The sequence below is a fragment of the Paroedura picta genome, chromosome 1 (genome assembly GCF_049243985.1).
Source record: "Paroedura picta isolate Pp20150507F chromosome 1, Ppicta_v3.0, whole genome shotgun sequence".
NCBI classification, from domain to species: domain Eukaryota; kingdom Metazoa; phylum Chordata; class Lepidosauria; order Squamata; family Gekkonidae; genus Paroedura; species Paroedura picta.
Genome location: NC_135369.1, coordinates 200,505,501 through 200,577,589, shown reverse-complemented (window position 1 = coordinate 200,577,589; position 72,089 = coordinate 200,505,501). Strand labels below are relative to the sequence as shown.

Below are 72,089 nucleotides of genomic sequence, written 5' to 3'. Positions count from 1 at the left end.
CAGTGGAACAGACTTCCTCAAGAGGTGGTGGGTTCTCCATCTTTGGAAATTTTTAAACAGAGGCTGGATGGCCATCTGACCAAGAGACTGATTCTGTGAAGGCTCAAGGGGGTGGCAGGTTACAGTGAATGAGCAATAGGGATGTGAGTGTCCTGCATAGTGCTGGGGGTTGGACTAGATGACCCAGGAGGATCCTTCCAGCTCTGTGATTCTATGATTCTAAGTAAGTCAGGTTTGGGGAACCCCAGCCCAAGTTTAAACAAAAGTAGTTAGGCTCAGCCTAACCTGTCTCACAGGCTCATTGTGAGGAATAAATGAGGAAGAAAAGAATTATAAACCACTTGGGATCTACCCTGGGGAGAAAGGCAGGGGTCTCCAACCTTGTTGAGTTCATGGGTACCGATGCAATTCTGACACAAATTGTGCAAGCAGTCCAAGTTTAAAACATCACACTGTGGTACCTGCGGAAATGTTTAATTTTTTTTAATGCACTGGCAATCAGAACTCCAATGGCCCACCAGCACCACGTTGAAGAGCCCTGTCATAAATGAACAAATGATAATCAGAGAGCTGCAATAACGAAGCAACAGCTGAAAGAAGGGACCATGGAGCCTTTAGGATTAAGTTATGAAGCAAAGTGGCTGATTAAATAATGCCCATTACTACTTGTGGCAGAATAGCGGAGTGTCCTTAATCTATGGGATCCAGTAGCAGTCCAGTAGCAACTTTAAGACCAACCAAAGATTTACAGTATTTGCTGGCGTCTAAGACTACTTCCCCCCCCTGAAAAACATGCCTCCAAGTGGGGGGGTCGTCCAATACACCGGGTGCACTTCAGTTGGAATAGACATAGCTGCCCATAGTACTGTAATGTAATGAACAAACTATATATTTTGAGTGGAAATGTTGGGGGGTCGTCTTATACGCCCAGTCGTCTTATACCCCGGCAAATACAGTATTCTAGGCGTGAGCTTTTGGGTGCAAGCACTCTTGAATAAATCTTTGTTGGTCTTAAAGGTGCTTGCACTCGAAAGCTCGCGCCTTGAATAAATCTTTGATGGTCTTAAGTGTGCTCCTGGACCAGGAGTAGTCAAACTGCGGCCCTCCAGATGTCCATGGACTACAATTCCCATGAGCCCCTGCCAGCGAATGCTGGCAGGGGCTCATGGGAATTGTAGTCCATGGACATCTGGAGGGCCGCAGTTTGACTACCCCTGCCCTGGACTCTGATTTGATTGTGCTACTTCAGCCCGACACGGCTACCCATTTGAATCTATCCTTAATCTATGGGAGTTATCTATAGGGAGTTATTAACTTAGGTTAATTCCAGAAAGAGATCTGAAAGCCAAGACTCTGCCTATTGTGGCCAGGAGGGAAAATCCCCGCGAGCTTTTATTTCACCACCTGCCAGGGGGGACTGTGCCTGTGGCTTGGTGTCCACCGTCTCAAGGACCAACGCAATTAAGCTTTGAGGCCGACTGTCTATGCCTCGTATCGGCTGCGGTAGATAGAGATTAAACACTGCCCTTTGTGTTGTCAGGGAAACAATCCGCTGTTGAATTTTTAATTCTTTAATTTAAAGCGTTGTATTCTAAGCAGGGAAATTCATTAAAATTGCATGGGGGGGGGCCACGTTGAGAGAGGGTTCTTCCACTGGCAGAACTGTACGGCGCTGTAATTACTTCAGGTTACAACGCGAAAGGGGGGGGGAGAGATGGTTTTCGTGTTCAACGGCTGTTATTAATGTTGCTGCACATAAGCTATAAGGAGACCTGCTTAAATCATTTATTCTTCCCATGTATAGCCATAGTAAAAAAAAGGGGGGGCGGGGAGGGGGGGGGCTGGCTGGATTAATCATTTACCTTGGGCCCAGCCATTTTTATGTAAAAGAACAGAATTATCACCATGAAAATGGTTGTTTGCATGGAGGCAAATTTGCAGCTATATAAATGGTAATTTGTGTTGTATAATTTAGTAAGCCGAACCCTAATTTAGCAAGTTGAGACCGATGTACAGGTTGGACTGACAGGTGGCAAATGGATTTCTTTTTTGAGTGGCTCTCTCTTAAAAGCAAAAGAGATGGTTTAAGGCAGGGGTAGTCAAACTGCGGCCCTCCAGATGCCCATGGACTACAATTCCCAGGAGCCCCCTGCCAGCGAATGCTGGCAGGGGGCTCCTGGGAATTGTAGTCCATGGGCATCTGGAGGGCCGCAGTTTGACTACCCCTGGTTTATGGCCGCTCTCTGCCTGGCGACTGCAGAGTTGCCAGCTCCGGGTTAGGAAATTCCTGGAGATTTGGGAATATCACCTGGGGACGCAGTGTTTGAGAAGGGGAGGGGTCTTAGTGGGGTATAGTCCACCATCCCCCCCAAAGCATCTTTCTGTAGGGGAACACCCTCCCCTCCCATTGGCCCCATTCCCTGATCTCCAGGAATTTCCAAACCCAGAGTTGGCTACCCTAGCTTAGTCCTCCTGGCTTCCGAAGCAGATTGCCCCGTGCTATCTTGATACACACAAATACAAGCACTTAATCCTCTTCTGTGGGGATGCCAACTTCCAAGTGGGGGCCTCAAGATCTCCTGGGATTACAATGGATCTCTGGAGGATGTGAATCAATTTCCCTTGAGCAAAGGGCTGCTTTGGAGGGTGAACTCTATGGTATTTTACTCGGCTGAGGTCCTTCCCCAAATCCCACCCTCTCTGGGCTCCAACCCTCAAATATCCAGGAATTTCCTGACCTGGAGATGGCAACACTATCCTTTACCCTTTCCTTGTGTCTTCTGAGATACCTGCAAGTAATAACTGACAGTAGAGATGGATGGAACCAAGGATCCTGGCCAAAGTTAGTGAGGATGACAACTTCTGGTATCCAGCTAGGGGTGCCAGCTTCAGGTTGGGAAATACAAGGAGGTTTTGCGGGTGGATCTTGAGGGGGATGGGGTTTGGGGAAAGGAGGGACTTCAGTGGGATGTACTGCCATAGAGTCCACCTGCTGAAGTGGTCATTTTCTCCAGGGGAATGGATCTCTGTCACCTAGAGATCAGTTGTAATCCCAGGAGTTCTCCAGCCACCACCTTGAGGGTAGAACCCTAAACCTAGGAAGAACTGGGCACACCTGCATTTTGGAGGTTAAGAGAGAGAGAGACAAAAGAGATGAAGAAACCACAGAGAAGGGCCACATAGAGGGTAATGCCATGTGACTTCCCATCTGAGCCAACTGTGCAGCCGCCATCTTGCTCAGAGCTTTCTTGTGCCAGTGGTCTATTGCACAATCAGGCATGGCCAACCTGAACTTTTCCAAGTGAGCATGAGTTTCTACATTAGGGTGCTTAAGTGTATTCAATAAAGCTTTATCTAATTTTAAAGGATTCTCACCCTGGAATCTTTCTGTTCATTGATGGATTCAAACCCACAAGATCTGGATTTGAGTCCTATCCTTGGATCTGATCAGCTAGGGAAAATGAGGTCGAGGATTGAAGGACCTATTTTGCATTTAACAGTGTTGGAACTGCAATCAGCAAGTAATTTGGTGAAGTCAACCTGTAGGGTTGATGTTAAGCAGTTAAAACTGTTAAGTTGACCATGTATGCTCTTTAGTGACACCATGAGGAATAGAAATCCCTTAGCACATATGTCTAGAAGATCCTTTTGTTTAAGCAGGGCCACTGCCCACTTCTTCTTTCTTCAGGAAGAGAAAGCTCTTCTGCTTGCAAGGAGGAGGGCATCCTCTATTCTCTCTCCATATGTTGATGATTGGGCATGTAGTCCTGCCTGTAGCCTAGCTATAGGGGATTGCAACTTTTATAACTACTTTTAAGATTTTGTGCACTGACTCAGTAAGAAGATTGAAGCAGGTGAATATGATATATATTCTGTATAATCTTTCTAGTACAGATTAATCCTTCTAAACCGCAAAGTCTGGATCTGTGCCTAATCCACCAAAATAACCTATAACTGCAAATGCTGTGTTATTCTGCAGCTCTATTTTTGTGGAGGGACCTAAGGCCCAGCACAGTCCAAAAATCCCAACAAAAGGCCAGGGTTAAGTCAGGATATCTGCATTTGAATATCCCACAAAGCCATAGATTGTGTATTTATGTAGTTTATATGCACTTTTCTCCTCAATGAGGACCCAGAGGATCCGCTCTGAACTTCCTGCCCACCAGAAGCTTCATTTGCTTGCAGTCGCCATCAGACAGAAAAGCTTGCAAACCATCCTTCCCTGCAGAAAGCAGAGAGGAGACAAAACAACCTGTTGGATTCCCTGACTGAACGGGTAACCAAAAGAAGCAGGAAAGAGCATCTTTTTTAGTCACCAGAGTGTTTGTCAGGTACACAAAGTAAGCACTGCAGCAAACATACACATTCGTAGTGTTTACTGTACCTTGGGCAATATTATTTTTTTTTAGCAGACAGGCAATGCTTTAAAAAAAGGAATGCATAGCTCAGTAAATGGTTTTCAAACAGAGGGGAGGTGGACCAATGCATTGATAAAGCAAGTGCTTTGCTGTGGCAAACCTGTGTGGGAAAGGAACCATGCAAGGCAGGGGTAGTCAAACTGCGGCCCTCCAGATGTCCATGGACTACAATTCCCAGGAGCCCCTGCCAGCGAATGCTGGCAGGGGCTCCTGGGAATTGTAGTCCATGGACATCTGGAGGGCTCCTGGGAATTGTAGTCCATGGACATCTGGAGGGCCGCAGTTTGACTACCCCTGATGTAAGGCCTCTGCAGAAACCCACGAAGAACCACGATCTCAAGTGGCACTTTCTCTCGGGCATATGGGAGGGATGATCGCTTTACAAGAGCACTTTTTTTTTTGTCGTCGTTCACTTCCAAGAGCCGGATGATTTCATGGGAGCTTTCCCTCCAGTCCTTGATGCCGACTCCTCTGTCAACATTAAAGCTGTTCCGCCCATTCACCCACCTCCTGTGATCCCCCCCTCCCCCCGAGCACAGTTTGGCACTCAGGTCTTGGCCCTGTTTGGTGCAATCCGCTTCCTGGAGTGACTCTCTCCAACACCCCCCCCCTTTAAAACTGATGCCAGCACTTTAAATCAGAGTCAGAAGATCAAGACAGGACCAAATATTCTCACACCTTTTAATCTCCCCCAGTAGTTTTAATTTTTTTAACTCAGCTATCTTAGACAAGCAATCAAATGCTAATCAAGAATCCCCCGGTCCCCAGGCACGGCTGCCATCGGAAACTACTCAGGGCAGGATCCATTTGGGAGCAGAGCGGGCACAATCCAATCACCACTCACCTCGTTTAGCAGATCTGCAGAGGCAAATGGCAGCGTCCCCTACAGAAAGTAGGGAGAAAATTTAGGGAGAAATTTTAGTGTTGTATTCAAAGGGGGAAAGGGGGGGGGGTAATAGTGGTGAATGAAATTAACATAGGAATTCCCTGATTGGCCCCAATGCATCAGTTCAAAGGCTTCCTTGTTCCCAGGCTGCAAGGTTTCCCTTAAAGGTGAAGCCCTAACTTCTCTCAGCAGATGCTCCAGAAGCCCTAACTTCTCTCGGCAGAGATTTTCCTCTTTGATTTATTTCTCCTCCTCTGCTGTCTCCAATCCCCCCCCCCGCCTTTCAAGAAAAGAAAGAGGCTCCTGCTGCACTTGGCTCCCCCCCCCCTTTCTGAGCTTCCCTAATCATGTGCAGAACACTTTTCTGGGGTAGGGGGATAGAGGACCCAAGTACAAATCGATATGAATTCAGCAGGATCCACAACGGAATAAACAAAGTGCAGAATCAGCTCTAATTAATCATTGGAATTATTCCTCTGCCTTAGTGTACTCAATTGGGATGTGGGAACCATTTTGGCAACCCCTGGAAGCCAACATTAAGAAGACACTTGAGCCACACAGACCTCAAGCCAGAAGACTGAAGGTTTATCCAGGATCAATCCATTTGGAGGGAGGAATGCAATCAGCATGCGAGATTACTTGGACAGCCTGCCGACTCCGAGTGGATGACCAGTGTGTAGACTCAAGTTAGAGAATCTCAAACAGAAAACCATGTGAATTTACAAGAGAGGGCAGAAAATTAGTGTTACTGCAAAAATCAAAGCAAAACAAAACACCCTGAGTCACCACCCACCATCATGTCATGAGTGAAATACCCACCCCACTTAGGGAAAGTGCAATTCTTTTGCTATATGTGCAGAAAAAATGCAGCAGATTTCTATACACCCAAAAAATCCAGAGGAAAATGAATGGTGCGGAATGCAGTCTGAATCCAAGCTTCCTGACTTGACTGCTGTGAAAATTTGGGGTAACTTGTGCATGTGTAATAGGCCTAGCAGTGCCTGACCATGCTGCACCATGGCTCTGATCAGGACTGGGCCCTGGTGCCATTTTTAAATGGCCTACACTTGGCTCTAAGATAGTGGGCATCATGTTCCTGAGCACACTCACACACACACACACACACTGGAGTAGTACTGCTTATTGATTTGTTTTATTTCTTTGGATTTGTAAGCCGCCCTCTCCGCCAGGGTGGACTCAGGGCACTGGACAGCATATAGATGGACACGTTTTAACCACATGAAAACTATGCTAAAAGAATTCTAAAATTTCAGCCCTGACTCCAGGTTGGGAAATCCCTGAAGATTTGGGTATGAATCCTGGGGGAGGAGCAGAAACCTCTGAGCGGTACATTGTGATAGAATCCACCCTCCAAAACATCCTTTTTCTCTGGGGGAATTGACCTCTATCATCCCAAGATGAGTTGTAATTCTGGGGGATCCCCAGGCCCCACCTGGAAACTGGCCATCCTTATTGGTACACTCTACAATTTCACCACACCATTGTCCATAATGTGTAGGACTGTAACCATCAGGTCTGGCAATAGCTGTATCTCACTGTATCTCGCTGCTAGGCAATCCTTCCCTTACAAGGAAAGCTGTTCCTTAACCCTATTATTCAAAGGTTACCTGTGTCCTTAAGTAGTGAACCCCAAAATACCTGAACTTCGTGATTAGAAAACCCCCGCCCAGTTCTGTTCTTCAACTGAGAATAAAAGTAGCCAAAAGAAGGCCCTTAACCTTGACTCCAGCAGCTAAGCTACTTTACTGCAAAGTAGACCGGGAAAGTTAAGAGCATTATGGACTGGTTAATAGGGTTAACCCTTTCCCCTTAGCAGGTGAGGTGTCCACGCAACTTTCCCATTTGACGGAAGTTGAAATCACTTGACATTTTGCTCCAAGGGTTAATTCAAAATAGTCTGAGAAGCCAGGCGTTCCAAGCACAGGTTCAAATGGAAAGTGGGAGAAGAATTTAGGTGGCTTGAAAGCTGACCGGCGCAAATAGAAAACCACCCCTGAAGGGGCACTGCTTAATAACATGACATAGGGATGATTGTGAGAGTCAAAACACGTCAACCATGGCCGTGGACTAGGTTTCTGTTGCTCAGCATCAGGGTTAGTCAAACTGCGGCCCTCCAGATGTCCATGGACTACAATTCCCATGAGCCCCTGCCAGCTTTTGCTGGCAGGGGCTCATGGGAATTGTAGTCCATGGACATCTGGAGGACCGCAGTTTGACTACCCCTGCTCTGCATAGATGAAAGTGAAATAGTGGTATCAAATATTTTAAATAAAATAGCTCTTGACCCCATGGAGGTAAATAACATCCCACTGAGGTGCTATTAAAAGGACGGGATTTTTTAAAAAAATCCAGACTGTTGTCAGCCCAGGCGCCAATCCCACTGACCTTTGGAGCACTGCAGACCCTCTGAAGAAGGTCAAGAGGCACCGTCACAAAATGGCTGCCATGGGAAGCAGGACCAATTGCAAAATGGCTGCCACTGGAGGGAAACTTGCAAACGTCTGGAAGGTGTGACACACCCATTCTGTGAGCTGAAGACACCTTCTGATCCAACCCTTGGGATTTAAATATGTGTGATTAATATGTGTAATTCAGGGGATCACAAAGGAGTGCCACCAAGCCCTGTGGTTTTGGAAGCCGTTCCACAGCCTCTGTGACAGATGCAGCTGCAAGCAATAACTGTTGTGTCTGTAGACCTGCTTGAGGTCTGAGGAAGGATCGTAACCTACAATGTAATTGGTCAAGGCACGGCTAGATCCCATCTGCCAGATCCAATCAGTTTAAACCGAAACAGACCAAGATCTATTGTTTGCTTATGTATATAACTTGGGTTTTTTTTTGGGGGGGGGGGAGGCGGGGGTTGTTTAGTTCAGTTGCTTCTTGTACCATGCTGGGGTCCTAATAAAGAGCTCAAATCAATTCTGGTGTCCGTGTCCCCCTCTGAACCCACAAGTTTAACAAGTGTCCGCTTCTTCCATAACTTTTTAAAGCGTATTCAGTGGTGGAGCTGTGCTCCTAGCTGAATACCGAAAGCATTATTCAAGGGAGACTCTTGGAAAAGATAATGTGAGTTTTAAAAAAAATGGTAAGAAATAGATGGAACGTGACAAAACTTTAAAGGAGAGACCGTGCAGAGATCTTTAACCGCTCCTGCAGAGCGGAATAAATAAAAGAGTAAGCCCTAAGGGGGAGGAGAAAGGGTGGGCTCTGTCCAGGATAAAAACTCAGAGGGCCCAATCAGGAGCTGCAAAGCGGCTCCTGATTGGGCCCTCCTAGTGTCACTCCAGGGCCAAGCAGCCAATGGGGAGCCACGCAGAGCAGAGCGTGGCTCCCCATTGGCTGCTTGGCCCAGCCTCGCCTTGCCCGCCCAGGGACTCACTGCACACGAGGAGAAGCAGCCTTCCCCAACAGTGAGTCCTCCCGGTGGCTTCCGCTTCCCCTCACCCACGCACACACAAACACAAAACCCCCTGGCCGCCCCTCCATCGCCCTGCCACCGCTTCCTCGCCACCACAGACACGGACACACACACACACACAGCCACCCACCCACCCACTGCGCTCTGCCACCCTTCCATCACCCCACACATCCATGCACACACTCCTCTCTACCCCTCTTCCCTCGCCACCTCCCCCTCCCCATTTGCCCACCGCGTTCCCACCCCCCACGATTCCCCCCCAACCTTCACATCCCCCCTGTCCCCTCCCCTTTCACCTACCTCTCTGCCTTCCTTTCTTCCTTCTTACTTCCTGGCTTCCTCTATTTCTCCATCTCCTTCCTGTCTCTCTGTCTCTCCCTATCACTTGCTTCCTGTCTCTCTCCTTCACTTTCTTTCTTTCTTTCTTTCTTTCTTTCTTTCTTTCTTTCTTTCTTTCTTTCTTTCTTTCTTTCTTTCTTTCTTTCTTTCTTTCTTTCTTTCTTTCTTTCTCCCTTCTACCCATCCCTTCAACCACCCCTTGCCCTTTTTGCTCCCTCCCCTTCCTCCTTTCCTCTTCTTCCTTCCTGCCCCACAGTCTGTTCTCCCCCTCTGCTGGGGCCGCTGTATTTCTTCGACAGCGGGCTTATTTTCTAGTTAGAATATATTTTAGGAAACCTAACGGCTAGCTTGTTCATGGTCAGGTGAATTATTTTTTAACTGATTTTGCAAGGTTAAAAGATACCACACAGGATTAGGCATAATCCTCCAGAAATACTCAAAGCCATTTTAATCTGCTCCCAAGTACTTTGTGTCCCACTGGTGTGCAAACTGTGAATTTTATGAAGGCGTTTCTAAGACCAAATATTTCCTTCTGCTACATCCAAACAAATGAACTGATCCATCACGGTGTGCAGATACATGATGCAATTATTGACTTCTGTCACCAACTAGCTCGATCTTTATCTCTCAGTATTTCACTAGCAAGTTCCAACTTATTTTACCATTTGTCTTATTTCTCCTTAAATGCCAGCACTCTAAATTGCACCTATTAATTTATGGTAAAGCAAACATCAGAGAAGCGGAGATTGCTCAGGATTTAAAAGAGGGATCTGTCCAGGGTGCAAATAATTAGAAGGGTGGGGCTCCAGGAGGACCCAGGGCCTGTGAAACCAAGGGAAGGGGCGGCAAAAGAGGCTGGGCGGCCAGCTGCAGAGGGACTCAAACAGAACACAGCTGAGCCAAGGGCTAGCAAGCAAACAAGCCAGACACTCACATGGCTGTTCAACTGGTTTTTGTACCTCAAAACTAGCCTGCCCTGGGGGCCAGCTTTTAGACAACAAGCTCTCCCAGCTGGACAACAAGCTCTCCCAGCAGCCACCTGCTACCCAAAGGATCCTCCACTTGGAGGAGGGTAACTGAAGGCAACACCCCCCATTCCCTTAGCTTGTCTTGGGGGTGGCAGTCTGTCCGGCCATCCCAGTAAGCACTAAGTGGCCTGCCTGCCTGCCTGTCTTGCGGGAAGGAGTTGTGCATGCAGCCTAGTGGCTTGTTATGGCAAGCAGCGTGATGGTTGCTCTCAGCTCATTTCCTCTCCCCTTATACATGTGCGGCCTTGTAATGTTTTTGAAAGAACAGCTGCCCTTCTTTAAGGATAGATTCAAAGGGGCAGCCGTGTTGGTCTGAAGCAGCACAATAAAATCAGAGTCCAGGAGCACCTTTAAGACCAACAAAGATTTATTCAAGGCGTGAGCTTTCAAGTGCTTGCACACCTTGAATAAATCTTTGTTGGTCTTAAAGGTGCTACTGGACTCTGATTTTATAGTTGCCCTTCTTATGAGACATAAAGATTTATTTATTTATTTAGATTTCTATACCGCTCATTTCTTTGCAACTCTGGGCGGTTTACACAGAACATTATAACTTACATGAAACATTATGTAGACTATAACATCAAAACAACTTTAAAAAACATCAAAAGATTACAAAACCACAATTATAATGATTGTATAGATGAACAGTCCAGTGCAGCTGTAGACTGCATTGCTAAATATTTATTTTATTCTTTCAATTTATATCCCAACGCTATTGGGGACCATTGCACAGCGGGTTACAGTCAGACCATAAAACCCGACAAAATAAAATTCAAAAGATTAGAAAAATTTTAAAAAACCGAATTAGCCAAATTACCCCACGGCAGAATAAAACCCTCATCTCTCCCTTCTCAGTTCTCCGGATAAGACTCAGCTGCTCTCGCCCACCACACTATGCCAGCTGTGTGGAACATCTGCTTGACATGGAGAAGGTCAATCCCCAGTAGATGGTGTGAAAGTCCTCAGCCCAAGATACTGCTGCCAGGGACACGAGATAATACGAACTTTGATGGGACAGTGGTTCACTGTAAACTACCTTCATGTATTCTTTGAACTTGTGGTCAACCAAGAATGGGTAGCAGTCATCTTCCAGGGGTAGTCAAACTGCGGCCCTCCAGATGTCCATGGACTGCAATTCCCATGAGCCCCTGCCAGCGAATGCTGGCAGGGGCTCCTGGGAATTGTAGTCCATGGACATCTGGAGGGCCGCAGTTTGACTACCCCTGATCTAGGCACTGCAGTGGCCTCTTCCAGGGGTAGGCAGGAATCTCAGACTGTTTCAACCAATGTTTTCTGTGATCTAGTTCCGGCACGCCCAGGTTCTGACCTTCGGTCGGACGCTGTTAAGGACACTAGCAGGACACAAATCCTTGCTTGCGCTCCGGCACAATATCCGTATGTACGGTATATTAAAAAAGAAAAAAACCAATGGGGGGGGGACTGGAACTGGAACCACAAAAACCCAACTGATGACAGTTAGGAGGACCTTCTGTATTAATGTTAAAATTGTATAACTTTCATTGTGCACGATTAAAAACGTTAGGAATTAAGAACATATATACATCCCGTAGGCTATTGCAAAACGGTGTGCTATGCACTATGTGAACCAATAGACCGATGCGCTTCGGTCCATATGAGAGAAGTCTTCACATGCACTAGACACCTTCACTCATTAAGTGACCCTGGGGCTTTGCAGCTCTTACTTTGGAGCTTTTATTGGCTGCTGTGCATATTTTAGATGTGTAAAGAACTGATGTGTGTTAAGACCAGACTTTTGCAGAAGGCCCTACAAGGGCTGAAACGCGTCAGTCTAATTTTAACATTAATACAGACAGTCAACCTTTGAAGGTCCTAACAATATGCTTATAGCCATCCTGGGCTCTCTGCCATCCTCTTAGATGATTTGTGACAGGTCAAAAGCCAAAGGAGATTTCCCTTTTCATGTTCTTCTCAACCAATTTAAATGTTATGGTCTCTCCCTAAAAAAAAAAAAAAATAGTGACAGCCTGACTCTTACAAGGTATGTGGAACATATATCTGCTCAGGAGCTCCTTGTTCCCCCCTCCCCCTCTCTCAGACACACAAACTCCTCCCCCCCCATACTTCTCGCTTACCTGACCTCCTCCCTGGTCCCTCCCCCTCCCACAGACACACACCTCCCTCCCACCTGCCCCAACCCACATTTCTCTACCCGAAGGAGTCTCAAAGTGGCTTCCAGTCGCCTTCCCTTTCCTCTCCCCACAACAGACACCCTGTGAGGTGGGTGAGGCTGAGAGAGCCCTGATATCACTGCACAGTCAGAACAGCTTTATCAGTGCTGTGGCAAGCCCAAGGTCACCCAGCTGGCTGCATGTGGGGGAGTGCAGAATCGAACCCGGCTCACCATATTAGGAGTCTGCACTCCTAACCACGACACCAAGCTGGCTGTCCAGGGGAAAAGCCCATTAGTAGAAGGGCAGGCCAGTGAGAGTCACGCATGCAACCAGAGCTTCCTTGTGGTTTCGGAGGCAGTAGTTTGCACTGCCAAAATGCTCAGCCCACTCTTTGGTTTTATGGAGACGGTGTCCCGTCCCCCCCCCCCCCAGTAGTGGAAAGGGCTCTTTTAAAAACAAAAAAGAAAGCTTGTGCAGTAAGCACAGTTATTTCCCAATCTATCACATCTTTTAAAACAATAGCCAGCTAGCAAACCTAAATTTGGGGGGAAGAGCAAGTGGAAGGAGTTGAGCCCTAACTCACGAAATCTCTCCTGCCAAAATTTTGTTAATCTTTAAGGCGCTGCCGGACCTTTGCTATTCTCTCCTACTACTAATTTGGGGAGGTTTTAAAATTTACATTCAGACTTTCTCCTTCCCCCCCCTTCCCCCTCCTTCCCCCCCCCCCCCCGCATCTCCTGCTCTGAATCAGAAAAGTTCAATAGGTCCAGGTGCGGTCCAGAGGAGACCCGGGTTCAGGTCTCCGCTCTGCCACTCTGTGTGCTGAAGATACCCCACCGGCTTGCTGTGGGCATGAAATGGAGGAGCGAAGAAATCCCTTCCATTCTGCAGGGCGGGGGAAGCTGGATCTTGGTCTCAGGGGGAATCTTGCCACTCACCGAAATGAAGCCCTTAACAACACAGCGTCTCCATCCATTAGGAGTTCCCTTCGACTCCCGTTCCTTTTGACCAAAAAGTGGCAGATGGAATACTTTGCAAACAGCTGACACCTCTGTTCTTGGCAGTAAATCAGAGTCGAGATGTGGCTCAGGTGTTGCATCCTATCCTCACTACAGCCGTTAACTAGATTTGTCTAGAGGATTAAGGACGCGATGATTGTCAGAATTAAGCATCTGCACACAGGTAATTTGTCTAGCCCTCCCCAGTGCTGTTGCTGGATACACGAATGCCTTAGGAAGGAATTACCCCCAGCTTAATCCTTGCAGAGCTGGACATATCGAAACCCCCTGAAACCAGTGCCGAGATGTGTCGGACTCTCCTCCACAGAACGATGCCTGTGTGAGAGATTCCTTATGGTAGCGTTATTTCCACCCTTAGCCTCACATGCAAGAGACAAAATATTTTCCCTCTCTCGAGCAAATAAGATCTCCCCTTCTGAGACCTCCAGGGGAGCCCAGGGTCACGAGACAAAGGTAGGCAAGGGGAAACCAACTGCTCTTCATCTTCTGCCTTGAAAACCCCAAGGGGGGGGGGATGAGTAAATTGCAACACTTTCCACCCCCACCGTCCTTTGCTGCACTTGGCAGTTGATTGTGTTCCGTATCTTCTTGCTTTTGCTTGGACTCCTTGACCTTAATCACCCACTGGATCTGCCTCCTTTCATTTACCCTCCTTGCCAGATTGGCCTACAGGAAAACTACAGCAGTGTTTAATGGAGGGACAGCTGAACGTGAGCCTTTTCTGTTTCAAGGGCTGAAAGAAAAAATGTTCCATAGGGTAGATGTGTTGGGTTGCAGCTGGAGAGCTGGATGCAAGTCCAGCCAGAGACAATAATATTTGAGTCCAGTGACACCTTTAAGACCAACCAAGTTTCATGGATAAAAGATTTTGTGTGCATGCATTCTTCTTCTGGCATACCCAGAGTTAAAATTTATTGGTCTTAAAGGTGCCACCTGGACCCCAACTTTATTGTTTCAGACCAATGTGACAACCCACCTGATTCTGTCTTGATGGAAAATTTTGGAGTTATAAGCTTTCCAGAGTCGATATTAGTCCCTGCAGCAGAAAAAGTTATGTAACTCAGAGTAGTGGTCTAACTCCTCCACCGTCCCATCTCACATGTTGGCCAACCAGTTATCCTGGAGATTGGGAATGTGGATTCTTCCATGTTCTCTTTTACTGCTGCAGCTGTGTATCCCGCAGGGCACATTTTGGCACAGATCCCGGGCTGAAATGTGTCCCCCGCGGGAACACAATGCTATGGAGCATGCAATCAAACTCGCTAGAAAAATCATTAATGCTCGGCATGGTCAGCAGCAAAAGGAAATGAGGTCGGCAAAGGATCCGCTGGCTCAACACGATCAAAGCCGATACGGGGATGACCATGAACCAACTGAAAGAAGCAGACAGAGACAGGGGCCCGTGGGGAAGACTTCCCTACAGAATCGCCGAGGGTCGGACACGACTGAACGGATGACAGCATCATATTATAATGAAAAGGGTCTAACGAGTTGGCGAGATTTAAAATAGAGGGGAAGTAAAATAATGATGTAACGATATTTCAGTTAATGTAATCGTAAGTTAAAAGATATGTCGGTTTGTCACTCTTCTTCTTTTAATCTTTTCTTTTCAATTGTATCCTAGAATTAAAATTTAAAAAAATTAAAAAAAGAGAAAGCCCCTCTTATGAAAGCCTGCATTACTCCTTACGTTCATGGCATGGCCATTTCAACAGTCAACGCCCTGCTTTCTTTCTGATCCTTTATGGCAGGGGTAGTCAACCTGTGGTCCTCCAGATGTCCATGGACTACAATTGTCCATGGACATCTGGAGGACCACAGGTTGACTACTCCTGCTTTATGGTAATGTTGAGTCATAATTTGGTATTTCTCACTGGAGAGTCTCACCGGAGGGTTCTTAAGTTCACTTTAGGAGAAACCAGAAGTATGGGTTGACTTCAGACCTCTAAACATGTGTTTTTGAGATGCTGATAGATTTGGTTCTCTGCTCCTCTGACCCAGTTTGGTGTCTTGGTGTCATGGTGTCAGTTTTATTCTCCTTTTGTCAAATGGAATGTGTCCTCCTAACCTTAAAAGAACGCACACACACACACACACACAGTTGCTGTAATCTCCCTTTTATATCTCTTTTCAGTCCTAGGGCACTGGTTTTGATTTAATTGCTTCACTTCTGAATTATTCTAATTTTCTGTGCTTTCTGGTCTTCCTCTGCTCCACGTTCAACCTTTCATTTTGGTCTAGGAATCTGTTGTTTGCGTTATCCATCTTATATGCTGCTTTGATCAGGTTGCACCTTTTTACAGTTCCACTCCATAAGCTCCATATTATCTTTCATATCCAGTTCAAAACATTTCTGCTTTCTTTCTTTTAAAAACCACACCACCTTGAACGTCTTGGCCCCTCTGTACTTGTCATCTTTGATCTCTCTTTATGTTCCATCTCCTGCTCTTCGGTCTTCCAACTCTTGTAATCCTGCAAGGCCACAGCTTCCTTGTTCTGCTTCTCATCTCCTTCAGCTTTTCCACAGGCTCTTCTCACTAGTTTTGAGTGGGTGCTTCTTCACTGTTTTCTTTTCAGTGCTCCTAGAAGCATACCTTTCTTGTTCTTGTTTTTCTTCCTGAAGTGTGTAACAGGCAATTAGAGGAGAGGAAAAAAACACACAAACATATAAAAAGCTACCACAGGAATCGAAGGCAGAGCTAAAGGGGAAGACGGAGATATAGTGACAAAGCTTCTTTTCTTGCAATGAGTGTCTTTCACTTTAAAACGTAAGACCCATGTTTTGTTGTTTGTGGCTTGGGGACTAACTAGCAAAGGTGACTTGAGTGGATTGGTCATCTTCACAGAGGAGAAGTCCTTCCTTGTCTTTTTAGACCAGGGGTAGTCAAACTGCGGCCCTCCAGATGTCCATGGACTACAATTCCCAGGAGCCCCCTGCCAGCGAATGCTGGCAGGGGGCTCCTGGGAATTGTAGTCCATGGACATCTGGAGGGCCGCAGTTTGACTACCCCTGTTTTAGACAATGATGTAATCGAACTTTCACATGCAGAGGCTCAGTTGCTTTCTTTGTCCCATTACACACGGCGGTTGCTACACCGGACGGCCGCTGTTCCATTGTGGCAGGGCAGAGGGGGACGCCCCTGCCAGCTCTGCAGACTGAAAGGCCCGGAGCTGTCCATTATGCACAGTGCCGGTCCAACCCAAGCCCCTGCCGCCACCTGCATTATCCTGGGGACTGCAGAAGTTCCTGCATTCGCATAACGTGGGCCTTCCGTGGCCCTAGGCCAGGCCATGCCCACACTGTTGGCGGGGGCATGCAGAATCAGGGATTTTCCCCGATGCCCTGCCACCGCCAGTACAGGCATTCTGGCCCGTGCATAATGGGTCCCTCTGTGGTTTCCATGGGCTTAATGGGGTCCACTGGTGTCCAGTCAAAAAGTGGGGGGCTTAAGCAAACATTCCATTGAAAACAGCTGAGACAAAATAGCAATTTCCTTGTGATCATGTGAGTAATTTTTCACTCTGCACTTCAGGGTTACGTGGAAAATTAAATGTGGGATACCTTTGGTTCTGGAGAGGGTCTTTCAAAGTGTTGTTGAAGTGAGCAACTCGGCAGGCTTCCTAACCTCTGCCAAATCTCTCGGGCCACTAGGGTCACCTCTAGATGGGGCTTCTGCAACTCGCTCTACGCAGGCCTACCTATGCTGGAGACTACAACTGGTTCAGAATGCTGCCGCCAGGATTCTCACCAATACACCATGGAGATCCCAAATCCAGCCTACTCTTCAACAACTCAGTTGGCTCCCAATTGAATTCCAGATCAGGCTTAAGGTTTTGGTTCTTACCTTCAAAGCCATACACAGTCTGGGCCCAGTGTACCGGAGAGACCATCTCTCTGACTATACCCCTAAAAGATCCACTGTTGGATTGTTGCTGATGTGTTATTTTGTGACTGTGTTCCATGTATTACCCTTGCAATGTTGTATGTGAGCCACCCTGAGCTGTACAGGAGGGAGGTATAGAAATCGAATGAATGAATGAATGAATGAATGAATGAATGAATGAATGAATGAATGAATGAATGAATGAATGAACATTGGGGAGTGCTTTGTGTGTATATGTGATATCTTCTTGACTGGGATGCCTCTCTATGACCGTTTTTGAACTGGAGGTTTCATGCCAGGCTGCAGGCTGATGTTTTAGTCGTGGCAGGTTGCCCCACCTCTTCCTGCACCCACATGGGGGAGCATTTGGCCTGGTGCACCTCATCAACTCCCGATCTGTGCTCCTGACAGGGGAGTGGGACAGTGAAGTTCCCAGTGCATAAACAGTCTATGTCTTAACCTGAGAGCTGCCCTCCAACTCTTCTCCCTCTCCCTCGCTTTGTCCCCTCACTCTGTCCACATGACCTTCCACGAAGATACAAACTTTAACCTTCATTTTGCAATGTATTTCTTGGGAAATTTATTTAGTGCACTCAGTATCACACTTCTCCGACTGGGCAAAACTCTGCTGTATTAACCAAATATCTCAATAAGTATCTGCAGGAGTAACCTCATTGTTTCATGCTCCCCGAGGTAATAATTGAGGAGCTCCTTTGACCGTCACCTGCCTGTTGAAGCCTGCTTGCTTGTGTGACTTGTGTATCTCCACAAAATGGTGTTGTGCAGGGCTAGGATCCTCACACAAGCCTGACCTTTTTAACAGAACAAAAGGGTTCATTCGTCGGGAAAGATGCTAGGGGGGTGGGACTCAAATCACTGTCCATTGTCACCATGGAAAAATGGGATTAAAATAGGTCTACAATGGATGGGGAGAAACGTCATCTGAATTCTTCAGAAATAGGCAAGCAAACAATGGATCTTGATGCCCGAGTTAAAGGCCTGTATTCCCTGTTTCTGGCTATGATCTGAAACAAGCATCCCTGACATAAATTTCTTTTAGGCAGAGATGAGATCGGCTGTACAGCTCACTGCGTTGCTGCCAGATATCGGCTTATACTGTAGGAGCCGTTTTGTCCTGCTTCCCAGCCGGAAGCAAGGGGTACTGATTATCTGAATTAAATAGGAATGTGTAAGGTTTCTGTTTATCACAAGAGAAATTTTGGTACCAAGAAGGAGGGTCTAGGAGTATTTGGAGAAATCATGACTACTGCCTTCGAAATTGGAAACATTGGGGATGTACTTAGCAGGTGACTGATACAAGTTCAACTATGGACATAAACATGGGCTCAAATTAGAGTAGTCAGACTATGCAACTGATGGTGATATGGGGGGGGCACCATCAGTGACAGTGGGACGTAATTTCAAGGGTAAACCCAGAAGTGGCAGGGGTAGTCAAACTGCGGCCCTCCAGATGTCCATGGACTACAATTCCCATGAGCCCCTGCCAGCAAATTTCTAGAGAAGACGGTGTCATTTCAGGGGCAAACACAGAAATGAAGTCACGTTGTTTCCCAGTGGCAATTTCCCCCATTATTTTTCTAACAGGAAACGAGGGTGGAGAATACTCTGGCAGGACTGAGTCGCATGCTGAATATATGTATTTTGCATGCAAAATATCAAGCATGCACAGGTAGTGAACAAAACTGAGACACCAGCCTTCAAGTCCTATAAGTTTTCGGAAGGAAGGTAGGAAGGTAGGAAGGTAGGAAGGAAGGAAGGAAGGAAGGAAGGAAGAAAGGAAGAAAGAAAGAAAGAAAGAAAGAAAGGAAGGAAGGAAGGAAGGAAGGAAGGAAGCAAGCAAGCAAGCAAGCAAGCAAGCAAGCAAGCAAGCAAGCAAGCAAGCAAGCAAGCAAGCAAGCAAGCAAGGAAGAGGGAGCTGATTAAACATTAGAGTATTTCAAAATAACGATAAGGTGAAAGGGCTCTCTTTCTCCCCAACTATCCATTTTTCAAACAACCAAACCAATGCTATTGACCAGTCAGCCCAAATCAGTGAAATGGTGTGTGCGTGAATCAAGTTTGCACATACATAAACCCACAAAGTGCATTATCAGGGCAGATTTTTCCATCAAGGAAGTTATGCTGATACTACATTACAGCATCACTAAGCAATTTTTAATAAAAAAAATTCAACACTCAGCAGGTAGCCAATTTCAGACTTTAGATGGAAAAAACAGTTTTGCATACAGGTTGCCACTTATTTGCTCCATATTTCCTGTTGGGACCCAGAGTTGAGGGGAAAGTACCATTTAAAAAAACAAACATACATCTTTAAAATAATTACACCCCTTCTTTCCACCCCCCACCCGCCAACAAAGGACCCTCAAGCACAAGCTGGTTAATGAATTCCATTTGCGATCCAGTGAGAGCCTCTTGAATATTTGCTTAGATTTGTCTCCAAAGAGAGTGTTCTTCTTGACTCCAAAATGTCACTTGGTGCCGTCTGTTCAGTTTCCTGCCCGGAGGATTGACTTTAAAGGCTAAGTGCGGGCAAAGGATGACACGTCGCTGCCCATCTGTTCAAGAGTCCCCAGACCCAAGGCAAATGGTGCCATCTGATCTGCATGCCTCAGAGTAGCAATTCCATTCTGCTCTTGCCAGAATGGCTGGTAACTGGTATGTCACCCGTCTCCAGTGTTTCACGCATACTAGAATGGGGAACCACCTGCCTTTAAAGGGAAGAGACTCTCTTTCAGCAATGGAGAACCTTTGGACAGGGATGGGCACGAACTGGGAAAATGTGGTTCAGTTGAGTTCATTGTTCTCCACATGCTGGGGGGGAGGGGGAGGGAGAACAACTCACATCCAAGTGTAGCCTGGAAGCCACAATGGGAGGGCTTCTGGAGTTCTGGCCCTGCTGGTGGATCTCCTGATGGCACCTGGGTTTTGGCCACTGTGTTGACACAGAGTTTTGGCCTGGATGGGCCATTGGTGTAACCCAACATGGTTTCTCTGATGTTCTTGTGTTCTCCATAATCATGGTGCTGGGGGAGGGGCAACCATGGAAGGCCTTCTGCCTACCCAGAGGACTTTCTGATGGTACCTGGATTTTGGCCACCAGGTGACACATAGCATTGCACTGGATGGATTATTGTCTTAATCTAACATGGCTTCTTTTATGTTCTTAATTAAAACTGCTCTCTAGACTATTGAGTTCCCTTGGACAAAAAGACTACTTTTTTTGGTATCGTATACCCTATTGAGGTCCATCTTCCACCCCCATATCTCCTGGAATTTCCCAAAGCAGAGCTGGCAACCCAAAGTATACTAGTCTAGAAGGATCACGGGTCTGACCCAACAAGCTCTAATCTTCTTATGTTTTCCTATCATCAGACAATTACTCACCTTGATAGACCAGTCTAGGGGAGAGTCATGTGACAGAAATAATACTGAAAGGAAGTAGCTCTTCAGCACCAGTAAGAGTGAGCCCAAATCCTGTCCTTTGAGAGCTGAATGATCTTTAAATTGTTCCCTTTTCCATCTGTCGAGCCTAATACAGATGCTTAAAGGGAAAAGGCTGCTAATTATGAAAGCTCTTTGCCTATTGGAAAGTGCCAATGGGGGAAGTATGAAAAAAAACAATTCCCTATGGTTCATTTCACCATTTGACCCTTTGACCCAGGTTACAATTCAGGATGGACACTATCAAAATTTAGAGACAGGCCATGTTGTTTACCTGGAAAAACCTGTGGCATCCCCATCAGTCAACTGTGACTTGACGGCTCTTTCCACCACCAAACCAGGGGGAGAACAATTTTGCCCTGATGGGTGGCTCTGGTGAGCCCAGTCTCATCAGCTCTTGGACTTTAAGCAGAGTCAGCCCTGGATGGGAGACCACCAAGGAAGGCCAAGGGCAGAGATGCAATGGCCAACTACCTCTATTCATTTCTTGCCTTGACCTGTATAGCTCAGACGTGCCCAGGCTCTTCAGATCTTGGAATCTAAGCAGGGTGAGCTCTGGATAGTACTTGGATGGGAGAACACCAAGGAAGTCCAGGGTTGCTAAACAGGAGCAGGGCAGGCAATGGCCAACCACCTCTGAATGTCCTTTGCCTTGAAAACCCTATGGAAGAAGAAGAGAAATAGGTTTTTCTTCCCTGGAAATGATTGGTCTAGGGCAGGGGTAGTCAAACGGCGGCCCTCCAGATGTCCATGGACTACAATTCCCAGGAGCCCCCTGCCAGCGAATGCTGGCAGGGGGCTCCTGGGAATTGTAGTTCACGGACATCTGGAGGGCCGCAGTTCGACTACCCCTGGTCTAGGGGGTCAATGGACTCTCCATTGGATATAATGGATGGGGGCACCCTCTTTGGGAGCACCCCTTGGACCAATCATTGTGAAAGTTGGAGTCAGGGAACAGTTACCCTGAAAGTTTGGAGACTTAACACCCCCCGCCCAGGCCCTGGGAAAAGAGGAAAAGCCAAAAGTCCCATTATAGTCAATAGCACCATTGACTTTAATGAGCGCTGAAGCTGAAACACCCGGATCAGGCCCTTAGTGCGCAAACCTAAAAAAGTTGAAAATTCTCTCCTTAACCAAGGCATAATCTTGGCCTAGCTTTCAACCCAGCCATCTGTTTGTGTGGCTTCACGCCAGTGAGAGGGAATCACTTGCCAGTTTAATTAGGGATATAAATGGCAGTCCCAAATTGGTTTGGAATAGCCAGGCAGTCTGAATATGGCACAAGTCACTTCTTCGGTTTCCGACATCACCCGCTGGCACCAGAATAATTTTGTCACTGGACTGCGCTTGTTCCCAAAGACGAGTTAAGGGTTCTTGAGCGCTTTAGAGGCACAAGGAGGTTGGAAAGATCTGCCATCATTTCGGGAAGGTGGCCTACAAGGAACATGGCCATGTCAACGCATACCTTGTATGTAAAGTCTGAACAGACACCGTAATGTGAACCTAACTGAGAAGCAGTAATACAAGCTTGGCATTTGCCAGCTTCATGGGCACATCACAGCAGGAAGTGGTTTAATATTCATCTCTTTGTGAAAAGATATTCAATCATATACATCAGCAGTGTTGGGACATGCCTAGGTAGGCAGTACGATCACACCCATTAGAGTGGCTTGCAGCAATGAATCGGGACAGCCAGCCATCACAGGGACGGCAGCAGAGCTTGGAAAAGCAAAGCTCTTTGGTGAAACTGTGAAGAAAAAGCAATGGATTTGAAAAGGGATGATAATCCAAAATGAATGAGCCAACCAAGTTAGAATCATAGAATGATAGAATCACAGAATTGGAAGGGATGATCAGATCCCCTCTCAGTTGTCTCTGCTCCAGGCTAAACAGACCAAGCTCTCCCAACCTTTCTTCATACATCTTGGTCCCCAAACCCCTCACCATCTTTGTTGCCCTCCTCTGGACACACTCCAGTTTGTCAACATTTAAAATGCAATACACTAAAATACAAAATAAAATTTAATACAATACAACCTGCCTCTGCGTATCTTGGTTCTGCAATAGTCATCGGAGCACTGAAAGAAGAGGTTCTTCAAAATGAATCGGAGAACACTTTTAGTGAGTAAGCCAAGATCATTCCACATAGAGTTCTTGAGATACATGGTTGTCATTTTGTGTAAGTAGACTGATACATAAAGAAAAGTGTTTCTACTCCAGGTGCTAGATGAACCCAGCTAAAATTTGTAATTTCCCCACCAGGGCTGAATCTGCACAGAGCATTCATTCAAATCCCAGGTCAATTCAGTCCCTGCCATCTCCACTGAATGCGATTTCCATTTTGATTTGGGGCGATTTAAATTTTCCCTTTGCAACAAGCATGATTGGAGTGACCCTACCTTTTCCCCACAATATTCTAGAATGGATATAACCCCCAATATTTGAAAAATCCGCAAGAGAAAGCATGCAGCTCTTAGCCTCCATTGTAGAGAAGCCCTGATAGGCCAATGCTTCCGTTTGAAGGCTTCCTCCTTCCCAGGCTGTAAGCTTGCCTTAAAGGGGAAGCCCTAACTTCTCTCAGCAGAAGCTCCAGAAGCCCTAACTTTTCTTGGCAGAGATTTACCTCTTGTTTTTTCCCCCTCTGCTGTCTCCAATCCTCTCCCCCCCCCCACTTCAAGAAAAGAAAGAAAGAGACTCTGTGCATGGCTCCCCTCTCTGCTCTGAGCTTCTCTAATCAATTGCAGAACACTTTTCTGTTTCAATGGGGAGGGGGAGGATAGAGTGCAAATCAATCTGGATTCAGAAGGATCCACAACAGAATAAACATATAAGTGCAGATTCAGCCCAGGGCCCATTTGCACACATTGGATAATGAATCGGATTTTCAATGGATTTTCCTGTGCAGAACAAGAAAATTTACTTCTAAAGTGCATTGAAAGTGCATTATCTAACATGTGCAGAATGGGGTATTTTCCAGCTCTGCGTATGGGTGATCAGTTCACATGTACCGAATACCAACGCATATGCCTACTAAGAGGATCCTGGTAGCTCTGTCTCCCTTTACAAAACCTTGAAATGCAAACCTGAGAATGACTCTAAAGGGGTTTTTGTGTTAGATGGCTATAATGGAAGATAAGTTTGTGGAGGACAGATCATGGCTGTTAGCCACTAGAACAAAATCAAGCCGCTATGCTCAAAAGCTGTATACCTCTAATTATTTTTAGCTGTTTTATTTATTTAAAGGTGCCACCGGACTCAAACGTTTTCCCATTGCTTCAGACTAACACGGCGACCCTCCTGGACTCAGACATAAGACAAAAATAAATTCTTGAACCAGGCTGCAGTATTATGATTCTGGTGGCTTGAAAGTCTCCTCCTGTAAGCTTCCGCACTTCCCACCTTGTCTCTCGCAACCTTTAAAAAAATGCTAAGTAGCTTCTCCTTTGTCCCACTGATGATTATATGATTATGTTTAAGCAACCCAAATGTCAACTGCCAAGCCCATGAGTATCGTATTTCCTTAGCCCGAGAAGTAAAATATACTGTTGCGGGAATGGAGGTAGTTTCTCCAGCCAAGTTATAAACCTCTAACAATAAAGGTTTATAATAGAAATTTTGACACTGCCATCATTTTTGTGAGCACAAGCCCAGCTCTGTAGTGACATAAACAGAGATGTATGGGCAAGAAAATAGAGGTTTCCATTTTCAGAGGAGCTAGGGGACGGACTATGACCCTTCCGGATGGAGCTCCACAAACAAGTCATAATTGGGAAAGATGCATATGGCACACAGAAGGAGAGCCAAAAGATGTCACTGGTTCCAGTTTATCATCAGCTCTGTTCATCAGGAACGGTATCTGCTCAGGTTTTACAGGCAAACAGAGTAATATCAGGATCTGTTACATGAAGGATGCATTACTAAGATCATAGCGGGGGCCACTTTTATATTTTGATTAATTCAAGAAGGCTGTGCAAGTACAATAAACACAGAAGAGCACTTTTTGTTCCTATCTTCCTTCCATTTTTCTAATTTAACCCATATCTAGTAACTCATTCCCCCTCCCCCTTCTGTACCCCATAGCATCTTCTGCTAAGCACGGTTGGCCATGATCCAAGCTTGAGTCCACTGTCCCTGTGGGGAGGCAGACAACGGCAAACAATCTCAAACTAGAATGCGCATTAAGGTGGCAAGAACGCAGAAGAAAAATATGCATCAATGCAGATTCAGGGCTTTGTTTTAGTTTTTTTGAGGTTTTACCCTAACCCCCAGGCCAGTATAGGATTCTCAGTTTGGATAAAAACTTAAAAAAAAAAAAAAGCCCAAATCAGTATTGATTCATGCTTTTTGTTTCAAGTTTTTACCAACCCCAGTTCAGAGGTGGTGTGCTATTGCCTTGCTCCGTACGAAAACTAGGATTCAGGTGATGCAGGAATTCAACCTTGCACCCAAATTTAACTGAATTTTTAGGGTACATCTGTACTCTGAATACCTCTTGTCTTGAAATGCCTACAGAGACATCAAAAGTCAACTGCAACTTAAGAGTGAAAAAACACACACAGCCCTTAAATAGTGTCCATTTGTATTACTGCCTTAGTGGCAGAGCATCAGGGTTACACACAGAAAGTCCCAGGTTCAATCCCTGGCATCTACAGTTAAAGGATCAAATGGTACGTAATGTGAAAGGCCTCAGCCTCAGATCCACGGCCTCTCAGAATAGACAGAATTGACTTCAGATATGTTAATGATCTGACTCAGTGTAAGGCAGCATGATGTGTTCACTCTACTTATTTTGAGTTCACTTTACTTGTTTGGAGGCCAGCTATAACATTTACATAAATAATAAGGCCTTTATGCTGGTCATCACCAGGGTCATCCTGTGCAAAATTAATTCCAATCTGAGACCGTTGAAATAAATCAGTACTACCAGGGGTTCCCATCCTTTGTGAGCCTGCAGGCACTTTGGAAATTCTTATACAGGGTGGAAGGCACAGCCATGAAATGATTGCCACAGGAGGTGGAGTCATCCACAGAATGGCTTTATTACATTTATTCACACAGCAAAAATCCTGGTGCTGCCAAAGCAAAATTATTTTTTTTTAATCTGCACAGCCAATCAGAAACCATGCTGGAGACAAGCCCGCTCTGGCCCCACCCACTTTTTCAAAATATGTGGTAGAATTTTGGCAGGAAAAGGATCAGTGGAGACCCCCGAAGTGTAGCAACTGTGCCGCTGGGTAATCACTGGTTCTTGGTATGATAAAACAAATTATTTTTATACCCCTCTAGAAAGCCTAGGACTGACAAAGCAGCTGGGAATCTGCTGTCCTTCAAATGACACCACTTTGTCACATCCTGCTGCTAAATATATTTAAAAATCCTTTCAGTCAATCCACTCTGTTCTTTGCTGATTAATGTTTATTTCTAATAATACATTCATTTGACTCTAAATCAGGGGTAGTCAAACTGCGGCCCTCCAGATGTCCATGGACTACAATTCCCAGGAGCCCCCTGCCAGCGAACGCTGGCAGGGGGCTCCTGGGAATTGTAGTCCATGGACATCTGGAGGGCCGCAGTTTGACTACCCCTGCCCTAAATCATGGCTTCATCTCTAGCTTGATGGGTGTGCCGTTAATGCTCCGGATATCAGAGGATCTCAGTCATCTTCAAGATACTAAAGGCCCCCTCAGACTTCATAGAGTCTCTCTTGGCTGGCAATTTCTTCGTCTCGATGTCCTCCTCCTCCTCTTCCAGCCTGTTCATTTGCATTTGCGTGGGGACAGGACACGACGCCCTTCAACTGTCTTCGGCCTGGGACTTGACAGAATAATTTCTCAGGGAAGAGAACCAAATGGAGCTCTGCCATCCTCCAACGACTCTGCCATTTCCTTCTTGTTCAGATGCTCTTCTGTTGACAGCTGGGACCCTGCCACCTTTCTGCCAAACCGAACAACGTGCCTCTGTCAGCAGGAGGCCATTTTTTGACACAGAGCGGCTGACGTCCCCTCCCCGGATGCCAAACACAGAAGCGCGTCGGTCTGGGCTTAGGCGGCAACGCAAGTGATGAACACAAGATGGGGTCTGTCAAGCCGACTCAAGCTTTCCTCACAATGGGATCCACTGTACTGTGATTAGCGTTGGGCATTTGGGCATGCCTCGGCCGCTTCAGCAATCGCGGAAATGTGGCCAGCTTCAGGTCGCGGAGGGGCTGTGCCGGTGCCGGTGTGCCAGCTGGTGACGCATGTAGGCCCAAAGCTCTACACCTGCGTGTGGGCGCCAGCTGGCGCTCCGGTGCCACCCTTCCCCTCCATGCCGTAGCGCTGGCCGCCTTGGGCTTCCACGATCGCCAAAGCGGCTGAGGCATGCTGAAGCACCCAACCCTTAACTGTGATTGAACCATGGGCGCATGCCAGTTTAAATACCCTATGGGGGGTGGTCTAGAGTCCTCCTAGCATTACAATTGATCTACAGACTACGGAGATCAGTTCCCCTAGAAGAAATGGCACTTTCAGAGAACAGACTCTATGATATACCATAGAGTGTAGGAGGAACAGAGGTTCTAGAACAAGAGTCTCCAACCTTTTTTAGTCCGTGGACACCCTTGGAATTCTGAGACAGCTTCATGAGCACAGCCATAAAATGACGACTGTGGGAAGCAGAATGGCTGTCGCAAACGTCCCACTGATTTCTAACACGAACAGTTCCTTTGGATGAACTTTTTTAAAGAACAGTGGTGGCAGCTATTCAAATATTTGATTTTGGGTGGAAGAGGCGGGGGAAAGCCAGTTACTGAAGTTTAAGATGGTCGTAATTAATTTTCTGTTGTACTTGACTTCTGCATAGTGCGGATTAACTCGCTCTGTTGCTTTTATGCGACCCACTTTATTTTAGGAAACGTGCTCATTATAAGCAGAGGAGATCTGCTGAATGTCAACTGTTAATATTCAGCATATGCTTCCGAAGACTTTGTGGACACGGAAATGTACACAGACAATCGAGCTTTGTCCCTGGGACACAGAATTTTCAGCTGGCTTTGAGGAAATCAGGTTCTTAATTACTGGGTAGCAGCCCCAGTAGAATCCCAAGAAGAGTTTCTTGGGCACAAGCCCTGTTGAATAAACCTGAGCATAATTCTTAGGAGAGCAACTAAAGGTAGAGAACAATCAGCGATGAAGACTCTTTGTGGCCCTGGGCTTTGCTCTAGAGTTGCCAGATCTGGTATGGAAATACCTGGAGAGGACAGGAGGTGGGGAGGGCAGGGTTCTCAGTAGGGCTCAATACATACAGCCCCCCCCTCTAAAACAGCCATTTTCTCCAAAGGTCTTTGTACACTGGAGGCCTGTTGTAATAATGGGACATGCCCAGGCCCTCACTGAGGTTGGCAAGCCTTTGGGTTATGTCACTTTGACACTGTACTGATGACCAGTTCATCGCGTGCTCAAGTCTTTTACAAACTAGGTTGGGTCCAGCCAATTTTTTTCACATAATCCTAGCCAGTTCTCCTGCTGTATGGCCAGGACCCAGGACCACAGCCTAGCCAACCCATCGCTTAGGGATGCCAGCCTCCACGTGGCCCTGGAGATCCCCTGGCCTTACAGCTCATCTACAGGGAGCATTGCTAGGTCCATCACTGCTGCCAGCAGCTGATCGAGGGAGCTTTCCAGGAGTGATGCAATGTGCTGACATCTGCGTGAAGTAATGTCAGCAGGTCCGATGCTTTGGGGGGACACTGGCTTTTGGGCAAAACCATAGAGTCCTCCCATCATTTCCAGGTGATGTCTGCATGTCATGTTAAAATGCAGCATCCTTGTGGTTTGGGATATGTTGGAGGGGGAGTTTGGGGGAGCAAAACGTGCCAGAACCAGTGGCAACCCTCTCTCCAGTTGACAGATGCCAGTTTCCTTGGAGCAACTGGCTGCTTCAAAGAGTGAACCCTCACTGTGGCCCCTGTCCTCTTCAGGGACCCCAAATCTCCAGGAGTGTCCTAACCTGGGCCTTGGCAACCCTATCATGTCCTCCATGATGGGAGACAACTGCTGAAGGTCAACAGTAGCGTAATACCCAACTCTGTGGGAATGCTTCCGGAATGCCAAGTTTTGCGAAAGAAATGATTCCCACTTTTCATGATTTTTGAATAAAATTATCAAAACCATCTTGGCATCGCAGTACACCCCATGTTCGTCGCATTAATGTCATGTCTCTTTCTTGGCAAAGAGTGCTGGAGGAGAGCCAGTGGAAGATGCCAAGTCATTATTAATTAACTGCCAAAACAAGGGCCAGGGTGATAAACACCTACTGCATGCGTCCCTCTGCGATTACAGCTTGCCTTTCCACTCATTTTGCATTCATGACAGCTATTTTGTTCCCTTTTCCCCCCCAGTTGCCCCTCATAAGTATGCTCCTCAGCTGTTTCAAGTAGCACCAGGAATTTGATTATGTACCAGAACAAGGCTTTAGCTTAGCCTCTCTTATCCTACTCGCCATCGACAAAAATCCATCCTTTTGCCTTTGAATTAGGGGGAGAGATCCGGCTAGCATGACTTTCCATCTGGGTTAGCGGCCCTGGGTTTCACCTGGACTTTGTGAGCATCTCCCAGACTCATTTAAGTGGTGGCAGAAGAGCTAGGGAGATTCATCTCCGCACTTAGGAGCCTAGGTCATCTATAACAGGGGTAGTCAACCTGTGGTCCTCCAGATGTTCATGGACTACAATTCCCATGAGCCCCTGCCAGCATTTGCTGGCAGGGGCTCATGAGAATTGTAGTCCATGAACATCTGGAGGACCACAGGTTGACTACCCCTGGTCTATAACACTTGCATGGCAAGGACAGGTCCACCTTGTCTCTTGTTTTCAAAATATGAGCAGAGGGGGTCAAGCTCTGGAATGTAGAGTAGGGATGCCAATCTTCAGAATGACGGCACATCCCCAGGGTGTGATGGTGGACTCAATGGCATGGTACCCCACTGAATCCCTGACCTCCCCAGGCTCCAATCCCCAAATCTCCAGGACTTTCCCAACCTGAAACTGGCAGCCCTGCTGGCCCCACATCCCCTGCTGGTGGCTGGGTGGGACCTGGGGGACACTTGAGTGTGGAGACCACCCTCCACCCCCAGCAGTGGGGACAAGCGATTCTGCCTGCCTTCTCCTTCCTTTAGGGTTCCTAATGCCAGCTTTGGAAATCTCTGGAACTCTGTGGGGGAAAACTCGGGAAGGAAGAGTTTGGGGTGGGCTGAGGGGAACATGATTCCACAGCGCCGTCGTTTCCAGTGTGGGTGTCCACTGCTGTCAAACATCTTTAGAAAGGGCGTGGATGGGCTTCTGTCCAGCAAGGCTTTCCATTGACCACTGGAGATCTAATTGGCTCTGCAGATTTTTGGGAAAGAAACAACATTGATTTGGCAGCATTTGCCAACACAGCCCGTGGATCGTCACCATCTGACTAAAGTTAAGCTGTGGCAACCATTCCACAGCAGGGGCTTACTCCTTCAGCAGTCATTCTGAGGCAGCTGTATTGCCCACCACACTATGCTGGGGACCGTGGTCATAGATACCTTCCCTGGAACCCTGGTTGGGAATCTCTGAGAGTGTTCAAGGACCTGTAGTGGTTGGAGTTAGGGCTGAGCGCTTAGGCCCGGTTTGGCCACCTCAGCGATCACGGAAGCCTGAGGTGAGCAGTGTGCTGGCCACCTCAGGCTTCGGTGATCACCAAGGTGGCTGGCAAGGCTGAGCTGGAGCGCTCATCCCTAGTCAGACTGGGATCAGAAGGATCCAGGGTTGGATTCCGTTTGGCGGGTGACCTTGGGACAGTGACACTGTCTCACCCTCACCTACCTCACAGGGTTCTTTTTAGGAGGATAAAAAAGAAGAGGGGAGAACGACTTGGCAAGCCCCTCTGGGTCTCCAGTGGGGAGAAAGTCAGGGTGTAAATATCTAAATAAATGATCAGAACGTAATCTTAGTAATCTTCACATTGACCCTGCAAAGTTGGCCAGTCCTGTCCTGAAGATGTTAGTGGTGGAGCGGTAATGCCAGCTACTGAACCTACAGCCCATGTTAGGTCTGTGTTCAGTTGACTTCAGTAGCTTTTTACATGTCAGTATATCAAGCTGGATTCCACAGGGATGACCCCAGCAGCCCTATCTGGCCCCAGGAAACTTTCCTTGGGGTTGCAAGACCCACACAGTCATAGAGGTGAGGAGGCTGTGAGGGGGGATCGCTCTCTCTGCCTTCTATCAGCAGAGCCAGCTTCTGCATCCTCAACCTTCTGCTGCATGCGCCTATTATACCCTACGAGTTCTGTGAACCCAAGGAAGAGTCTGAAATGATTGCTGGAGGGGCATGGGGAATACTGATGAAATCTAACCCACTATCTGGACCCCACCCCCACCCCTGGTGGCTGGCAATCTCGTAACACAAGATTTGAGCATGGCTCATGGCTCATCTGCTATCTGATGGGAGCTTTCAAGCTGTCTCCCGTCTGTAGAAAAAGTAGCAGCCGTACATATCACAGGCAGAGATATTGATGCTCGGGAGGGATCAGAGCAGGCTCTTAGAGTAATAAAGCTGGAAGGGGATGTAGAGGTCATCTAGTCCAATCCCCTGCTCAGACTCAGCCTATTTTCTTCATGTCCTCCCAGGAACCAGTAGCCCTTGAAAGAAAGAAAGAAAGAAAGAAAGAAAGAAAGAAAGAAAGAAAGAAAGAAAGAAAGAAAGAAAGAAAGAAAGAAAGAAAGAAAGAAAGAATCTCATAGACAATTTGTGTTCAACAATCTCCCTGTTCTCTCTAGGCCATCTATCAAATGAAGACACAATTTCTGAACTTCATCCCACAGCCCTATAACATTCATTCAGTATCTCTCTGACATCCAGGGTCATTTAAAAAAAGAAGCAGCAGCAGAGAGCTTGAAAACTAATTTTACTGTTTGACGATTGTAGAGCTTTCATTAAAAATGAAATTCAACAACTGAGATGAGAGGCCAAATTATTTCTTTATTACATAACTCTTCTCTCCCTGTCTGACTTTTCCTGTCCATCTGCCTAATCTCCACCTTTATCCACAATGTGGACTCAAAGAGGCTTTCACAGTTCTCTTTTCCTCTATTTTATCCTCACAACGACCCTGTGAGGTAGATCAGGATGAGAGCATATGGCTCGCCTGAGGCTACTCAATAAGCTTCTGTGGCAGAGTGGAGATTCGAACCCAAGTCTCCCAGATCCCTAGTCCAGAACCACACAAACACTGGCTTGAGTTCGTAGCTCTAAGGTGAAGTAAAGTTTTGCTTCTGTCGTTCTTTTTCTCAAACGCCTTAATTGAAATGATCCTGTAACTTCAAGTCAGTTTTAATTTGTAAAATGTCAGCTGTGGAAGAGAGAACCAAATATATACATTCATGTGGAGATGCTGACTTCCTTCTGGATGTTCCTTTACTGCTTGAAGCTTATCTGTTTCTGGTGCATTTCCAGTTCTAATCATATCATGACATTGATTGAAAAGAATTGATTTAAGGGCCTTGGCAACCCACTGGAGGTCATTAGCCTTGGCTTTCCTTGCAATACTTTCTGCTAATTCGTTTATAGTGCATCTGATTTAGTAGTTCATTCTTTTTCCTCTCCCCCCCCAAACCCCCACTGCTAAAGGCATTTTCAGGAAGCTAAATTTTCACCTTGTTGTCTTCTTCTAGAGTAGTTGAGCCTTTTTCAGTTTGACAAGTTTATTCTAATATCAGCAAAATCTACAAAAGCACCACTTACTCAGTCACTGAAGTGCCATAAAAACCCGGTTACAGCTTCCAACGGAAATGTATGAACTGACATTTGTAGACTCATACACCATAACATGACAGATGGAAAGAGGCAGGGGAAATAATACGCTGGAACTCTAATCTCAGATGAGTTACAGTCATTCATAAGAACGCCAGAAAACCCAAGGGCTATGCGGCCCAACATCTGGTTTCCTGGATGGGGTGACCAGCCTCCTTGTTAGGGCTGCCAGCCTCAAACTGGTGATTAGAAATCTCCTGGGTCTACAGTTGATCAACACAGAGACCTCCGTTCACCTGAAGAAGATGGTCACTTTGGAAGGTGGACTTCCTTGGTGCTCCCCCACCCAAGTACTAACTACGGCTGATCCCACTTACCGTTTGAGATCTGATGGGACTGGCCTAGCCTTCATCCCCTTACAATCTTGGGATTGTAAAATGAGGATTTTTCTAAACATGCTTGTTTTCTGCTTGCCTTAGAGTGATTGAGCCAGGTTCTCCACACCAAAGCATCTGCTTCACCAAGGTATACCACCTCTGAACATGGAGGTGCTAATCGTCAGTAGCTGTGGAGAGTCCATGAATTTGTCTCAAACCCTATAAAAGCATGTTAAGAAAGGTTTTATTCAAAGAACAAAGAACTGGCAATATACCTGTAGCTACCAGAAGAGTCATGTGGCGCAGAGTGGTAAGGCAGCAGACATGCAGTCTGAAAGCTCTGCCCATGAGGTTGGGAGTTCAATCCCAGAAGCCGGCTCAAGGTTGACTCAGCCTTCCATCCTTCCGAGGTCGGTAAAATGAGTACCCAGCTTGCTGGGGGGTTAAGGGTAATGACTGGGGAAGGGAATGGCGAACCACCCTGTATTGAGTCTGCCATGAAAACGCTAGAGGGCGTCTCCCTAAGGGTCAGACATGACCCAGTGCTTGCACAGGGGATACCTTTACTTTCACCTTTACCAAAAACTTTGGGGTGGGTATCCTCGTTCGATTGCTCTGAGACATGATGTCGAACAAAAGCATCAATTTCCTTTAAAGAGAGTTGAGGAGGAACCTTGAAACAGTTTAGGCAGCTGAATTTATGCAAGCAATAATATCTTCCACCAGCTCCTCTCCAGGGAGCCTTATCTGCCTGGCTCAGCCCAGAACACAGAGCTCAGGAAAGAGGGAAGGCAGAAAGGAGGGAGCGCTGGCCATTTCTCCTTCGTCCTGCTCTCTGTCACTTCTCTGGTGAATGTTTGTAAGCCTTGCATTATCTTGCCAACTCTTGACCGATTAGAGCAGGGGTAGTCAAACTGCGGCCCTCCAGATGTCCATGGACTACAATTCCCAGGAGCCCCCTGCCAGCGTTCGCTGGCAGGGGGCTCCTGGGAATTGTAGTCCATGGACATCTGGAGGGCCGCAGTTTGACTACCCCTGGATTAGAGCCTTCTGAGATATTCTTTCAAGACTTATAAGAGTCAAAGGCCATCATTCAGTTCCTAAATCTCTCAGGTGTGGAAGGCAAATCATCTTGGCCCCTCCCATTGTCCTATGTAGCATCTTTAAAAGATATAGCAGCAGCAGAAGTCTATGCTATGAACTGGTAGACTTCTAAAAATTAGCTTAGATAAAATCTAAAAATAAAGGGTGGACAGGGAGAAGGAATAAGGTCTGTCACTGTTATTTATTTATGTCCATTTATAGTTTATCTTTCTTACAGAAACCCAAGGCAGATTGCAGAAACCGAAAAGCCACAATAAATATAATGGAAATCGAATTGTAAATACAATTTAAAAAATCCCCTGATGAGTTCCAATTTTTGCATGTCTTTCAGTATGTATTGTGTGGGAGTTGGTGGCAGCATTTAAGTGGGGGCCCACCACAGTGAATTCTCCAGTATTAGAGAGGCTGGCGTTCCATTGCTTGGCTTGCAGAAGGTTCCAAGTTCAATCCCCGGCATCTCCAGTTGAAGAAAATCAGGCAGCAGGTCATGTGAGGGACCTCAGCCCGAGACCCCAGAGAGCTGCTGCAACCATGAGTTGATAATGCTGACTTGGATGGACCAAAGGCGTAAGGCAGCTTCAGGTGTCCAGGGTCTGTGCTGGATATGAGCACCTTACCTGTTTTCATGGCAGACTCCTCTAGGATAATCAAGCCGTGGCCTCAGTTGACCTCAGTATAATTCTTCCTACCTGGCACTTCCTGTTTGCCAGTTCCATTAGTTTCTCCCATCCTGCAAGAGGCTTCAAGACTGCCTTGAAATCATCTTATCATAGAATCATAGAATAATAGAGTTGGAAGGTACCTCATGGGTAATCTAGTCCAACCTCCTGCAATATGCAGGGCACTCACATCCCAATCGCTCATCCACTGTAACCTGCCACCCCCTTGAACCTTCACAGAATCAGCCTCTCCGTCAGATGGCTATCTAGCCTCTGTTTAAAAATTTCCAAAGATGGAGAACCCACCATCTCCTGAGGAAGCCTGTTCCACTGAGAAACCACTCTAACTGTCAGGAACTTCTTCCAGATGTTTAGATGGAATTTCTGTTGAATTAATTTCATCCCATTCGTTGTGGTCTGTCCCTCCCGGGCAAGAGAGAACAGTTCTGTTCCATCCTCAATATGGCAGCCTTTTAAATACTTGAAGATGGCTATCAGATCCCCTCTCAGTCATCTCCTCTTGAGGCTAAACAGACCAAGCTCCCCCAACCTTTCTTCATACGTCTTGGTCTCCAAACCCCTCACCATCTTTGTTGTCCTCCTCTGGACACGCTCCAGTCTGTCAACATCCCTCCAATTGGGATTCCAAAACTGAACAAAGTTCTGGAATAGCTGAGGGTTTCAAAAATTCAAGAGTTCTCATTTTTTTCATTCTTTTCTCTCCATCGCTGTCAGAGTTAAGTTTGAAATCCTCTGCAGGAATCTATCCACAGAATGCTTTGTGCCCCACAGGCAAGAATGAGTCCAGAAGGTTTGCACAAGGAGGTCCAGCCCTCAAGTTGTTGGTGAAAGCAGAGACTGTTCTCGGTTTACAACAGAATCCAGTTGGATACATGCCAAACGTGTCCACCGCCCATCCCTGATGTTCTTGACAGCCTTGTTATGGACCGTGGGATGCTGGCTGCCAAGACTAGAAGCATCTCCAGCACGTCTGTGGAAACCACCTTGGAATACATCCCGGATTCTACATCTGCTTCCTGAACCCGCTCCAGACAGTAGAGTGCTGAAAAGGGAGACGGCACCAGGATAAATTAACAATTTTGGTCAGTTCCCCAAATTCATTGGTGAGTGAGCAAACAAGATCTGGCCTGCGGCACGCTTCCTTTACTTAAGAAGTCAATACATTATTTGCAATATCACTCAGGCAGTAAAGAAATACAGGAATCGCGGTTGGTTCTTAGCCCCACTTTTTCTATTGCAGTGGTCTGATTCTAGCCTCTTCAGCACAGGGAGGGCGAGCCAGTGGTTCATTGGCAGAGCATCTGCTTGATAGGCAAAATGTCCCAGGTTCAAGCCCTGGCATCTCCCACTAAAAGGACCTGGTAGTCAGTAGGGTTGGGTGCTTCGGCACCCGAAGTGGCCGGTCTCTCCCGGCGCAGCCAAAGCGCCCAACCCTAGTAGTCAGTGATATGAAAGACCTTTAAGGTCCAAGAGCACTGCTGGCAGTCACAGTCGATGGGCCTGACCTTGGCAGACCACAGTCGGACTCCGTAGAAGGCAGCTTTGTGTATTCCATCCATCTGACTCTTACAACGGGAACGGAGATGACTAGAGCAAGTCTGGAGGAAGACTCACGGCAAAGTCTCAGGAACATCTTATAGAATGCAGATGAAGGTCTATGAGATGGCGGCGAAATCAGTAAATACCATTTTTACTCAACTACCATCACATCTGCAGACTCACGCCCAGCTCAATTGTTTAGGGTAGTTCAATCTTTCACTGCCCTGGCAGAAGGGCCCCAAAACATTGAGGCATTTGAGAGTAATTTTGCAGACAAAATCTCGACACTCCGCCGTGACCGCCCTCCAGCCTTAGACAGAGAAAGTGAACTAGAGGCCCCTTGGCCAGCTTTGGAGAGATCACTGAATCACTTCAGACAATTCTCATAAGTGGACAGAATGCTAACAGCAGCAAGGACAACCACATGCCCGCTAGCCCCCTGTCCATCATGGCTTCTAGAAACATCCAAGAAAAGGACCCCCTTCGGGAGATAATCAGCCTTTCTCTCACAGTGGGAGAATTCCCAGAACGGCTAAAAAAGGCAGTGGTACACATGCTACTGGGGAAAAAAAAAGCATCTTTAGACCCATGAGAGCCTGACAACTATTACCCTGTCTTGCACTTAGTGTTTCTGGGGAAAATGGTAGAAAGGGATGTCACAGATCAAATTCCTGGAAGAAGCTTCAGTCCCAGACCCAACTCAGTCAGGTTTCCAGATTGGCCATGGGGTAGAGACAGCGCTAGTCACCCCAATGGACAATATCTGTCGCCAGCTGGACCAAGGGGGGTCAGCGCTGCTGATACCACTAGATCTCTCAGCAGCATTCAACACAGTCCAAAATAAGCTTCTAGCTTGCCATCTCGCCAACACCAGAATATGGGGGACAGACCTTCAGTGGCTGATCTCCTTCCTCTAGGGTCACAGACAGAGGGCAGTAATAGGAGAGAGATCACCAAGCCGCCAACAAAACACAGTGGCCAGGGTCCTCACAGTAACACCATGGAGGTCCCACATCCAGCCCATTCTCCATCAACTATGCCCTTCAGGCCTGCACAGATATGCACAGACCTACTCCAGTTGGGTCATTACTAGCCACTGCAGATTCTTCCACGTTCCCTTGCCATGGGTGATAAGAGGCCCTAATGCAGGCCAGGGCTGGGAGGGTGCCTGGATGGCACTGGCATCATGTGTAAGCGGGGATTAGCCCCACTGGCATGCAGGCAGCGGCCCACCTTTTCCATCCCATGCATAATCAGCCCTTGCCTTGCTGCATCCGATTTGAACAGCCATCAGACAGCTCATACCAGAAAGGTCTTTGGTCACATCTAGGCTTTTATACCTGCAGGAAGGGAAGCCAGTTCAGCTTCAATATTCTGTCACTGACAGAGAGGTGCTCAAGAGACCCCTTCCTATGTGTGTGCATGCTAAATGCAGGAGCGGTTTAAGGATTTGCAAGGCCCATAGCACCAGAGCCAGTCCAGGATTTGCAGGGCCCTAATGGAGTAACACAGTGGAGCAGCAGACTGGGGGCAGAGGGATTCTCCATAGTGGAAAGGGGCGTCACTCCGAGTGTTCTGAAAGAGAGAAAAGGGAGGAGAGGCTACAGCCCTAATCCATGGAGTACAACTGCACTGGGAGAAGCAGACTGGGGGCAGATGGGACGCCCATAGTCGACAGGACTGTCGCTCTGAGTGTCCTTACAGAGGGAAGGTGCGGGGAGGAGAGAGATCTATGGAGGGGAAGGCAATGTGTGGGGCGCCTGGAAACATGGGGCCCGTAGCATGTGCTACATGGACAAACCAGGTGCTGTTAAGTTGCTTCAAACCGATGGCAACCCTATTTGGAGCATCATCCTCCAAAACATCCTCTCATTCACAGCCTTGCCCAGGTCATGCCAATGGTGGGCCTTCATGGCTTCCTTGACTGAATCAGACCATCTCATGGGGGTCTTCCTCCTTTCCTGCTGCATTTCTATCATGGTGGTCTTTTCCTTCTTTAAGGATAGATTTAAGGATAGATTCCAATGAGTAGCTGTGTTGGTCTGAAGTAGCACAATAAAGATCCCGTAGCACCTCTAAGACCAACAAAGTTTTATTCAAGCACTGTTTGTCAGACTATGAACTACCATCATGACAGTGGCGATATAAAGCAAAAATTAATTCTGTTAAATTAGTAAACTGTGTCACAACATCCAAATACAGCCATATGATAATTCTTTGCCAAAACAGCCAATCAATCTGTTATTGAACAGAAGAAGAAGAAGTGTGCTTGCATTCAAAAGCTCACGCCTTGAATAAATCTTTGTTGGTCTTAAAGGGGCTCCAGGACTCGGATTTTATTGTGCACCTTTCTTCTTGTCGGCTTTCTACATTGTCCACGTTTCATACACGGTAATGGGGAAGATGATGATATGAATGGTCTTCTTCTTGGTCACTGGCTAGACATCCTTCCCCTTGATCCTCTCTAGATCAGGGGTAGTCAAACTGCGGCCCTCCAGATGTCCATGGACTACAATTCCCAGGAGCCCTTGCCAGCATTCGCCAGCGAATGCTGGCAAGGGCTCCTGGGAATTGTAGTCCATGGACATCTGGAGGGCCGCAGTTTGACTACCCCTGATCTAGATCCTTCAAGGCTGTTTTATCCCCGCCCTAAACCACGCAACATAATCAGGGAGCGGGGTAAGGTGTGTGTGTGTGCCTAATTACATGCTGCGGAGGTGTTTATCCTACGCAGGGTTTCCATTTTTGGCAGCAGCCCCTTGTTTATCCTGCTGTTGCCGCCTCAGCTTGTAGAATATCAGAGTTGCTATGGCAATCCCAGCTCAGCTTGTTACGAAATGAATAGCAACAATTAACTCGGGGGGAGGGGGAAAGAAGAAAACATGAAATATTGATGTCTGACTTCTATTACAGCTAGATTTCTGATTAGCAGTAAAATGAAACAAAATGCGGACCTCGTCGCCATTTGGGCGCAGATCGGACTTCTGTCACCCGGAGCTAATTTAGGTCGTTAATTCATAATAAAACCAAGGTTTGGCTAGAAGTGTTGAGTGTGTATGATATTGCATCGGCTAACCATAAAATGCTCTTTGGTCTTTTAAAAAAAAAGGCTGTATTGATCAACTGATAATGAAGGAACAAGAAAGCCAGTTCCAAAACGGCTGCACTCAATCTGTATAGGCCCCATTGATTTTTATTCTATGGGAAGGTGCTAACACAGGAGAATATTAGGTTATTGAGTGGACAGATGGAATGTTTAGATTGCTACTCAATAGCTGGCTTTGTACGGAAGGAGTGCTCAGAGCAGCCCGGTTCATATTTGCTATCTTATCTGTCAACAGCTGTGCATAATCCTCCCTGAATCGGTCGATATGAGCTAAGGGTATTGTGTTGCAGGGTGGTAATTCCCCCTGAAAAAAAAAAAAGAGAGAAGAACATGCATTTAAGCCTGGCTCATAAGTGAGTGGACAAGCTGAAAGCCTGTAATCAGACCCCTGTCCAAAAATAGATCATTCAGAAATTCTGCCTGGTTTGACAGCATGTATTACATGTCGAGAATGAGCCCCGGAGACTATGGAATTAGGGATAAGTTGCTATAGTAGGGATCATGTTGCCCGGTAATATATGCAAACCAGAGTCCTAATCTACAATACAAACCAAAGGAAAGTCAGGCTACTTGCTAATGCTTCGATCACCAGCCATGCACTCAGAATACCGATGCGTTTTTAAAATCTACACTTAACTATTAGCCAACCCTGCTTAATTTCTGAGATCTGACAAGAGGGGCTCGCCTGGGCCATCCAGGGAAGGGCAGGGCCACTAACAGTGTGGGTCAGTTTGGATGGATTCTGACCGTGTCAAGGAAGGCAAGAACAGGAACCAGCCCGGGGTCCTCCTGCACAGGGTCAGACCATGGTCATGTCTCATCCATGCCACAGTCATCTGAGGAAGCTTTATGGCAGAACTCCTACCCCTACTGTTTATTGTAGGACTTCACTATCTGTAAACACATTCATTCTGCAGATGTGTCAAAGCTTTGTAGATTCCTGACATCTGGAATGGCAGCCAAGGACTGAGTTCTCAATAATACTGTTGGAATATGAAAGAACTCCAGTGTGCATGCTTAAACAGAATATGAAGAAAACCCTACAGAGGGCACTGAAGGAGCAATGCATTTAGCATAGATTAGAAACGTCTTGAGATTTTTCAAATACTCTCCTCCTATGTCCTGATTGGTTCAGTTGGAGACTTCCTGCTCCTTTGAGCACACTTCCTTCCTGCTTGCCTCCAGAACAGACTGCATGAATAAACAGAACAGCAATGCGGGACTCCCTCTTCTTTCTTCATAATAAAACTATTTTATACTTTTAAGCAGCTTGGTGCTTTACCCCTCTTTGCATATTCAGATTTTGCCAACAAACACCCCTACAAGAATGCATACACAGACACACACCAAGGCAGTTTCATTGACTGTAGTGTAGCTCAACCTGTTTATAGGGATCAAAGTCCCTACAGTTTGCAGACCACTGTCCTACACTTGGGGCTATTCTGCACTCGTCCAAAATAGCACAATGGTTACAAATTGAAATTGCTACAGTTTTGCCATTATGCACAACGTCGTTGACAATCTGCAACACTCCTGAAACCGATCAGCAAAAAGTGCTTCGTTGTAGCGCTTTCAGGGAAATCCCAAAAAGTGGATTCACCCTCCGGAAAGCGCTACACTCTTGCAACCAATCTGCAACACTAGCGAAAAAGTTCTGTGCGTTACCATTGTTGTGGTTTCTGCAAAATCCCTCCCCCTAGCTCTCACCTCTGATCTTCTGGCGAAGCAATCGCCATTTTTTTTTCTCAGAGCGAGCGGAGATCAACGCACCGGCGAGCCTTCGTTTACCCAGCGAGGTTTCCTTGGCTGCAGAGCTGTTTTAAGTCACTAAGCATGAAATAACACACAGCCCCGTTTGCTGGTTTATTTTCCCTTTATTTTTTACTGTATTTTCGGCCAAAAATCGTGCCCGTGCCACGGGGGGGAGGGTTTTTTTTTCTTCACTCGGGGGGACCGTGGCAACGATGAAACAGCAGATCAAACACCACCTGCTACCTAGATGGGTATCTCCGTTGCAACGAATCAACGCAGATTCGTTGCAACGTTTGTGTGTGTGTTTTTTTAAAAACTTCCTTAAAGGGAAAGAGGCTTTTGGGGATCATCATAACGGCCGCCCATTGGCTGCTTGACGGCCAGGGGCGGGACGAGCTCGGCAATAGCGCTTCCTGGCTAGCGATTTTTGCAGAGACCGGAAACCTGTGGGAAACGATAGAAACGCAACTGGATTCCACTACAAAGCCAGGTATGCATAACGATGAATTCCACTATTTAAAATGGCGTTTTTTCGTCCCGCAACCCAGTGGTCCCCAACCTTTATGAGGCTGGGGACCGGCAGGGCATCGGGCCGCGCCCGCGGGGACCGCGGCCGCACGGGCCACGCCCACGCGGCGGGCCGCGCCCGCGGGGCCGCGCCCGCGAGCCACGCCCGCGGATCGGGCCGCTCCCGTGGATCGGGCCGCGCCCGCGAGCCACGCCCGCGGATCGGGCCGCACCCGCGCGGCCCGGCCCTGATTCCCTCTCCCCGCCCTCTCGCAGTAAGAAGCTTCCCGGGCCGCAAGCTTGCGGCCTGGGAAGTTTTTTACTGCGGGGGGGGCGGGGAGAGGGAGCCGCGGCCCGGCGCCATGGCCTTTGCGGCCCGGCACCGGGCTGCGGCCCGCAGGTTGGGGACCACTGCCGCAACCAATTTGCCACATAGATCTTGGTGCGGAATGGCCCTTGCTGTTACATCCAGTAAGGAGGACACCATTCAGTGATTAATTGTACCCTTTGGTGTCATTGGGAAGACCGCAGCAGATTTGTATCTAACAGAACAATCCTAAGCAGAGTCATAACCTCTGAAGTCCACTGAGGCCCATATGTTGAGAAGGGTGTAACTTCTTAAGGCCCTGACCAGGATGGCCCAATGGCTACGCAGCAGGACTGGTGCCGGTTAGTGCTTGGAAGCCCAGGTCTCTGCACAGAGGCAGGCATCCGCAAACAACTCTGAACATCCCTTGCCTTGAAAATGCTACAGGGTCAGCATCAGTCCAGGTGCCTTAGCAACCCTTTCTGCCACCTGCTTCTTAGGCCTGCACTGTAACCCCCTTCTCAACAACCTGCAGATGAGGTAGCCAAGAGGCACGTTGCCTTTGGAAACACTGGGGAAGGAGTGCCTTTTGCTTTCAGATGACAGCTGAAGAAGCCATGACATGAGCCCCCCAGATGCAAAGGACTCCAGCCACAGGCCGGTCCCTGCTTGGGCAAGGATGGCACAAGGAATAGAGCAGTTCAATTTGTCCTCATGAGTTTTAATGAAGATAAAGGGGCTTGCTGTGTGTGTGTCCGTTTGGGCGTGACAAATTGGCCGTGTTGCCAAAAGAGCACTGAGGAGCAGACTGTTTTTCCGCATCCTGCTCATTAGACTAGATCTCGCTGCCCACCTGTTGCCTCCCCCACCCCCCTATTTCTTCAAGCCTGCTTTTTCCCCACTGTCCACATGACATTCTCAGGGATGCCAGCCTGGGTATGTGCTCCATTCATCACCTCATCAGTTCTTCCGCTGGCTGAGGATTCTGAAGTCCCCTCAAAGGCAGGCAGAAAAAGCTGGAGGAGATCACAGACAGGAGAAACCCACTGCCTTTCGCTTCTAGGTCCCTATTTCTTTCTGCTTGCTTATTATTCACTTAGTGGTTAATTATCCCGAGCTTGTGAAAGGAAAATGAGTCTCTAGAGCAGGCTTTCTCAACATTTTTTTACCATTTAGAAACCCTTGAGCATTCGTCAGGCTTCAAGAAACCACAGACATGACACAACCATGCAGAATATGGTTAGGAAGTAAAGCTATTCACACACACACACACACACACACACACACACACACACACATATACACACACGGACCCTCCCCTCCCCAGGCCCATGATGGACTATTTTGAGAGGGATGGGTGGGTTGACATGATCAGATATGGTCATATCACCCCATCAAGGCTTAAGAAATTTAAAATATACTAGGGGCAAAGCCCGTTGTATCCAAGAATACAATGGGCGGTAGAGATTGGCAGTGGGAAGGGGAAGGGGAGGAGTTGTCCAGTCTGTAATTGCATGGGGTTGAATGTGTGTGTTGTGTGGAAGGTTGTGGTGGCATGGTGGCAAATGAGGGTATGGGTGTGGAGAGATGGGTGTCAAGAACCTGTGGTGTGGAATGTTCGTTGAGTGTGGGAGAGGACTGACCTTTGGGAATTGTGGCATAGTGGTTACAGATGAGCTTTCCACAGCCATGTCTTCATATATGTGAAAGGAAAATCAGACTGGAGACTCTTCTAAGGGGAAGATTACATGGCAACCAATTCCTCCCAGTTCTGCGTCATTTCCCTTCTTGTGGGAATTAGGCTACAGAAACCAAAATGCCCCTCAGGGGTAGTCACAGTACACAGGTGTCCACCCTGTTCCTTCTTCTCCATTTTTTTCACTGTTGATAAAATGTTAAGCGCCCACATGCTTCTTTCATGGTTGCTCCTTAGAAGAAGAACGGATTTTTGTACCCTGTTTTTTACTACCCAAAGGAGTCTCAAAGCAGTTTACAAATACATTTTCCATTTGTCACCCCACAATAGTCAACCTGTGAGGTATGTGGGGATGTGAGAGGTCTGAGAGAACTGGGAATGGGCCGCAGTGACCCAGCAGGCCTCAGGTGTCTCAAAGCATTTTCCAATCATCTTCCCTTCCTCTCCCTCTCACTATTTACAGTTTCAGGCTGTAAGTATTTATTTAGATCTTCCTGCACTTTCCAGGCTCACAGGACTGATGCTGGTCTGCCTTTCTGTGCCCCAGAATACAAACAGTTGCTGGTAAGGGCTGGCCATAACCCATAGCCCAGGAGGGACACTCCTGCACCACTCCCTCCCAACTGCAGGCAAAAATGGCTCCTTTGAAGGCTGGACTCTGAGGCATTGTACGATTTTGAAGTCCCACCTCCAGACCTCCAGGAATATTTCCAACCCAGGGGTAGCGAACCTCCAGGTGGGGCCTGGAGCGTTCCTGGAATTACAGCTCACCTGCAGAGTATAAAGATCAGCTCCCCAGGCAGAAAGGGCTACTTTGGAGAGGGTTGTGGTAGAGAAGAAACATTTAAGGCATCCAACACAGGTTGTTTTGTTGAATTGAAAGATTTGAGGCCTACTGCACAGGGTTGTTGTGCAGATGAAACAGGAGACAAAAAAACCAGTTTCATCTGCAGAATAATGCTGTGCAGTGGGCTCAAATCCGCAGAGAGTTGCAAAGAAGAAAGACACATGGCTTGCCTGTGTCTAACCCCCAGCCAGAGCAGTATTTTAAGTGAAAAGGGGCTTTTCTGTGGCCTCCCTGTCAGCCAACTGTTTGGCAGAAGAGGAAAGCTCCCCCCTCCCTCAAAAGGAAGGCCCTCACCCATGCCCTGAGTCTCCCCTGTGTTGCTCTTGGAAACGACTCCCTCCCCTCAGTCAGGGCCTGTCAGAGGCTCCTTTGCAGCAGGCCTGAAGGGAGGGGGGGAAGGGGGGAGGGGGAGCCCTCTGCAGCCTCCGGCCAGCTCTGTCAGGGTTCTGAGGCAATTTGCAGTTGGACATGACAGTTAGGACAGCCTTGGGGCAAAAAGGGCTTGCACAGCCTGTCCAAGCCTCTGTTCTCATCCCTCTCAGCAGCCCTACTGACCTCCTCTCCCTTTGGTGGTCAGGAGCAGACTGGCAGCCATTTCTCCAGATTGCCCCTGGCTGGATGGAATTTTGGTCAGTCCTGGTGAGGGGCCAATAGGAAGGCGCTTTGCGCCTTCCGATTGGCCCCTCCGCTTGTCAGTCCAGGGCCATGGGACCAATTGTTGCCCTTCCCCATCACGGACTGAGCCCACCCCAACACCCCTTACTGTTTTATTAAGAGGGAAAAGATAATAGAAACTGTGTGTATTTTACATCTGATTGAAATGGCCTATGGCCAATCAATAAACTGAATACTGAATATAAGAATTAACTCCCACCCATTTTGGGAAATCCTCCCAGGTCTGCCAAGAAACCCCAGGGGGTCATGAAACCCTGGTGGAGAAAGCCTGCTGTAGAGCAAAGAGGTGCCAAGAAAGACGGGTTCAAACCAAAATGCAGTGGAGCAGTGCTGAAAAACGCTGAGCACAAAATACAAACAAGCACCATCAAATATCAAAGCGGTTCTATTTGGCACACAATCACAAGGCAAGCTTATCAACGCACAAAATGCCTCACATTACACACTCACACACATGGGCTCTCTAAATATATCCTCAAGTCCCGAATCCCAAAATATTTTAAAGTGCACAGTGCAGCCAGTAGTTTGAAAAGTAGGCAGATCCTTTGTCCAATGCCTTTCTTTCGCTGTTTCAAATGCCTCAACAGCCCTGATGCTTTTCTTATCTTGGATCTTCCCCTGTTGAGGCATGGAAAACACTGCAAGAAAAGCATCGGACAAAGTATCTACGAAACAAGGATGCACCAAGGCCTTTTCTGCCTGTGGAGCCCAATGATATGAAGAAGGAAGAGTCCCATGACTTACACCATGGTGAAAGCGCAAGAGCTGATTTAGAATGGAGAGCGCCCTTGGTTTTCTTCCAAATGTCTTTGCCTGCGTACTTCCAAACTATTGGGTGCGCTGTGTGCTTTCAAATATTTCTGGACTCTGGAGTTGAGGATATAATTAGGGTACGTGTGTACGTGTCCAATGTGAGGCGTTTTGTGACTGCATGCCAAATAGAACGACTTTGAAACTTGAGGGTGCGTGTTTGTATTTTCTGCTCAAGAAAGATAGGCAAGCTTCTGCATGCATTGAACTCATGAACCTGTTGGATACTGACTCAGACCTCTGGCTGATCAGGGAATTCCTTAGACAGGCAGTGGCTCTCCAGTATCACGGGCTAGGTCTTTCCCATCACCTCCTACCTGATCCTTCTGAACTGGAGATGCTGCCAGGGATTGAACCTGGGACCTTCTGCATACAAAACAGATGTTCTCCCCCTGAACCACGTTCCCCTCCCCAACTTTCTGACCTTACAACTCCCACCAGCTTTTTCTGCCAGACTCTGGAATAGCTTCAGAATTTCCAGTTGTCAAAGTCCTTCACACAGGAATTGTTTGTTATGCTTAACAGCCATGTTCTAAATCTTTATTCTGCCGCATTCTATGTATTGTTATGTGCACCTGGATGGGGAACAGATGGCTGTTGGGGGTGGCTCACACTGATACTCACACGGGAGGGAAGGCTGTGGGGAGAGGGTTGCTCTAGGCCAGGGGTAGTCAAACTGCGGCCCTCCAGATGTCCATGGACTACAATTCCCAGAAGCCCCTGCCAGCGAATGCTGGCAGGGGCTTCTGGGAATTGTAGTCCATGGACATCTGGAGGGCCGCAGTTTGACTACCCCTGCTCTAGGCGGTTGTTGGGCTTCACACCATCACAAGCAACCAGCGCTCCCAGCCTTAGGTCTGCAGCATCGAAGGACCGGGCTGCCTCTGGCCAGCATGTGTGCCACCAAGCCACCCTCTGCCCACAAGGGTGAGTGTAACTGAATGTGGGCTGGTTGGGGTGTGCAGCTCCCACTTCCTGTCTATTTCTTCTGTGCTTTAGCCTTGGGAACACACAGGGCACAGGTCTGGACTCCCTGACACCCAGCATCAAAGCTTTCCCAGTTGTAACCTTTTTTGCAGCAGACCCTGGCAGGTTATTTGTGTCATGCCCGGCCTGCTGCCCCTGCAAAACATGTTCATGCTGCCTGTTAAGAGCCTGCCTCAAGAGGGTTCTCTTCCACCTGTGCCATAACCCTCCTCCTCCTCTTTCTTACACCTCTGGTCACATTAGGAGGAAGCCCCATGGGGGGATGCAACCTCTGTGCCTATCATCTTTACTTCACCCCCACTTTCTTGCTTTCCTCCCAGCCTCATCTTCCTTTGTCTCATCGGGGGGGGGGGGGACATTGGCTACTCTCCAACCAAGAGGGCAGGCATTAAGATGCTGAGAAGATGCAAAAGCGGGAAGGTTTGTGCTTGGGGAAGACAAAGGGACAACCCCTTTCCAGCTTTTCGGGTCCTAACTGTAGTTGTTCAAATATCACTCAGTGGCAATGAAATGGGTCAACTCAGATCAGTAAAGCCTATAAATGTCCTAGGATTGCCAGCCTCCAGGTGAAGCCTAGAAATCTCCTGGAATGACTTCTGATTTTGAGGTTTCAGGAAAGGGCAGCTTTATAGGGTAGGCTCTAGGGCAGTGGTCCCCAACCCCCGGTCCGGGGACCGGTACCAGTCCGTGGATCAGTCTGTACTGGGCTACGGCTCCTCCTCGTCCTCCTCCCCGGCTGCTGCCTTGGGAACTGTCCTGCCACTCTGCCACCGACTCACCTTTGGTGCTCTCCAGTGGCCACCGTGGTTGGGGCTCCCCCTCGGTGTGGCACTGCACAGCTGCTGCTGGCAGCGCCCCCCAGTGGGCAGTGGGAAGTCAGGGGCGCTGGCGGGAAAGCAACTGGAGCAGGGCTCAACCGGCGGCGACGTCCCTCTGCAAAAGAATACCCCCCCCCCCAGGCCTCAGTAAAATTGTCAAGTGTTAACCGGTGATAAAAAGGTTGGGGACCACTGCTCTAGGGTACACTGCAGAGTTTACAAGAAAGTCCTAGAAGGACATGAGATCCCCTCATTGGTCCTTCCCCTCCCTAAACTCCACCCTCCCCAAGCACCACCTCTAAATCTCTAGGACCCCCCCCCCCCAAGCTGTGTTTTAGGGGGCATGCTAGGCAATAGGAGTAGTGGAGAGGAAAGGAGATTCTGCTCCCCAGATGGAGCCAAGCTTAATTCCTTTGTTTCTGTGTTTTGGTTGAATATTTCTGTCAAGGTAGATGGGTCTGACAACAGGAAAGATGACACAGAAAGCCCCATCTTTTAATAGAAATAGATTTAATAGAAAATCATTGTTGTCAATGCTTCAAAAATAATCATTTTTCCTGCTGGACTGATATAACCATCTCGAGATCACTCATAATTTCAGAAGATCTCCAGGTCCCACTTGGAGGTTAGCAACCTTATTTGAGAATCAACACAGACCTAAACAATCCCCATGAAAGCACCCACCCAGAAAAATTCTACGGAAGTTCTGTATAAATTACCAGTAGAGCCAAGACTAATACCTTTTTTCTGAAACTAATTCCTTTATTTTGATTCCTCTTTAGGAAACCGCATACCATTGTAAGACAGCTAAAAGTGGTACTTCTACAGGTAGAAAAGCAAGGTAGAAATGCTTTAAACAAATAAACCAAGACAACAGATTAACTTCAACTCCTAAGACTGGGTTTCCCACCCATAATACTACAGCAATATATGGTACAGCAAAGAACCAACTCTTCTTCTTCTTCTTCTTCTTCTTCTTCTTCTTCTTCTTCTTCTTCTTCTTCTTCTTCTTCTTCTTCTTCTTCTTCTTCTTCTTCTTCTTCTTCTTCTTCTGTAATCACCCCACATGCAGCCAGCTGGGTGACCTTGGGCTCACCACAGCACCGATTAAGCTGTTTTGACCGAGCAGGAATATCAGGGCTCTCTCAGCCTTACCCACCTCACAAGGTGTCTGTTGTGGGGAGAGGAAGGGAAAGCGACTGTAACCCGCTTTGAGACTCGTTTGGGTAGAGAAGAGGGGCATATAAGAACCAACACTTCTTCTTCTTCTTCTACCTGGACAAAAGGCTGAAAAAGGCTGCCATCACCCAGGTCAGTATTCAGTGGTAGCCTACAGAGTGGCTGATTACAATAAAGAATAAATTACTTTTTAGTTCTGAAAAGAACTGAAAACCTTCCTCTGTGGAACAATAACCGTTTAAGTGGTCACAAAAAAGAAATGCAAAGTATTGTCACCCCAAAGACATCAATAGCTAGTAAGAGGGAGCAAGAAAGCACCCAGAAGGCTGCAAGTTCTTCTGCTAATTGGATCAGAGGCTGTTTCTAGAAAAGGACTTGACATTCAGAATCAATTACTGAAGGATCCCGGGCCTCTCATTTAAGAGACTTGCATTTGCTAGAGAAATATGGGGCGAACGGAGGAGAAGATAGTGATTACTTTTGCAGCATTCTGCAATAATGATTTCCTACTGGTTGTGTGGTTAGAAGGGAGGGGAGCTTTCTACGTCACCCTTCCTGTTGTCAAACCTGTCTACCCCGACAAAATAATTTCCCTACAGTTCCCATTCTGAGTCAAGAGCTCCCATCAGCAGGAATTCTTCATTAACTCCATAATAAATCCACTGCTTCCATGGTTGGAGGCTGGAGCTGTCAGCTCTATGTTGGGAAATTCCTGAAGATTTTGGGGCTGGAGCCTAGGGAGGGGAGTCAGCTCGATGGGCTATAATGCCATGGAGTCCCCCCTCCAAAACAGCCATCTTCTCTGGGTGATCTGATCTCTGCCACCTGGAGATCATTCCAGGAGACCTTGAGGTCCCACCGGTTAGCAACCCTATCTGAGAATCAAACCAAGCCAAAACAACCCAAAAAACACACCACCAGTAGAATCCCCACAGGACGAGGGAAGTTCTGTTGGAAATGTTATGCCTTCTTGGGTTAATCACAACGCAATAAAAAAATAAAAATAAAAAACACCCCCTCACCCTACCCTCACCATACAAGCACTGATATGGGTGTCCCCCTTATGTAAAGCTATGTTTCTGGAAGTAACATGCTCATTAGCTATTCATGCTCCATCGCCCTTCAATTTGCTTAAATGTTTTTGGCCCTTTGATCAAGGCTCCCCTCTTCCCTGTCTGCTACCTCTAATGCTGCACGGAGGTGGCTATTCCTGCCCTTTGCAGTGTGTGATACTATATCTGTCCCTCTCAATAAAACAGTAAGAAGGGTTGGGGTGGGCTGAATCCGGGATCAAAACTCCTGGATTGGCCCCTTGGCCCACGGACTGAGAAGCGGAGGGGCCAATCAGAAGGTGCAAAGCGCCTTCCAATTGGGCCCTCACCAGGACAGACCAGAGTTCCAGGGCAATCAGGAGACATTGCTGCCAGTCTGCTCCTGACCACCGCAGGGAGAGGAGGCCAGCAGGGCTGCCAAGGGGGATGAGAACAGAGGCTGCACCAGCCCTTTTCGCCCCAAGGCTGTCCTGTCATGTCCAACTGCAAATGGCCTCAGAACCTGACAGAGCTGGCAGGAGGCTGCAGAGTGCTCTCCCTCCCCCTCCCTTCAGGCCTGCTGCGAAGGAGCCTCTGACAGGCCCTGACTGAGGGGAGGGAGGCCTTTCCAAGAGCAACGCAGGGGAGCCTGAGGGCCTTCCTTTTGAGGGGGGGGGGACACTTTCCCCTTATGCCAAACAGTTGCCTGACTGGGAGGCCACAGAAAAGCCCCTTCTCACTTAAAATACTGCTCTGGCCGGGGGTTAGACACAGCCAAGCCATGTGTCTTTCTTCTCTGCAACTGTCTGCAGATTTGAGGCCACTGCACAGCGTTATTCTGCAGAGGAAGCTGGCTCTTTTGTCTCCTGTTTCATCTGCACAACAACCCTGTGCAGTAGGCCTCAAGTCTTTCAATTCAACAACAACCTGTGTGGGAAGCCTTAAATGTTTCTTCTCTACCACAACCCTGTCCAAAGTAGCCCTTTCTGCCTGGGGAGCTGATCTTTATACTCTGCAGGTGAGCTGTAATTCCAGAAGCTGTAATTCCAGGAGCTCTCCAGGCCCCACCTGGAGGTTGGCTACCCATGGGTTGGAAATATTCCTGAAGGTCTGGAGGTGGGACTTCAAAATCGTACAATTCCTCAGAATCCAGCCTTCAAAGGAGCCATTTTTGCCTGCAGTTGGGAGGGAGTGGTACAGGAGTGTCCCTCCTGGCCTATGGGTTATGGCCAGCCCTTACCAGCAACTGTTTGTATTCTGGGGTGCAGACAAGCAGACCAGCAACAGTCCTGTGAGTCTGGACATTGCAGGAAGATCTAAATATTTACAGCCTGAAACTGTAAATAGTGAACAAGTAAAGGGCCTGAGAGTCATGGGAACCTAAGTGACCTTTTTCAACCTTGGCCTGGCAAATAAAAAACCAGTATAAAAAACCTTACTAAGGTCAAGACTGCTGTGCACAGACAGTCTTCCTCTTAGGGTTGCCAGCTTCCATGTGAGGCTTTTTACCCCAGCTTCCTCATGGGGAGTCTGCTATGGGGAGAGGAAGGGAAGACAATTGGAAACTGCTTCGAGACACCTGAGGCCTGCTGGGTCACTGCGGCCCATTCCCAGTTCTCTCAGACCTCTCACAGCCCCACATCCCTCACAGGTTGACTATTGTGGGGAGACGAAGGGGAAAGATGTTTGTAAACTGCTTTGAGACTCCTTTGGGTAGTAAACAACAGGGTACAAAAATCCATTCTTCGTCTAAGGAGCAATCATGAAAGAAGCATGTGGGCACATAACATTTTATCAACAATGAGAAGAGGGTGGACACCTGTGTACTGTGATTACCCCATGTGTATTAGGGCAGGGGGACATTTCAATGTCTGTGGCCTAATTCACACAAGAAGGGAAATGACGCAGAACTGGGGGGAATTGGTTGCCTTGTAATATTCCCCTCCCCCTTCAAGGATCGCTGCCTTGTTGTGGCAAGGGGGCTTGCGTAGCTCAGTGAAGCTATGAGCTATGCCGTGCAGGGCCACCCAAGACGGACAGGTCATAGCTGAGAGCTCTGACAAAAGGTGATCCACTGGAGAAGGAAATGGCAAACCACTCCAGTATCTTTGCCATGAAAACTCTATGGACAGTTCCAATAGGCATAACGATATGATGCTGGAAGATGAGCCCCTCAGGTCGGAAGGTGTCCAATATGCTACTGGGGATGAGCAGACGGCTAGTACGAGTAGCGCCAGAATGAATGAAGCGGCTGGGCCAAAGCCGAAAGGACGCTCAGTTGTGGAAGTAACTGGTGGTGAAAAGACAGTCCGATGCTGTAAAGATTTTTATTCCATAGGAACCTGGAACGTCAGATCCATGAATCAAGGTAAGCTGGACGTGGTCAAACAAGAAATGACAAGACTGAACATCGACATTTTAGGAATCAGTGAACTAAAATGGACAGGAATGGGTGAATTTAATTCAGATGACCATCAGGTATACTACTGTGGACAAGAATCTCGCAGAAGAAATGGAGTAGCCTTCATAATCAATAAGAGAGTAGGAAAAGCAGTCTTGGGATACAATCCCCAAAATGACAGAATGATCTCAGTTCGAATCCAAGGCAAACCATTCAACATCACAGTGATCCAGGTCTATGCCCCAACCACTGCTGCTGAAGAGGATGAAGTTGATCAGTTCTATGAAGCCCTACAACACCTTCTAGAAGCAACGCCCAAAAATGATGTGCTTATCATCATGGGGGATTGGAATGCTAAAGTAGGAAACCAAAAGATAACTGGGATAACAGGCAAGTTTGGCCTTGGAGTACAAAATGAAGCAGGGCACAGGCTGGTAGAATTTTGTCAAGAGAATACAATGGTCATAGCAAACACTCTTTTCCAACAACCCAAGAGATGACTCTACACATGGACATCACCAGACGGTCAACACAGAAATCAGATTGACTATGTGCTCTGCAGCCAAAGATGGAAAAGTTCTATCCAGTCAATAAAAACAAGACCAGGAGCTGATTGTGGTTCAGATCATGAGCTTCTTGTTGCAAAATTTAGGCTTAAATTGAAGAAAGTAGGGAAAAGCACTAGGCCACTCAGGTATGAACTAAATCATATCCCCAACGAATACACAGTAGAGGTGACAAATAGATTTAAGGAATTAGATCTGATAGACAGAGTGCCTGAAGAACTATGGACGGAGGTTCGCAACATTGTACAAGAGGTAGCAACTAAAACCATCCCAAAGAAAAAGAAATGCAAGAAATCAAAATGGCTGTCTGAGGAAGCTTTACAAATAGCTAAGGAGAGAAGGGAAGTGAAAGGCAAGGGAGAAAGAGAAAGATACACCCAACTGAATGCAGAATTCCAGAGAAAAGCTAGAAGAGATAAGAATGCCTTCTTAAACGAACAGTGCAAACAAATAGAAGAAAACAATAGAATGGGGAGGACCAGAGATCTTTTCAAGAAAATTGGAGATATGAAGAGAACATCATGCAAAGTTGGGTATGATAAGGGACCAAAATGGTAGGGACCTCACAGAAGCAGAAGAGATTAAACAAAGGTGGCAAAATTATACAGAACAACTATACAAGAGTGAGCTTAACATCCCTGATGACCACAGTGGGGTAGTTACTGACCTGGAGCCAGACATCCTGGAATGTGAAGTCAAATGGGCCTTAGGAAGTCTGAGCAATAATAAAGCTAGTGGTGGTGACAGCATTCCAGTTGAACTATTCAAAATCTTAAAGGATGATGCAGTAAAAGTGCTACACTCAATATGCCAGCAAATTTGGAAAACTCAACAATGGCCACAGGATTGGAAAAGGTCAGTTTACATTCCAATCCCAAAGAAGGGCAATGCCAAAGAATGTTCAAACTACTGCACCATTGCACTAATTTCTCATGCTAGCAAAGTTATGCTCAAAATCCTACAAGCTAGGCTCCAGCAATATGTGGACCGAGAACTTCCAGAAGTACAGGCAGGATTTCGAAGAGGCAGAGGAACTAGAGATCAAATTGCCAACATACGCTGGATCATGGAGAAAGCTAGGGAGTACCAGAAGAACGTCTACTTCTGCTTCATTGACTATGCTAAAGCCTTTGATTGTGTGGAGCACAACAAATTGTGGCAAGTTCTTAAAGAGATGGGAATACCAGAGCATCTTATTTGTCTCTTGAGAAATTTATATGCAGGTCAAGAAGCAACAGTGAGAACTGAACATGGAATCACTGACTGGTTCAAAATTGAGAAAGGAGTTCGGCAAGGCTGTATACTGTCGCCTTGCCTATTTAACTTGTATGCAGAGTACATCATGAGAAATGCGGGATTAGAGGAGTCACAAATTGGGATCAAGATTGCAGGGAGAAATATCAACAACCTCAGATACGCAGATGATACCACTCTAATGGCAGAAAGTGAAGAGGAACTAAAGAGCCTGTTGATGCGGGTGAAGGAGGAGAGTGCAAAAGTTGGCTTGAAACTCAACATCAAGAAAACAAAGATTATGGCATCCGGCCCTCTCAATTCCTGGCAAATAGATGGGGAAGAAATGGAGATAGTGACAGATTTTATTTTCCTGGGCTCCAAGATCACTGCAGATGGGGACTGCAGCAAAGAAATTAAAAGACGCTTGCTCCTGGGGAGGAAAGCTATGGCAAATCTAGACAGCATCCTAAAAAGCAGAGACATCACCCTGCCAACAAAAGTGCGTTTAGTCAAGGCTATGGTCTTCCCAGTTGCAATGTATGGCTGCGAAAGTTGGACCATAAGGAAGGCCGAGCGTCAAAGAATTGAGGCTTTTGAACTCTGGTGCTGGAGAAGACTCTTGCGAGTCCCTTGGACTGCAAGGCGAACAAACCGGTCAGTCCTAGAGGAGATCAACCCTGACTGCTCTTTAGAAGGCCAGATCCTGAAGATGAAACTCAAATACTTTGGCCACCTCATGAGAAGGAAGGACTCCCTGGAGAAGAGACTAATGCTGGGAGCGATCGAGGGCAAAAGAAGAAGGGGACGACAGAGAATTAGGTGGCTGGATGGAGTCACTGAAGCAGTAGGTGCAAACTTAAATGGACTCCGGGGAATGGTAGAGGACAGGAAGGCCTGGAGGATCATTGTCCATGGGGTCGCGATGGGTCGGACACGACTTCGCACATAACAACAACAACAACAACAATCTTCCCCTAAGAAGAGTCTCCAGTCTGATTTTCCCTTCACATATCTGACGACATGGCTCTGGAAAGCTCATCTGTAACCACTATGCCACAATTCCCAAAGGTCAGTCCTCTCCCACACTCAACGGACATTCCACACCACAGGTTCTTGACACCCATATCTCCACACCCATGGCCTCATTTGCCACCATGCCACCACAACCTCCCACACAACACACACATTCAACCCCATGCCCTTACAGACTGGACAACTTCTCCCCTTTCTTTTCCTACTGCCAAGTTCTAGTGCCCGTTGTATTCTTGGATACAACGAGCTTTGCCCCTAGTATATATATATATTTTAAAACCTCTTTCATAATCTCATTTATTATCTGAAATTAGAGTGCCCTGAAACATTAGATGATTCGCTCTCCACTGAGATAGGCTAATTTTAATGATTAACTGAGGAACTGTTAAATTTTACTTTCCGTGTTCCACTGTCATTATGGAATTAGTATTAACAGCCATGTGCTCCGAGAATCCTAGTGAAGCCAACTGTGACGGACAGCTCAAAGAGACAGCTGATCCACCAAATAAAAAAAAAATGGATTTGGCCTCTATCCTTGGCGGTGGAGGTGGGAAGGAGGGAACAGCCATTAAAATCCTGCCATTTGATGCCCTGGCAATTTTAGCTCTTTTCTGGAAGTCTCTCTCTCTCTCTCTCCTCCCTTCTCTCGCTGCTTTTAATTGAATGCAGATGAAATTAGCAAGCAGAAAATCAACACTTGTAAAAGGGAAGAAATCTCATTACAATGCTAGAGTGGGTTATGTCCCCGAAAAATCCAACAGAGTTTTGGGTTATTGGGTTTTTTTAAGATCAGCTATAAAACCTTTAATTATTGCTGGCAGATCAACTTTCAAAGGCAAATACAAATAATAGAAGCTTATGAGAAATCATAGACTGAGACTGGGAAAGGCAGCCGTGAAGGAGCCAGAAAAGATTTTTAAGCGTCAGGGTGAGTCAATGGAGACCAAGATCAAGATAATTCATACCTCAGTATTCTCTGTTCCTATGTATGGACATGAAAGCTGGACAAGGAAGAAAGCTGACCAGAAGGAAGAGGATTCCTTTGAAATGGGGCATTGGAGGAGAGTTTTACGGATTCTGTAGACCAGTGGTCCCCAACCTTTTTATCACCGGGGACCACTCAACGCCGGGGACCACTCACCGGGGACCACTCAACGCCTTTTACTGAGGCCCGGTGTGGGGGGGTAGTTTACTCCTCTACTCTCAACCACCTCCTTAACGCTGTCTGATCGCTATGGTAATGTTTAAACATCCCTTCAAAATAAGATACAGACACGCCACAAGAATGAAGTGTGTTGTAAAGGGCTGGGGGGGATGAAGTAAAGGGCTGGGGGGGGAAGGCGTCCTTCGTGGCCCACCACCAATTAGTCGAAGGACCACATGTGGTCCGTGGCCCACAGGTTGGGGATCGCTACTGTAGACTACAAGAAAAAAAACCAGTGAATTCTAGATCCAATCAAGCCTGAACTCTCCCTAATTGTGAAAATGACTGAATTGATGTGAGTGTCCTGCATAGTGCAGGGGGTTGGACTAGATGACCCATGAGTACCTTCCAACTCTATTATTCTATGATTCTATGATGCTTTTGTACCCTGGAAAAGACGTACCAGGGAAATCAGAGGGTGGCAGGAAAAGAGGAAGATCCAACATGAGATAGACTGACTCCATCAAGGAAGACACGGACTTCACTTTGCAAGACCTGAGCAAGGTTGTAAAGGATAGGGCTTAGAGGAGGTCATTTGAAGGCCTCCTAAACCCAGCAGTGACTGGAGAGCACAATGCATACACATATTAGCCCCCCCCCCCTGCAAGAGGGATGGATGCAGTTATTTCATTTTAATTTTTGCTGTGTGGTATAGTCATGCTAGGGACGTGGAGTTTATGGCCCTGTCTCTTCAGATGTCAGAAGCTAAGTCGGGTCAGTGCTTGGAAGGGAGACCACCAAGGGAGGCTGTGTAGAGGAAGACCACTAGCAAAGCACCTCTGCTTCTTACTTGCCTTGAATGCCCCTTCGGCAGGGTTGCCATAAGTCAGTTGTGACTTAACAGCTCGTGTGTAGGTATATTTCTGATGCTTGTGAAATAATAATGGAGTTTTATAAAATCATCCTACGATAACAATGACATTTAATTATATTTGTTGCGTTTTTCCCTCTTTCCTTGCCTGTGAAACTCTTCAGCCTCCTAGAAATTGGCTTCCTGATATTCTCCTCTAATCTGAAGCATATCCTGTTCTGTCCCAGATGTCCAATTTCCCATCCGGACCATCCAGTTTGCATTGTATCACTTGTTACAGCAAGCCAAGGTTTACCCGCTCATGTTTCCTCTTCTCTTGACAGCTATTTATGCTTCATTATCTCTTAGACAGTTTTCATTTTTCACTCTTGTCTTTTCCACTTGATCCGCATGATCCTGCCGAAACATTTGTTTTTTCCGGAATTTGTTGGAATGTCTCACCCATGGTTTATTTGCTAGACTTCCCTTCGAATGGAATTGATACAGGTCCAAGCTATCTCGATTGTCGTGAGTTATTTGATTTGTTTTGGACATTTGTATCCTGTCCTTCCATCTATATGCTGTCAGGGCAGGTCACAGCATAAATCAGGGGTAGTCAAACTGCGGCCCTCCAGACGTCCATGGACTACAATTCCCAGGAGCCCCTGCCAGCATTCGCTGGCAGGGGCTCCTGGAAATTGTAGTCCATGGACGTCTGGAGGGCCGCAGTTTGACTACCCCTGGCATAAATTAATATAAATATCCCATACAATAATGTAATCCTGATAATTTCCCTGAAAGTTGTAATATAGCAATAGATGTATTAAAAGTGGTGACGGAAGTTAGAGAAGTATAAATGCCCTCATAAATGTTCCAGCATCACTCCCACAGCGAAATGAGCATATTGTTCATTGAAGACAAACTGAAACTCATCTCATCCATACATTTATTTATTTATTCAATATAACATTTATGCCCCTTCTTTCCTTTGGCTGCAAGGGAATTTACAATAATAGTTAACAGATCCCCAGCTAAAACCAAAGATGAACTACTAGGCTCCAGATTCTTCCCCTTCCGCCTCTTAAAAGGTGACAACCCCCCCTCAATAGCTCTGGCACACAGAAAGGCTTTGATCTCCAAGGAGAGGGCTGTTGGGTCCCTCTTCCCCCCTCCCCTCGCCAAGAGACTGTGTTTAGTCTGCATGAACCACTGACCTCACCAGAGAGTTTTCTTTCATATGTCCTCCCTCTGCCCTCTTCTCCTAGTTCCACCTCCTTGTTTACCTATAAATCCTTGGTCCCTCTTCCTCCTTCCCTCATCAGGGGAGGTCTGTAGCCTTGTCTCTTGGGCCAGGCCTTGTCCACCAACCAGACTACCCCCCAGGGAGACTCTTCCACAGCCTCCTGCTGCTCCGGCTGTTGTGCCACCCCCAGCCCTAAAGCTGTGTCACTGGCTGATGCCTATTCCAGCACCATCTCTGCCTCCTGTCCAAGCTTCTTTGGGCTGGACCTTCAGCCCGATGACAGCCTCACTCCTGCCTTGTGTCCATCCAAGCCTGGTATCTGCATTAGGAGGGGTGGCATGCATTCTTCGTTCTCCCACGACTGAGGATACCACAGCTCTTCCATGTCAAATAATGAGGTAGGGACAAAGACCTGGGAACCTGGAAATACTGCCTCTCACCTCATTTAGCCCATTCCACAGAGCTGGAGCCAGGATGGAAAAGGTCCGGGCTTTGGTGGATGCCTGATGATCCATCGGAAGTAGAGGGCATATTCAAAATATGGCTGCCTGATTACCTTTATTGGCACAAGGAGACCTGTGAAAGAAGACAATCATCTTTTTTTTTCAACAAAGACACTTTTGCTAACAGCTTCCTCAGGAAGTTTTCCTGTACAACTAAAAGCAGACTCAGACATAGAAAGTCCAACCGCACCAGAGATCAACAGAGGTTAATGAAAGAACTGCAGACCTTTACTCCCAAATTTCAAATTTCCTCCTTAATTGCAGCAGGCAACACTCCTCCATCTTTGATTGCCTCTGTAATTGACTTAAAGCACCTCTACAATATCTTGACGACTTCAATGTATTGGCCCTCATCCACCCCATTCACCCACCCTAGATGAAAAAGCAGTTGGATGTCATCTACATATCGGTGACATTGCTCTCATCCCCAATATGACCTTCAAATAGCATGGAATATAGAATGGCACCCCATGGGACCCCAGAATACAAATTCCATAATCTTGAGCAGTTAGTTTGGAGCAGTTATGTCAGTGCACCACCTTCTAGTACCAGTTGGCTAGACAGGACCAGACAAATTAGACTACAGTGCTCCAAATCCCCATTTCCCCCCTTTCTATATAAAAGAATATAATTATTGATGGTATCGAAGTCCATTGAGACATCCAGGGGGAACAACAGCTTCAAGAGGTGATTGGATAAACATACAGAATGGAGCAGAGGTCCACCAGTGGCTATTAGCCACATGGTATAGAGGGAACGCAGTCTGGGGCAGTGATGCTCTGTCTTGGTGCTTGGGGGGGGGGAGGGCAACAGTGGGAGGGCTTCTGGATTCCTGGCCCCACTGGTGGACCTTCTGCTATCACCTGGGTTTTGGCCTGGGTTGCTATGACCTGGGTTGAAATGGAAGAGCCATTGGACTGATCCGACATGGCTTCTCTTATGTTCTCTTGATATGTCCTTTTGTGGAATCAGGTCATCCAACAAGATATTGTTGAGGTAATACCTCTTGGGTGAGTGAATAATATTTCAGAACTGGTATAAGCTGACTAGATGAAGTCTAATGAGAAGGGGGCCCTAGCTTGCATGGAGCCAGCTTGGTGTAGTGGTTAAGAGTGGCAGCTTCTAATCTGGTGAACCGGGTTTGATTCCCCGCTCTTCTTCCACATGCAAGCACTGACAGAGCTGTTCTGACCGAGCAGTAATATCAGGGATCAGCCTCACCTACCTCACAGGGTGTCTGTTGTAGGGAGAGAAAAAGGAAGGCAATTGTAAGCTGCTTTGAGACTCCTTTGGGTAGTGAAAAGTGGGGTATAAAAACTCTTCTTCTTCTTGATGGTAGATCACTTCTAAAAATATCACTAAAGATGGCCCCTTACTGAAGCCTGATCTTCATAAATGAGCATGGCTCTGCATACCCCACTGCTGTTGTAGCTCGATTGTGGAGTACATGTTATTTTATGTTGAAGGACCATGGTTCAATCTTTGGCCAGCTATAAGAAGAAGAGGTTTTTATACCCTGCTTTTCTCTACCCTGGGGAGTCTCAAAGTGGCTTACAATCACATTCCCTTCCCCTCCTCACAAGAGGCAGCTTGTCAGGTAGGTGTGGCTGACAGAACTATGACTGGCGCAAGGTCACCCAGCAGGTTCCTTGTGGAAGAGGAGTGGGGAATCAAAACTGGGTCTCCAGACTAGAGTCTGTTGCTCTTATCTACTATACCATGCTGGCTACTAAAAAGGATTTGCAGGAGATGAGCTGGGAAGAATTATTTTTGAGACCATGGAGTGCTGAGACCAAGGGGACAGCTTAGAACCAGACAGACCAACTTATGGTTTGATAGAAGATAGCTCCCTCTATTTTCATGCTAACTTGGGAGAGTGTCATAGCACTTTTACATATATTTTGTATATATAAAGCTCTAAGTTCAATCCTAGTTATCTCATCCTCAGATTCATGAGAAGCCAGCAATCTGAGTTAGATAAGAGAGTTTCATATTTATCTATATTTATTTAATTCATTTTTACACTGCTTCTCCTTCCCAATGGAGAACCGAAGAAGTGTACATCTCCTCCATTTTATCTTCAAAACAGCCTTGTTAGGTAGGTTAGCCAGAGAAAATATGACTGGCCCAAAGTCACCAGTAAGTTTCAATAGCATAAGTGAGGATTCAAACCCAGGTATCTGACCCTCTTAACCACTGCACCCCATTGGCTCTCATGTACTTAGTTGCCATTTTGTAATTGCTGGGACCTCCAGAGGAATTGGTTGGCCACTGTGTGAGGCAGAATGATGGACTAAATGGTTTGAGCCAGCAGGGCCCTTCTTACGTTCTTCTTGGATGCTTTAGGATGCTTAGGGTTAATCCTGCGTTGAGCAGGGGGTTGGACTAGATGGCCTGTATGGCCCCTTCCAACTCTATGATTCTATGATTCTTAGGAGAAGAACTTGGCCTTTATGCCCTATTGTTGGCCCTCTGGAGGAACTAGTAGACCATGGTTTGAGTCAGGATGCTGGACTAGATGGACCATCACTGGGCCCTTTTTATGTTCTTATCATTGACTGAAGAGGATTGACTCAGAGGAAGCTCTTCCAGAGACTTCTTGGGCAGAACCGGGCCAAGCTGAACCCTGCTCCCAAGATTTGAAGATCTAAGTATGATTTTTTTATTGAGAAAGCAGGAATCAGGCAGGATACCAAAGCACTGGCTTAGTTTTACTTTTTAAGGATTTATTAGGAAGAACTGCAACTAACTCTGAGAGAGAGTGATTGGCCCAAGGTTACCCAGCTTCATGAATAATTATTGACTTGAACCTGGGTCTCATCACCATGCAGTGCTCCCGTCCTACATTACCCTAGTCATAGCTTCCCTTTCCTCTTACAAATTCCATGTATAAATACATGCGGCCATACCGTCAATTAATCAGCAGCTCCGCTTTTCGATCTCTTCCTTTTCTTTCATTCTCTTCTGAGGAAAAAAATGTACAATGCCCGTAAGCCATAATATGAACACTCCAAGGTTGTAAATAATTTTGGGACGTGATGTTTGCCATAGCAGATGGAACAGTAAATTATTCACCTCTTCTGGCAACAGAGAATCCTTCTTTCACACAATATAGGAAAACTCTAATAGCCCAGAATGGTGCCTTGGACAGAACTTTTTCTTTCATTGCTCCCCCAACCAATACCAGATCCCCCCCCCCCCGAAAAAGAAAACATTTCCAGTTCTGTGCCCCCCCCCCCAACAAAGCCAGTTCTGGAACTCATTTCCCTGCAAAACAGGAGAAACGTCCAGTTTTCTCAGTTCCAAACGCTGAGTGAATCTATTCTCAGCACTAGCAAGACTGGGAATACTTTGGTAAAAATGAAAACTGCATTATTTTTGCAAGGTGTTATTGAAACACAAATTATTTTGTAATTATTTTGCTGTAGAAGAAATCTGAAATGTTGGGTTTTCATGACAGATCAGCCCTTTTTGGACATTACAAACCAGAGGATTTGCACCCCTGTATAACGGCATTAAATCCTGGTCCTTTGGAGCTCTGATTGGCGTTTGCCCAAGCGGAAAGTTTGCACATTGCACCTTTGGGGCAGAATGGATGGTTGCTAAGCTTTGGGGACACGTGGACTGTAATGTGTGAAAAGGGCGTGTATTTTCTCTGACGCAGATTTGGGATGATTGAGGCAAGGGCCGGAAATTGTCTTTCAGAACGTAATATGCTAAAATTCTTGTTGCTCCCTTGAAACAGATTAAGAAGTTTTAGAATCCTGTAATGAAATCAAACCCCACATAATTTAAGTCGCCCTACTCTAATGATCACAGATGTAGCATCTTTTGGCACGTCCAGCAATGTAAAAGAAGGCATATGAATCCAAGAAACAATGTTTATTTTGACTTAAACATGCACTCACACACACATGCACAGGCAGAAATAAAGTTTGAGTCCAGTGGCACCTTTAAGACCAACAAAGTTTTATTCTGGGTATAAGTGTTCATGTGCGCACAAGTGTCTGAAGAAGTGTGCATGCACACAAAAGCTTGTGCCCAGAATAAAACCTTCTTGGTCTTTAAGGTGTTGCTGGACTCAAACTATGTTCTGCTGATTCACACCAACATGGCGACCCACCTGAACCCAGCGAGAGAGATGATAGGTCTAACACGACTCGGGCATAATCGACCATTTACAAAGGTTCTTGATTGGTGGGAAAGAACCTGAAGGTTCGTCACCTTGGAGGGGCCATAGGTCAGTAGAACAGTAATGTCTTGGCATGCAGAAGGTCCCAGGTTCAATCCTTGGCCTCTCCAGTTAAAGAAGCTGGGAAGAGGTGATATGAAAGACCTCAGACTGAGACCCAGGAGCAGCCTTTTCCAACCTTTTGGCCGAGGATGAGCTCCTGAAATAATTTTTTAGGCTTCACGAAGCCCCAGCAGTGATATCGGCTGGCCATGCGTCCCTGCCGTAAACCCTGGAAGTGACATCACCACCCTGTGTTAACAGGCAGGCTTGAGGAGAACTGAGGGAGGAAGAGACAGGAGCAGTTGAAAGGGGGAGTAGGCATGCAGGCTTTCCCCCTCCCAGGCCCCGAAACCACGAGACAGTTCACACTTGAGATGGGGGGCAATGGAAGCACCCAGTTCCCTAGCCTTTGGTCAAGTCCACTAAGCCTGAGGGGGAGGGGAAAGGTCACAGACCCCCTCCGGAGTTCCTGCAGACCCCTGAGGGTCCTTGGATTCCTCTTTGGGCATCCCTGCATTAGAGAGTTGCTGCCAGTTAGGGCACTGACCTTAATGGCCCTGTGGTCTGAATCAGTATGAGACTGGTTCTTGTGTGTGTTCCCATCACTCTGGAAAGGCGAAAATGTCCTAAACTATCTCTCCCCACCCGCACCCCACCCCCGCATTCATGGCAGTCTTTCTACACAGTGCAGGTTGCCACATCTTCCACTCACCCTCAATGTCCTTGCACCACCATTGCTAGCCATGCTGGTGTGGATGCAGCATACTATTTAATTATTTGGGTATTCCTGTGCCATTTTTTCCCTCTGCAAAGAAACCCACAGCAACCAGCAGAAATGCCCAGACCAATATATTTAAGACGAAGAAAACAACCACTTCTTGGGTGGGTCCTCATTCACTGAGCTGACCCCAGGCTAAGAGCTGCTTTGAGTCCCAAGATATTTATTTACAGCCATTTAGACCAGCATAAACTTTGGGTCCCTCCTGGGAAGAGAAGCAGCGTATAAATGAAGCAAAAAGAAAAGAAAAGAAAAGAAAAAAGAAAAGAAATACATAAATAAATTAGGGCCAAGAACCTTTTGTAGGCATAGGTATGAACAGAATCACAAAGCAAAATACATCACAAATTTTGCTCTCTTTGAGGTTCCTGAACAGAAGTTCATGACGGGTTTGCCAGCACGTCTATGAATTTTTAGAGCAGTTTGTGGTGGTTCCTGGATGGAACAATATGCAAGGGTTTAAACTTTAAAGGAATTCTAACCCTTGATTTCCGTTGCCCATGAAAGCTGCAGAAACAGCTCCCCGCTCCACACCTGTTTTTTGGCCTGTCTTTTGCACCCTAAAGAAGACAGCCTAAACCGCTGCATGGTGGGGAGTGCCTTCCTACAATGCTGTCATGCCTGCAACCTCAATTCCGGCACCAGGGGGCGTTCCAGAGGCGGGGGATCTCCCAGAGGCTCCAGGGGATGCCCCAGGGGATGCCCCAGGTCATGACACTAGCGAGCCCTGAATGGCAGCATCAGCAGTGGCGATCTACCTTGACAGCTGTCAGAAGACTGGCATGCCTGTCACCTTGCTGTCAAGGTAGATGGGGCCAGCACCCATTTGGCCTTCCTCACCCTTCCTCTGATGAGGACTAGGACCACCTGCAGGCACTTTGGCTGAGGGCTGTCCTATCCCACTCAACTGTATTTCAGGAGGGCCTTGAGGCAAGGTCCTTCGTAGGTGCAACACCTAGGGTTTACCTACCCATCTCTCCAGACAACTCCATGTTCCAGTTTGCTGCTGCAAAGCTCTGCCTGCCTCCTGGTTCCCTGACCTTGATCTGACTCCGGATGACCACTGTTCTAGTTCCAGACCCTCCGCTTGGCTTCTGGCTATGCCCTGAGTTCCAGACCCTTGGTTTGGCTTCCAACTATGCTCCTGGTTCCAGACCCTCAGCTCAACTTCTGACTATGTCCCTGGGTTCGGACTCCGTTTTGGTTTCTGACTTTCTCTTGTTCTCAATCCTGGCTTGGCTTGACTTTGCTCCCCCCGCCCCTGACTGTCTCCCTTGGCTCCCAACCTCCCAGACTGGGCTCTGGTTTCTGGTTTGTCTTCCTGACTTGACACAACAACCTGGCCAAGTAGGTGCAATTCCATCCATGAACCACGTAGGTGCAGCTTGGCAGCACAGCTACATGCGGTGTTTGTCAGGCTGCTGACAATTCAAAACAATAACCTTATTTTGGACTTTCTGCAAGCCTACTTAAAAAGGATTGTGATCCCTTTCAGTAGGGTTTGCAGAAGCCTCCTCTTTTGGTTCAATTTCTGGTTCAGTTCATGCTTCAGCCACAAATCACAAACTGAACTGCCTGGTTCATGCCCTGGTTCATGCCCATCCCTAGTCCTTTGGCTGTTGCCCTTCAGTTTCTGGCCAAGGGACGGCAACTCTGTTCCTGCCAATAAAAATACCTGCGGACAGCGTCAGCCCAGATGGTTCTCAAATGCTGCCACCAAGGAAGGAGGTTCTTTCCAGCTTCCTTCTCTGCCAGTAATGAGATCTGGACTACACATGTAAAACTTGGCAGAACATTCATTTATTAGAGATAGTTCCATATGGTGGTTAGAGTGTTGGACTAGATTCTGGAAGGCCCAGATTCAAATCCCTGCTGTGCAGTGGAAGCTAGATAGGTGACCTCAGGCGGTCACACTTTCTCAGCCTAATTGATCTTGCAGGCTTGTTGTGATAGTAAAAAGGAAACGAGGAGAATGGTGTGAGCCACTTTGGGTCCACGTTGGGGAGCAGGGTGGGGTACAAACGAAGTAGAAGAAGAAGAGTTGGTTCTTATATGCCGCTTTTCCCTACCCGAAGGAGGCTCAAAGCGGCTTACAGTCGCCTTCCCATTCCTCTCCCCACAACAGACACCCTGTGGGGTGGGTGAGGCTGAGAGAGCCCTGATATCAATGCTCGGTCAGAACAGCTTTATCAGTGCTGTGGGGAGCCCAAGGTCACCCAGCTGGCTGCATGTGGGAGAGTGCAGAATCGAACCCGGCATGCCAGATTAGAAGACCGCACTCCTAACCACTACACCAAACCACTACACCAAACTGGTAAATAATATAAATGCAAAATGGACACCTTCCAACACATAAGAAATGTTCTATACCAGAGGTCCCCAATGTGGTGTTCATGGACACCACTGTGAATACCAGTGCCTCTCTTGGTGCCTGTGACACAAGCAGACTTTGCAAGCCCATTGAATACGGCACTGGTCAGACCACCCCTGGAGTACTGTGTGCAGTTCTGGAGGCCTCACTTCAAGAAGGACGTAGATAAAATTGAAAGGGTACAGAGGAGAGCGACGAAGATGATCTGCGGCCAAGGGACCAAGCCCTATGAAGATAGGTTGAGGGACTTGGGAATGTTCAGCCTGGAGAAAAGGAGGTTGAGAGGGGACATGATAGCCCTCTTTAAGTATTTGAAAGGTTGTCACGTGGAGGAGGGCAGGATGCTGTTTCTGTTGGCTGCAGAGGAGAGGACACGCAGTAATGGGTTTAAACTTCAAGTACAACGATATAGGCTAGATATCAGGAAAAGAAATGTTCACAGTCAGAGTAGTTCAGCAGTGGAATAGGCTGCCTAAGGAGGTGGTGAGCTCCCCCTCACTGGCAGTCTTCAAGCAAAGGTTGGATACACACTTTTCTTGGATGCTTTAGGGTGCTTAGGGCTAATCCTGCGTTGAGCAGGGGGTTGGACTAGATGGCCTGTTTGGCCCCTTCCAACTCTATGATTCTATGATTCTATGAAGCCTTGTTCTTCCTCATCCACCTCCTTTTCGGGTTGGTTGCCAACTCCAGGAGGGCAGCAAAAGGGTCTCTCTGGGTAACACGCTGCCACCACCTGGGCATACTACAGGGCCACTAGCTGGGAGGACACGGATTCTGAGCTGCCCCTTTCACTCCTGAAGCCTTGTCTCTATGCCTCCTACAGACACAGCTCAGGAGCACTGTTGGGACAATTTACTGCAGTGTACACCTCTCCAGAAGAGTAGCTGCTTGCCAAGCCCCCTCCCCTGACCCTGGGTCTTCCCTTTGCACTGGACTAGCATTTCCAAAATACGAGAGCTCAATGTGGTCAGAAAGACATGGCCAGCTTGAAATTTATAAAGGATTTATCAAAAGAACAGGGTTAATAAGCAGATCTTTAGCACAGCACAGAGTTAAGCAAAAGAGGAAAAAGAAATGGAATGAAACACAATCCTTCTACTAAAACATACCCTGTCTGATGTCAAATACAAGGTAGACACCTTTGCTTAAAGAGTTCCCAGTTCTCATACTGTGGTCAGATCACCTGGCAGCCACATTGTCCAAGATGGCTGCTCATCTCTTCTTCCTACTTTGATGGTCAGCAGGCAAAAAGAGCACTCCCCTTCCTGTGGTCAGCTCCCCTTCCTGTCCCCTCCCACAGGAAGCTCAGGTGTTTCCCAGGGGAATCTGGGAAGAAGAAATCTCCTCCTCCCCCCCTCTCCAGGTGCCTGTTTCTTGGCTATGCCAATTAGCATCTGAAAGGAGGTGAGCAAATGATTAGCCGCCCCTTCCATCTCTCCACAGCACAGAGGAAGATACTTGTGTCCATTTGACATAACAGGGAGGGAAGGACAGTTTGCACAGTTCTGATCAAGTCCTTGGACTGTATGCTTTGAGGGACCTCCAGTGTGTTGGCCACTGTGTGAGACAGGAGGCTGGACTAGGTGGACCCTCACTGGTCTGATCCATTGGGGATCTATAACTAGCAGCAATATCAAATATAGTTATTATTTCTAGCGCTGTCCCTTTCAATATGTCTATTTCCAGATTAAGATGGGGGATGTTTTTTTTTAAGTGGGCCATTAGATGTATTTCTTTTATAATCTCTCCCCCTCTTCCCCAGTGCATTTTAAACTAGCCCTCTGCACCTTTGCACTAGGGCTTCCTCTGTGTGTGTGTGTGTGTGTGTGTGTGTGTGTAAGCACACACCTTCCCATCCTCCACCTACTGCAGCAGCCATTTTGTGGTGGTGACCACCCCCCCCCCCCCGCTCCAAAATCCCAAAAGGGCCCAGCAGCTTTAAGAAGTTAGGAACTCCAATGCAGAACAGCTCCACCTAACAGAACCTACATGAGGATCCTTCCTACCCAGAGGACACTGCCAGGTAAATAACAGCATCTACACCACGAGTGGCCACACTGTGCCTCTCCAGATGCCCATGAACTGCAATTACCACGAGCTGCTGCCAAATATCTGCCAATTTACAGTGATCCCATAGAGTTTTTAAGGCAATTGCCTGTCTCTGCATAGCAACCCTAAATTTCCTTAACGATTCCCCCATCCAAAGTCTAACCATGGCTGACCTTGCTTAGGTTCTGAGGTCTGATGAGGTTGGGCTAACCTGGGTCTTCCAGGTCAGGGTAAGAGAGAACGAGGGTTGTTTTACCATCACCTGCTTCTGCAGGACAACCCTGGACTTCCTTGGCAGTCTCCCATCCAAATCCTAACCGGGCCAACCTTGCTTAGCTTCCAAGATCTGATGAGCTCAGGCTAGCCTGGGCTGTCCAAGTCAGGGCATTTGTGCAAATGCTGTTCTCTAATTAGGGATGTGCTTCGTCTCCTCCCTGTATCTCATTGATTGTGTTTGCTCAGAGTCAGCATTTTACATTTTCCTCTTTGTAACTAATTTGTTTTTCTACTGAACAAATTATTTCCCACCCTGGGCTACTTTACTGTAAACAGTCTAAACACAGCCTTGTACTATGTAGTCTGCTTTTCCTTTCCTAGGGGGAAAAAATATTCTGAACAAGCTGTACAGTATTTTTTTTAATAATGTGAGAAATCCTTCCATTTTCTCCCATCTTTTATACACAGAACATGTCTTCATCTTTAATCTTAATAGACTCCTAATTTTCAGCATATTGGCAAAGCAATTCATCCTGTTCATCCCTTCCTGACAAGATTTTTCCAAGTAGCTTCTATTGTGGTTTTGCACTATTTTATTGTTCTTACTGGGGAGGACAATTTGATCCCCCCCCAAAGAAAAGTTTACAGTAGGACAAAGAAATCAATTTCTACTCAACATATCACAAGCGTCGTCAAGAAAACATAGCCAACAGATCTTCCAAACTCAGATATTGTGCAATGCTTTTTCCTCTTTCATAGCTATTTCAACATCCTAAAGGTCTTCTCCTTCTCCTTCTCCTTCTCCTTCTCCTTCTCCTTCTCCTTCTCCTTCTCCTTCTCCTTCATCCTAACCAGTATTGAATATGACATTTTGGAAGCTCTCTAGATGTGACCTTTCACAATAACATTATTTTTATTCTGATTTGTACCCTTCACTTTCAATAAACTCTCAAGTTCCTTCACAGCTGCTTGAGTTTCTTGAGCAAACAGTTCTCTTTCCAAGTCAGCGTGCTTCATCTAGCTCTGTTCATGAACATGCTCCTTTAAATAGCCATTTGGCAATATCTATGCCCATCTGGTGATGTTGAGTGGCAGCCGACTCATGGCAGCCCCCTCCACAGGGCATTTCAGGTAAGAGATGGGCAAAGGTGGCTTGCCCTTGCTTTCTGCCATGTGGCTACAGCAATCTTCATTGGTGGCCTCCCATCCAGGGCCGAATCAGGGCCTAACCTGCTTAGCTTCTGAGATCTGGTGAGATCAGGCTAGACTAGGCCATCTGGGTCAGGGATGGTGATGGTTGAAAGCACTGTGGAATTTTAGCCTATTTACAGCCATCGCTCATGGGGCTCTCAAGGGCCAGTGAAATTTAGACACAGTTTGCAATTGCCTGCCCCTGCAAAGCAACCCTGGATGTCCTTGGTGGTCTCCCATCCAAACACTAACCAGGGTTGACCCTGCTTAGCTTCTGAGATGTGTGGATATCAGGCTAGAGTGGATCATCAGGTTAAGGTAGCGGTGCAGAGATGGTTTACCACTTCCTGCCTATCCATAGCAACCCTGGACTTCTGCAGTGATCTCCCAGCCAAGACCTAGCCTGCATAGCTTTGTCCAGGCAAAAGACGGGCAGAGGTGGTTTGCCAATGCCTTCCTTCATGTAGCAACCACAATCTTCCTTGGTGGTCTTCCATCCAAGTACTAGCTCTGGCCAGCCCAGCCTAGCTTACAAGTTTTGAGGAGCTTGGAGAAAACTGGAATATTTGGGCTGCTTGTCTACTACCATACCTCCAGATTAAAAAGATGAAGGGTGGGTTCTTATATGCCAGTTTTCTTTACATGAAGGAGTCTCAAAGCAGCTTTCAATCGCCTTCCCTTTCCGCTTCCCACAACAGACACCCTGTGAGGTGAGTGAGGCTGAGAGAGCCCTGATATCACTGCTCAGTCAGAACAGATGAAGAGGGGTTCTTATAGGCCGCTCTTCTCTACCCAAAGGAGTCTCAAAGGGGCTTACATTCACCTTCCCGTCCTTTCCCCACAACAGACACCCTTTGAGGGAGGTAAGGCTGAGAGAGCCCTGATATTACTGATCCATCAAAACAGAAGAAGGAGTTGGTTCTTATATGGTGGGCAGGTAGGGTGGGTTATTTGTTGGGAGGGGTGGGTTGGGTGGGGAAGGGGAAGGAGCCTCTTTCATCAGTGTTACTGAGCATGTAAATTCAGGTCCTCCTGAGAGATCAGTTCTCCAATAATCATTTAAAAAAACCCTCCTCTGTATCCTAGCAACCCATACTGACAAAGACTTGATGCCTTGCAACAATCTTTCCATATCTGCTGTTTGGCCTGCAGCATATCATGTGACCCAACCTGTTACGGAACATGGAGGCCAGGTACAGGTGGAAAGAAAACATCAACAGCATGATTGAAATGTCTGACTAGGGGCGCCTGGTGATTTATGTGCAGCCCTAATTTAAGATTCCTGCCCTGGCCTAGATGGCCTGGAATGGCCAGTTCTCATCGGAAACTAAGCAGGGTCCAGGGATAAAGTCCAGGGATTCCATGCGTAGATGGGCAATGGTAAACCACCTCTGCTCTACCCTGGGTGGCTCAAGTCAGCCCAGTCTCATCAGATCTTGGAAGCAAAGTAGGGTCAGCTGTGGTTAGCCCTTGTCACAGTATATATAGCTCTCTGCAGACCTTCTGGTGCATGCCATTCTGGCATTGTGGGAGGCTGCTGGCTATCAGGAGCATGCAAGATGTCTCTAAGAGGTGCAATCCCATGACATTTGAACATGGGGATTTTCCACATAGGAACAGCTTTCACTCATGTGAACCAGAACATTTTGGCATGGAATGGCAAAATGTACCCATGTGGATGATATACACACTGCACCATCTACATGGTATAGAAGAGGGGTGGCCAAACTGTTGTTTTCCAGATGTCCATGGGATACAATTCTCATGAACCCCTGCCACTATGTGCTCATGGGAATTGTAGTCTATGTGTGTATAGATTTTATTGTATTAGCCATAGGCTATCACAATACTGTCACAGGTACAAAGTATACAAAAACAGGATAAAATAAAAGTTCACTTCTAAAATCACAAGACTAAAAATTGGCTAAAATACAGTGTCAAGATTAACATTATTGGAACAACACAATTTGTTTTCATAGTTAGACCTAATCTTCTTAGTGGCTAGAGCAACTGTGTTGGAGATATGCAGGTTGGTATCTGACAGCAATTGGATTAAGTGCTCAGATTTCACTATGCCCCTAGCAGTGGGCAGAAGTTTCTTAATGAATTTCGTTCTTGGGTCATTGTACAGAGGACAGCTGAGAATATAATGAAGAAGGTCCTCAGTTATCTTCATACCACAAATGCAAAGATGATCTGACACAGGGGTATGGAGGAATCGACCACTGCATACTGTGGTCAGCATGCCTGAAACCTCAGCCTGGTGAATGCCATTCTTAGTGTTAGGCAAGTCATGGTCATTAGGCATGGAGATCTGTGGTAGTCTCTTTTAAATGACAAAGAATGGTGATACTTTTGATGGAGTTATTGCACTGCAGTCAATTACTGCATCAATATGAAAGATCCATTCACAAAGATCATTTCTGGATCCCAGAAGATCATTAGGGATAGAGTATTGTGTTCGGATATGG

The 72,089-nt window shown here is 47.0% G+C and overlaps 1 long non-coding RNA gene across 1 annotated transcript; it reads right to left on the bottom strand.

The window, feature by feature from the left end:
- Nucleotides 1-57,333: 57,333 nt before the first annotated feature.
- Nucleotides 57,334-65,549, bottom strand: LOC143822719 (uncharacterized). The gene is made up of 3 exons (XR_013226240.1): nucleotides 65,467-65,549; nucleotides 61,689-61,743; nucleotides 57,334-57,450 (listed from the first exon to the last, which is right to left on the bottom strand). It is a non-coding gene; the product is annotated as an uncharacterized LOC143822719 (long non-coding RNA).
- Nucleotides 65,550-72,089: the final 6,540 nt, after the last annotated feature.